Source organism: Tachypleus tridentatus, chromosome 9 (assembly GCF_004210375.1).
Source record: "Tachypleus tridentatus isolate NWPU-2018 chromosome 9, ASM421037v1, whole genome shotgun sequence".
NCBI classification, from domain to species: Eukaryota; Metazoa; Arthropoda; class Merostomata; order Xiphosura; family Limulidae; genus Tachypleus; species Tachypleus tridentatus.
The window spans coordinates 36,128,676-36,197,332 of record NC_134833.1 but is presented as its reverse complement, the minus strand read 5'-3'; the positions used below and the strand labels follow the sequence as shown (position 1 = coordinate 36,197,332).

At 33.6% G+C, this 68,657-nt stretch overlaps 1 protein-coding gene across 3 annotated transcripts; it reads left to right on the top strand.

Annotated features, from left to right (window-relative positions):
- The first annotated feature begins 11,565 nt into the window (after positions 1-11,565).
- Positions 11,566-66,282, top strand: LOC143225056 (uncharacterized). 3 transcript variants are annotated; one of them, XM_076453752.1, is made up of 10 exons: positions 11,566-11,855; positions 29,397-29,604; positions 35,473-35,745; positions 38,249-41,520; positions 42,485-42,664; positions 46,330-46,406; positions 47,196-47,319; positions 48,004-48,109; positions 50,128-51,736; positions 65,657-66,282. In XM_076453752.1, exons 1-9 carry the CDS (start codon positions 11,750-11,752, stop codon positions 51,710-51,712), a joined length of 5,931 nt encoding a protein of 1,976 aa, XP_076309867.1. In that variant the 5' UTR covers positions 11,566-11,749; the 3' UTR covers positions 51,713-51,736; positions 65,657-66,282. The 3 variants fall into 3 exon arrangements, with proteins under 3 accessions (XP_076309867.1, XP_076309866.1, XP_076309869.1); XM_076453751.1 differs by lacking the exon at positions 65,657-66,282 and adding an exon at positions 53,498-57,043; XM_076453754.1 differs by lacking the exons at positions 11,566-11,855; positions 65,657-66,282 and adding exons at positions 22,514-22,614; positions 53,498-57,043.
- The last annotated feature ends 2,375 nt before the right edge of the window (positions 66,283-68,657 follow it).

Below are 68,657 nucleotides of genomic sequence, written 5' to 3'. Positions count from 1 at the left end.
GTTTTGTTTACTGAAAAATTTGTAATACATTAAGAAATGTAATGAAGTACCTTTTTTCTGTAACATTTAATTTAAAAGGCAATATTTTAAAATACCAACTGTGCCTTTCAAGGTAAAAAATTACCTTTTGGTAATAAAATTATACTAAACAAAAAAAATGACATACTTCAAGTAATGAGGATTAATCAAATACAAATATATAAGAATATTTATCCTGTGGTTTGTTGAGGTCAGCCAATATCATAGGACAAGGCGAGTATTTTTGTAGAAAAATCTGTTTAGAACTAGTAAATCATATGAAATTTAATATGGCCAGGTAGTTAAGGCACTGAACTTGCAATCTGTTGGTCGTGGTTTTTGAATACCCATGTAACACGCTCTTCTCTCCAGCTGTGCTGGTGTTTTAAAGTAATGATCAATTCCCACTATTTGTTAGAGTAGCACAAATGGCAAGTGGTGCTGATTTGCTACCTTCTTTCTAGTCTATCACTGCTGAATTAGGAACGGCCACTGCAGATAATCTGTTTTAGCTTTGTGTGAAATTCTTATACCTTATGAATATTCATAATTCTCTTGTAGCAGCATAATTATTGAAATACCATGTTGCACAGATTTTTAACGAAGAATGTATCGAGTTAAGATTTATTTTTAACCAGTCTTTCTTTTCTTCAGTATAAATAGTTCACATCCTAGAATTTTGAGTTTATTTTTCACATTGTTGGCATAGAGACAATATTTCGTTATATCGCCGGCCGGTGAAACTGACAACTGGCGTTTAAGTTGCTGCAATACGCACTTGGGGCAGCGATGTTAGTTGCACTGAGTGCACGGAACTTATCCATTACCCTTTAATACACTGTTTTGATTGTTTATGGAAAATATTATAGTAGTTTTACGACTATTTTTTCAGTACTTCCTGATAAATATGACCGATGATTGGTGCATGTCTGGTTATAAAGAACACTAGAAACAAGCCATAAGCATATAATAGAAATTAATCAAATTTCTTATTTTTAATTAAGTTATTTGCTTTTATTTAATTATGAAGATTAGGTAAATATTTGACTAAAGTAATTAAAACAAAACAAATTCGAACGCTGTACTAACTCGCTTAATTGAGAATTAAAGATAAAACAACAAAAGACTCGATTATTCTAGAATTATCCTTCATTTTTCAAAAGCGTTAACATTACTGGTAACTTGAATCTAAACAAGTCCCTCGCTTGTACAGCGACAAGTCTACGGATTTACAACGCTAAAATCAGGGGTTCGATTCCCCTCGGTGGACTCAGCAGATAGCTCGATGTGGCTTTGCTATAAGAAAACACTTTCATGAAGATGACATCAAGATACGAAATATGGAAGATCTCACGCCACGAACTTAGTATCCATGGTCATCAGGCTAAGGTTAATTCTCTTCAGTTAACACACAGTTTATTTACCAAAGTTCTATCAAAATGTTAAAAAAATCTCTTAAAGTAAACAGTTTAAGAAAATTTAACAAAGAGATATTTATAGACCTTCCTAATAAAATAATTTAATCTTTTCGATTATACTTTATATGACCTAGAAAAATGGATTCTGGCTAGTGGTTACAATTTACCTTTACAATAAAAGTCCGAAGTATGAGGGTTGTCTATTGAACTGTAAGCATTTGGTATAGCAATTGTTTAAGCATAAGGTATCGAAGAAAAAAAGCAAAAAATCTTTTGATAACATACGAACTCGTATAACTGGCATTGCTTTAAAAACATTCGAATAAGAAGGATTGTTTTGAATTTCGCACAAAGCTACACGAGGGCTATCTGCACTAGCCGTCCCTAATTTAGCAGTGTAAGACTAGAGGAAAGGTAGCTAGTCATCACAATCCACCGCTGACTCTTGGGCTACTCTTTTACCAACGAGTAGTGGGATTGATTGTTATTTTATAACAGCCCCACGGCTGAAAGGGCGAGCATGTTTGGTGCGATGGGAATTAGAACCTGTACCTCAGATTATGAGTCGAGCGACCTAACCACCCGCCCATACCGGGCCGAATAAGAAGAAATTTCTGGCCATAAAAAGGTCAAACACTAATAAAAGTGCAGCTATTATAAAATCATACCATTAGCACCCAAAATCAGTGCTATAATTTCAGAAGCACATTATTGCAGAATTACTTCCTCTAATACGAATTTCTAAAGTATTCTTTTCCTTACTGATGATCAATGTTACATTGCTACAGTCGTTTATGGTAGAGTTCCTATTAATTTTACAGAAACTCTTGAGTTTATGTTGTTCTCATGGTGTGCAAGTACTCAACAAGACGTGATAGCACCACAAATATTCCTTAATTGAAAAAACAAAAAAAAAAAAATCTAAATTTTATTATAAATGTGCATATTTTACGGCTTATATCGTGGCTATTAAAAAAAAGTAATTCTCATCGAAGGACGAAAATAAATATAGGATTTGCTATATATATTTTTAAAAATGAAACGACTTCATTTTCATTGTTTCCTAGGTTTCGAACTCCTCCCCCCCATTTTCTGAATATTCTTGTATAATATTTAATTATGACTTTATTAGTAGAAAAGCTGCACTCTTTCACTGATTTAAGTAACCAGCGAAAGACTGGGATGGGACCTTTAGACTACTATTTTACTAACTACCAATGTAACATTGGATTGAAAATTTTGTATTTGAATTTTGCGCAAAGTTACACGAGGGTTATCTGCGCCAGCCGTCCCTACTTTAGCAGTGTAAAACTATAGAGAAGAAAGCTAGTCATCACCACCTACCGCCAACTCTTTGGCTACTCTTTTACCAACGAATAGTGGGATTGACCGTAACATTATAACGCCCCCATGGCTTAAAGAGCAAGCATGTTTGGTGCAACGGGGATTCGAACCCGCGACTCTCAGATTACGAGTCAAATGCCTTAACCCACCTGGCCATGCCGGGAAATAAATCATTTCCTACTATTTTCTTAGACGGAAGAAATAAAAACGTGTTTGTAACAAAGGGTAGGAAATTCTGCTTTCATTTTTTTAACATAATAAACATTAAAAGTGCAATTAAAAATACATAAAGGTAGCAATGCTGAAAAGAAAGAATTATATCAATATGAAATCAGATGGAGGTTCCAGCATCCCCTTACGACCTTCCTCTTGCCAACCTGTATTAATCGCTGTGCCAATTGATGCTGATTTGGTAATTTATTTCAAAATTATATTTGAAATTAGATGAGGTGTTGAACCTTTCTTATGTCATCCTGTGTCACTGTATCAGATTAGGTGGTGATTGATCAAGAAATGTGGAAACGTTTAAGGAACAGATACACTCAGGTATTGAATTTTATTTAAATAAATTTTACAGTTACTTTAGTGAGAAATGTGGTAAGCATTAGCAAATTACTTTTGTATTACTTTATGATAGGTGTCGTAGGTTAATATTGAAGGATAAAACTTTTTTTCGGTTAACTGTGACACCTGACAGGAAAATGAAGACCTATTTACAATTAAAAGCAATAAAACGTTAAAATCTTATACAGTCAGTAATTATTAAAACAGGGACTTGCCCTAAAAGCCCTTGTTGTAATAATTTTTTCTTGTGTAAGATTTTAACCTTGCATTGGTTTTAATTGTAAATAAATCTTTTACACAAGCGTCGTTTTAAAATTATTTATGAGAATAAAGATATATAGTTAACCTTGCTATTATTTACCATCTTATAGAACTTGTTAAGGCCTTGTGGATACGTACGTATCATTGTTACTAATATCAGTGTTACACACAAGAATTCAAGATAGCAATACAAGTAATTAAAATCTTTTAATTACGTATCTATATATCTGCATACATTTCTATGTATAATAGGTTTTTACGTTTACACCTCTTCACTTATTGTGAATGCTATTTCAGATTAGCTCACTTAAGTCTTCATTTTGTTAAAACCCAAACGATGCTCCTGTTATTGTACTATTTAAAACATACTGTGATTCATAATCGTTGATATTATCTGGACATTAAAGGTTTTGAATAAATATTTTTAAAACACATTTTCTCATTAGTATCTTGTTTCACCTCTCAGAATGTGTTGTCATTCTGAAAGAAAATTTATAAATCTCATATCATTGTTTAAGTTTGCAGCTTTTTGTTTCCCTCCGGTGGTGTTTAGAACAACTAATGTTTAAAAAAACCAGACTTGACTTGGAATTTATATACTTTAATCATAATGGAAGGTTATAAGCTAGAATCCCTGTACAAGTGTTAATAAGGATTGCTATCAGAGATTACATATCAATACAAACCGTCGTCTATTGGATGAAAGAAAGGGCTCTAATGTTGGCCTCCTGTGTTATGGTTAAAATTAACAGTTTGAGCATCAGAATAAGCTGACCAATAATTTTGCATCAACACATGTTGATGTTTTATTTATTCATAAGGATATTAGGTAACCGTAATAACCTTTAACACACATTAACCTTTAACCATATTTAAAAGAATTTCAGTTTGAGAGTTGGCTGATAGAGATTTTGATGAGTAATAAAATCGAATCGCGCGCGCCCCACGATTGGTATTATTGGTGCACAGAAGAGAAAAAAACATGGTCTTATAGATTAATTTACTCTTATTCTACCTAAAACAGTTTCAAGTGCCAAGGCTATTGAGAATTCTCTCTTATTTATTTGTTTTATGTGAAGGTAAAAACGTCAATTAGTTTTAAAACTGCTTCAGTTACATTGGGAATTGCCATTTGACTGATATATTCAGATACATCACTCCCTCTCTAGCCCAGTACCAAATAATAATGTTAACAAAGTTTGAGTTGCAATATTCAAAAACCAAAAGTATGTCCTCACTCAGCAACAGAAGTCCGGTAGTTTTTGTTCAAAGAAATCATGCAATAGTTGTACAGTGTTTCTTTATTTATCTGCTCTTAGAAACGAAATCAGTGACATTTCTAATTAAAACAGCCGTTTTATATCAGCTCTTATAAAAAAGGTACAACAGTTTGTTATTCATTCTATCAGTTTATTAGAATTGTAATAATCGCTTTTATTAATTTACATACATGTATATGACTGTAAAGAATGTGTATGTGTGTAAATATACGCATATAATTACGTATTTCTGGACATTAATACACTATTTGTTGTGGGAAACCTTGTAACAGCTTCATAACTTTATATTCAGTACTCCATAGTAAACATTACTAGAATTGGTGGTAATACACCATTTGTTTATGGGGAACTTTATAAACTATTTTTTGTCTTTCTTTACATAATAAATATGGTTGGACCTTAGTGTTATAACATAAAACTGTAAATGAAAAATTAAAGCAAACAATTATCTCTTATAGTTATGATCTTTGTACTCGGTTTTCTGTTTGACATAGGATGTTAAGCTTTTCAAAATTTGGCACGAGGAGGATACGAAACGAAATAATTTATTATACGTTAATATATATATATATATATATACAGATGAATAACTAAAAATCACAAACAACTATATCAATACCATATAATTCCACTAAAATTTATCAAGCTTAATAACTAAGATGCACTTCGGCCTAACAAAATATGGAATTTCGAACAGATTAAAGACACAACTTACCAACTTGAAATCTTAGTTTAAAAGAGTAAGAAAGCGTAATAAAACATTAAAATGGTTGAAAGCCATTAGGGGACATTCTGAGTTTTGTATTGGTTATTCACATCTCATATATTGAAGTATATAAAGAGGTGAGCGGGGTAACTGTGTTTTGTTCAGTAAATGAGTAATATCTCAACAAATAGAAAAGTAGGAGGTTCTTATTTTGTATTTGTAACTTATTAATAACGGTAATATGAGACCCTAATTCGTACAAAATTACAGACTTAGTACTTTGACATTATAGACATCTAATTTAAACCAGCGCTGCATTCAACATGCAAATACAAACAAAAATCGATGATTAACCTTTAAAAATATTTATATCTACTTTTACCTTCAAAATCTGAATGATGTATAATACTAAAAATGGAATTATAATCTACAGTTTAATTGCAAACATACTGACATAAACTTATGAAATAGATGTTCAATAAAGATTTGAGTGCGAATTAGCAAACGCAATAATATGGTATTTGACTCTTAATCTATCTGGGTTAAATACATCAATCAAAAGAGTTTGATCTCCTGAGCCCAAAACTGTAATTAGATCTCAAATTGGTCAAGAGATGTCGGAGCTATGAGCAAACATTTTACCCGACAAACAAAGAAACTTAGAGACGTTTTATTAGCCACTTAAACGCTGCTAAAAATGAATTGAAAACCTAAACATTCATCTTGCCATAATAATCTACAATTTTCAAAATAATAGTATGGGTTTATACAATGAATAGGAATATCAAAATAATATAAATATAAATTATAATATCTGCAAGATTAAATTATTATCATCACAAAAATAATAATGATTTAAATTAAACACGAAAGTTATGGCAATTCTTGTGTTGTGATCGTTAATTCATGATTTATTGAAGCATACTTAAGTTTTATCTTATGTATTATAGTTAGTGTCCTACTAAACAAACAAATCATGCACTCTATTACTTACATGGTATTTCTGTCCATTAATCTCTAAAGCGCCTACATTTTAGTTAAAGCCTGTTATGTTAAAGATAGAAAATGGTTTATGTTTCTGTACTCTGTAAGGTCCAACATATATAAACCTTGTCAATATAGTTTAACGGTTAAATGTTTCGGTTTACAAGCGCAGGTCTTCACAGGTTAATGTTGCCCCGCAGCAAGTCTTCCTAGCTTAATGTTGCTTAGAAATTGCAGTGTTTCACTGCAACAGATTAGAATTGAAACTTAAGTTATCGACAGGTTTTCTAACTGTTAAACTACTGAATATAATTTTAGCTAAAATAATGCTAACAAAGCTTGTTCTCCCTTTTGTGTTGTAATCAACTCTTTATAAAACTGAGAGCTATTTCGATATTATATCAAGCTGCAATATTATCCCTAGATGTTTGGTGGGATGTACTGTTGAACAGGCCTATCATTCTCAGTTTTTAAATCGCCATATAATATTGTTTGAACTCTGGATTTTGTTTTTCTCCACTGAAATGCTTTTTGTCTTTGCCCTTTCTCTTTGTCTCCTGCGGACCCCGTCAATTAATTCTACCTCAACTATTATAATTTGTTTTTCTTTTTACAGTCTGACAAAGAATCAATTGTAGACAGATTTTTTGAATTTTTTATTCTTATAGTAAGTATACTGAAATCATTGTTGCACACTCTGACAGTTTATTTTTTGTAAAGATCAAAGTTTGCATAATAGGCTAATTGTACTCTGTTCACCGCGGGTATTGAAAACCTGAATTTTAGCGTTATATGTTCTCAAAGATGGTGCTGTTCAACTGCAAGTTATTTTGCTTGTTTGTTTGTTTGTTTTGGAATTTCGCACAAAGCTACTCGAGGGCTATCTGTGCTAGCCGTCCCTAATTTAGCAGAGTTATTTTGCCAAATAAAAAAAAAATAAATAAATATATTTTAAACGTAGTAAAAGCCATCGGGACTATTAGGAAAATTATTAATGTCACATAAAACAACATGCACCATTTCAATTGCCAAGTCTTTAAAACAGTTGATACCTCAACATACAGTGATACAGCGGCATGTCTGCCGACTTACAAAGCTCGAAACGGTCAGACTATAGATAGTCCATTGCATAGCTTTGTGCTTAATTACAAATAAACAAAACTCAACCTACACTAGAGAGACGAATGACAACTGTCGAATGTTCGATAATAGACTATGTAGTATACTATTAACGAAAGTAATGGCAAAAATGTAGAAAGAACATTTATTACTGTTTTAAATATGTGAAACATTTTTATCTATGGTTCGTTGAGATAAAGAAAAAACAACTTGGATTTATAAATCCATCAGTATTTTACAGCACTGAGACACAAACGAATAAGTAAGATAGAATCATCAAATTATATTTATGAATATTTATAATAATTTCTTTGCGCTAGTATAAAAGGTATTTAGTGTTCATAAAGCTGTTGTTGTTTTTGGAATTTCGCACAAAGCTACTCGAGGGCTATCTCTGCTAGCCGTTCCTAATTTAGCAGTTTAAGACTAGAGGGAAGGCAGCTAGTCATTACTTCCCACCGCCAACTCTTGGGCTACTCTTTTACCAACGAATAGTGGGATTGACCATCACATTATAACGCCCCCACGGCTGAAAGGGCGAGCATGTTTGGCGCGACCGGGATGCGAACCCGCGACCCTCAGATTACGAGTCGCACGCCTTAACACGCTTGGCCATGCCGGGCCTGTTCATAAAGCAAACCGAAAATGTGATTCCAACAAGTTTTCAGTATTTTCATACAAAAAGTACGGTAACTTCAATATATATTTTTGATATACACAAAAATTATTTTGTTAGCTGTCCCCAGTTTGAAATTGACAGATTAAAGGAAATGCAGCTAGTCAGCACCATCTGCCAACTCTTTGGACTTCTCTAATCGAATAATGAGATTTGATTATTATCCTTATAACACACCCACGGCTTCAAAGTCTAGAGTGCGAGATTTTCGGAACAACGAGACGCGAACCATGGGCCTACAGGTCCATAATCTACCATGCTAATTCTGGGCCACGTCCTCTCAGATCAATATAAACATGACACAAATGAAGCGACACTCAGCCATGAAAAGCCAATGAATCATATATAATGTCCACTTTTTTTGTGTTTCTACGTAAAATGCATTTTTACGCTTTAAACCTTCAAGTTTGATGAACTCCATAATAGGAAATAACAATAAAGATTGGCAGGCTCTAAACAATAATTTTCATTGTTTCGTTATTTCTGCCTCTGTTAGAATGAATAAAAATAAAATTACACATTTACCACGATACTTTTTTCTTGTGAAAATTATTTCAAACACTTGAATGATAAAAGAAATGTGTTTCATGTATTAATGATATGAATAATCTTTTTATCTATCTATCTATGTGTATATATATATATAAAACACAGAAATCTATGTGTCTGTCTGTTTATCCTTTATCTAACTACTCCTAGGTTGCTAGGCCAGTCTCATTCAAAATTTATGAAATGATAGGCTGAAATAAGCGGCAATTTGCTGGAGGTTCATAACCCCTTTATCCCCCCAATTATTGCTGTTATTAGGCGTTTATTATCTTTGAAGTAAGTTAACTTTTATGGCATTCATAGATGGCGCTACGCTCTTATACCAAAATAAAAAAAAACTATTAATTATCTGTTACTCTAGATATACAAGCTGAGGTGGGTACCTGTTATTTATCCAAGTTATTATTTAAAAAAAAAAAAAAATGTGGAGGTGGATGCTATGATAAATAACAAAAAATATCTAACTTTGGCATAGTATATTTACAACACAACACATTATTACTGTATTCATTATTATCTCACCAAATGTTTTGTATAAGCTCTAAGAACTCAAGATGCACATAACTGAAACAAGCTATGTGCTGTGCGATGATCAGTCATTGGCCGCAGAAGTGCTCATGGGACGAAGTAGTAAGATCATAGGTGCTTAAATGTTTTTTATTTTTATTTTCCCTTTTCTTATTTTCATCTTTCGAAGCTCTACTCAAAAAATTGGTTGAGTCTAACAACGCAAAATGCATATTTTTTCTTTATGTTCATTGGCCTTAAGATTTTGGCCAGCAGTGTATATATTAAACTTTCTACAACACAATGTAGGGGTAGGTCATGCTAACGTCTCATACTTCTCAGAGAGTGCAATTGAACTGTCTTTGGAGGAATATAATGTACCAGAAAAAAAACAACAAAGGCTGTCACTATTCTAATGAATATAATTAAACTAAGTGAGCCACTCTTATTTCACATGACGTGATAGCTGACCAAATACCACTATTTCAAAACAAAATGGTCTGATCAAAAGTGACAAACCGACCGGCTTATCTGGTAATCAATATCATCAAAACCTGGGTATCAGGAGTAAGTACTAAACATAAACAGGGTGAAGGTACCAGTGCTCCTAGTGTCTATAAATAAATGAAGAAATTCGCACACAGAACCTTAACACACTAACAATGTTGTCCGAGATGGAGCTCTGAAGGTTGACAGACTCGTTCTACAAACACCTTTTCCTTTGTAATGTGGCCCAGCATAGCCAGCTGATTAGGACGCTTGACTCACAATCTGAGGGTCGCGGGTTCGAATGCCCGTCAACAAACATGTTCACCCTTTCAACCGTTGGGGCATTATAATGTGACTGTTCTTTGGTAAAAAGAGTAGCCCAAGAGTTGGCGGTGGGTAATGATGACTAACTGCCTTCCCTCCAGTCCTACATGGCTAAATTAGAGACGGCTAACGCAAATAATCTTCGTGTAGCTTTGTGCAAAATTCAAAATAAAACCTTTGTAATGCATGGTTCTTCCCTTACGTATGTGGCGAAGTCATACGTACTTCCATATTTTTGGGCCCGGCATGGCCAAGAGTGTTAAGGCGTGCGACTAGTAATTTGAGAGTCGCGGGTTCGCGTCCCCATCGCGCCAAAGATGCTCGCCCTTTCAGCCGTGGGGGCGTTATAATGTGATGGTCAATCCTACTATTTGTTGGTAAAAGAGTAACCCAAGAGTTGGCGGTGGGTGGTGATGACTAGCTGCCTTCCCTCTAGTCTTACACTGCTAAATTAGGGACGGCTAGCACAGATAGCCCTCGAGTAGCTTTGTGCGAAATTCAAAACAAACAAACAAATAAAAATCCCTATTTTTAATTTCATTTATGATGAAGTTTATAAAGATGCCCACTTATACCCATAACATTACTCAGTCAAGTATTTAAATTAGCGTAGCTATTATTATTTTTTGTAACTAACACACAGTTATATGATTTTCCATAATGGTAAATTTAACTAAATAATATATTTGGAACAAAAATAAACGATGATTTGGGTGTAATTAGACTTTTAATTTTTATTATCAACCAATAGTGGGATTGATCGTAACATTATAACGTCTCTATGGCTAAAAGGCGGGAGTTTAGTTGGTGCGAGGGGTATTCGAACCCGCGACCCTAACGGTAGGAGACGAACGCCTTAACTCACCTCGCCATGCCGGGCCGATTTGGTTTTCCTTAAAGTTTTTAAATAATTTGATGTATCACAACAGCTAGTTTTGTTAATCTAATACTAGGTACTGGGCCTAACATTTATCTCTTAATATAAAATATTATAACTACGCTATCGTTATTTCTCGCTATAAAACTGGTTAACTAACGTTATACAATTGTCCTTTTTTTAAGGCATAATCTATTTTAGGGTACTTTACGTATACTTTTAGTTACGTTCAGGGGTATTAGTGAATAGAGTAGGATTCACGTGGTTTTAAAACAATATAGAATCTGTACTAGTGTCAGCTCTATAGGTAATGCTAATTTCTACGTGTCACGCGGGTGTTGCAAGATATCACTTCTATGCTGTATATCATAAATGTAACACGACCAAAGCAAGGCGTTACTGGCGCAACGAGAAAGACAATAGCGCAGGCGCACTGTACTGTTTACTGCAGATTTTGCTTGAGATTCAATGTTAGAGCGAATGCGACGACGTTTAGATGTTCAGTTCTAAGAGATATTTAACAGGAATTTGTCCTGTATTCTTCTTAATTAGTTCTAAACGTGGGAACAAATATCAAAGGCTTATCCAGCAGGACTTTCACTGATATCTAAAGATCACATCAAGATACTAGTTATGAAGACACTCTCGTGCTCTTGTAAAAAGGAACCTAATGGAAATATCCCCTGTCATCATTCCTATGGTTGCCATGGGGACGAACCGCCAGATACACACTATTCGTGTAAGTTCAATACGGTTTGATCATTTGAAATATTAAGAGTAACAATTACAGAGAAATTTGTTTGAATTTAAAAAATATGCCCGAAATAATTTGTAAGTTATCTGTCATCATATATGTCAACCCTAACGTTTAAAGTGACTGTGTAAAATTTTGTTTAAACTGTGACTGATTTCGTGAACTTCTATGCATTATTAATGTGAAATAATCTGTAGGTTATCTGTCAGCATGTATGTCAACCCTAATGTTGAAAGTAACTGTGCAAAAATTTGTTTAAACTGTGACTGAAAAAATGTAAATTAATTATACAAGACATGCGTGAAAAAATGTAACTCTTCTTTCATTTTTAGTGTGTGAGACATTTCTCATAATCACTTAAAGTACAATAAACAATATGTGTGAGTATATTTAACATGAGGTATTTCTCAGTGATCGTACAAGATTACTAGTCAGAGGAGACAACATCTGTGTGTCTTTCTTTCTTCATTGTCAGGTATTTTCAAATAAATATAGTATACAAAATAAATAATACATGTAACTCATCCTTCATTGTTGGATATTACCCAGTAACTATATTGTACAGAAGAAATAATATTTGTAACTTGTTCTTCATTGTCAGATATTTCCCAGTGAGTATATTTCACAGAAGAAACAATATCTGTAACTCATCCTTCATTGTTGGATATTACCCAGTAACTATATTGTACAGAAGAAATAATATTTGTAACTTGTTCTTCATTGTCAGATATTTCCCAGTGAGTATATTTCACAGAAGAAACAATATCTGTAACTCATCCTTCATTGTTGGATATTACCCAGTAACTATATTGTACAGAAGAAATAATATTTGTAACTTGTTCTTCATTGTCAGATATTTCCCAGTGAGTATATTTCACAGAAGAAACAATATCTGTAACTCATCCTTCATTGTTGGATATTACCCAGTAACTATATTGTACAGAAGAAATAATATTTGTAACTTGTTCTTCATTGTCAGATATTTCCCAGTGAGTATATTTCACAGAAGAAACAATATCTGTAACTCATCCTTCATTGTTGGATATTACCCAGTAACTATATTGTACAGAAGAAATAATATTTGTAACTTGTTCTTCATTGTCAGATATTTCCCAGTGAGTATATTTCTATCTGTAACTCATCCTTCATTGTTCTTAACTATTGTCAGATATATTTGTAACTTGTTCTTCAGTGAGTATATTTCACAGAAGAAACAATATCTGTAACTCATCCTTCATTGTTGGATATTACCCAGTAACTATATTGTACAGAAGAAATAATATTTGTAACTTGTTCTTCATTGTCAGATATTTCCCAGTGAGTATATTTCACAGAAGAAACAATATCTGTAACTCATCCTTCATTGTTGGATATTACCCAGTAACTATATTGTACAGAAGAAATAATATTTGTAACTTGTTCTTCATTGTCAGATATTTCCCAGTGAGTATATTTCACAGAAGAAACAATATCTGTAACTCATCCTTCATTGTTGGATATTACCCAGTAACTATATTGTACAGAAGAAATAATATTTGTAACTTGTTCTTCATTGTCAGATATTTCCCAGTGAGTATATTTCACAGAAGAAACAATATCTGTAACTCATCCTTCATTGTTGGATATTACCCAGTAACTAACTATATTGTACAGAAGAAATAATATTTGTAACTTGTTCTTCATTGTCAGATATTTCCCAGTGAGTATATTTCACAGAAGAAACAATATCTGTAACTCATCCTTCATTGTTGGATATTACCCAGTAACTATATTGTACAGAAGAAATAATATTTGTAACTTGTTCTTCATTGTCAGATATTTCCCAGTGAGTATATTTCACAGAAGAAACAATATCTGTAACTCATCCTTCATTGTTGGATATTACCCAGTAACTATATTGTACAGAAGAAATAATATTTGTAACTTGTTCTTCATTGTCAGATATTTCCCAGTGAGTATATTTCACAGAAGAAACAATATCTGTAACTCATCCTTCATTGTTGGATATTACCCAGTAACTATATTGTACAGAAGAAATAATATTTGTAACTTGTTCTTCATTGTCAGATATTTCCCAGTGAGTATATTTCACAGAAGAAACAATATCTGTAACTCATCCTTCATTGTTGGATATTACCCAGTAACTATATTGTACAGAAGAAATAATATTTGTAACTTGTTCTTCATTGTCAGATATTTCCCAGTGAGTATATTTCACAGAAGAAACAATATCTGTAACTCATCCTTCATTGTTGGATATTACCCAGTAACTATATTGTACAGAAGAAATAATATTTGTAACTTGTTCTTCATTGTCAGATATTTCCCAGTGAGTATATTTCACAGAAGAAACAATATCTGTAACTCATCCTTCATTGTTGGATATTACCCAGTAACTATATTGTACAGAAGAAATAATATTTGTAACTTGTTCTTCATTGTCAGATATTTCCCAGTGAGTATATTTCACAGAAGAAACAATATCTGTAACTCATTCTTCATTATAAGATACTTCCAAATAACTATATTACACATAAAAAAATACAATATCTGTAACTATTTCTTCATTGGCAGATGCTCCCCAGTAGCAAAGCGGATTTACACGGCTGAAAACCGGGTTTCAGTACTCCTGGTGGGCAGAGCAGAGATAGCTCATTGTGTAGTTTTGTGCTTAAGTCTAAACAAACAAACAAATAATTTTCAGAAATGTCCCAGTAACTATAATACACAGAAGAAACAAAATCTCTAATCATTTCTTCATTATAAAATAGTTCCAAATAACTACATTAGACGGAATAAACAATATCTGTAACTCGTTCATCAGTGTCAGATATATCTCAGTAAGTATAATATACAGAAGAAATATCTGTGACTCTTTGTTCATTGTCAGATTTTCTCTTTCTTATTTTATCAAATATTTTTCAATAACTATACTATATATATATATATATAAAACAGAATATCTGTAACTCATTTTTCATTGTCAGAATATCTGTAAACTTTTTCGTCATTGTCAGGTATTTCTCAAAATCTATAATAAACAGATAAAAAATATAACCCTTTCTTCATTATCAGGTATTTCCTAATGACTCTACCAGATAAATGAAACAATATCTTTAACATTTTCTCCATCGTGAAGCATTTCTCAGAAGAAAACCAAATGTTACTCCATCTTCATTATTACATAATTTTCATTAGTGTTTCCATCACAATGTGAGTTATTAATTTGTAGAATATAATGTTAGAGGTAGTGAAAACTCAGACCATTTAGAATACATATGATTGTGTTATCAGATGTCATGAAAATGACTAAATGATTTAAGAAAAGGACGAAGAATTTAGGCCATTAGTGTAACTTTCATCAGTAGTAAGTAATGTGATGGCGACTGTTTTATATCCAGGTCAGTCACGTGTGTTTAAAAAAAATTGTTTGTTTGTTTTTGAATTTCCCACAAAAGCTACTCGAGGGCTATCTGTGCTAGCCGTCCTCAATTTAGCAGTGTAAGACCAGAGGGAAGGCAGCTAGTTATCATCACCCACCGCCAACTCTTGGGCTACTCCTTTACCCACGAATAGTGGTATTGACCGTCACATTATAACGCCCCCACGGCTGAAAGGGCGAGCATGTTTGGCGCGACGGGGATGCGAACCCGCCACCCTCAGGTTACGAGTCGCATGCCTTAACACGCTTGGCCATGCCGGCTCGTTTAAAACAATTAACGAAGTTATTTATTCCACAATAACACATGCGTTAAAGAGAAACAAGTATTCAAGGAGAAGAGTTTTTGGTTAATGTATTGCATGAAGTTTCGGATAGAGCTAGAAAACTGTTAAAATAGCGTAGTTTTAAAACATAATTTGACTAGAAAAGACAATATGTATGATATATTAGTACAGCTGAAAGTTAATAAGGATCTAAGAATTTCACACTACGTTAAAGAGAGACATTTCTGTTTCCCCGTTTACCTCCCTCTCTTTCTTTAAACAACTATAATTATCCTCACTTCTAACCACCCATTTCTATCTTTCTCTCACTTCCATTCTCTCCGTCTGTTTGGAAACGACGTTCAAAGATTGCATTCTGAAATTGATGCTTAACAAAATTTCAGCCCATAAGTGGCCCAGCGGTAATTTAAAAGGGTTGTAACGCTATAAAAACTGTGTTTTAATACTCATGGTGAGCAAAGCACAAATAATTTTGGGATTGACTATGAACAAACAAATAAAAGTTCAGTGCTACAGAGCGTAACAAGAGTCTCTTGTCCTCATCCGCCTTGCGTGCATCTGGATTTTCTTGTTCCAATTTTAAACGGTTCGTTATTTTTATAATAAAGCAAGAAAGGAGTTATATTATTTCACAGTTAATAAGCCGGTTGCATATAAGCTTTAATGTAGCATTGGTTTACTTCTTTATTTATTTTGTGTCCCCCATTGGCTCAGCGGTATGTCTGCGGACTTACAACGCTAAAAACCGGGTTTCGATACCTGTGGTGAGCAGAGCACAGATGGCCCATTGTGTAGCTTTATGGTAATTCAAAACAAAATTTATTTATTTTGTATTGGAGGGAGAAATAAACCATGTAATAAAACACGCATATCATCATTGATAGATTGTTTAAGCAGAGTATTCATGATGAAACTTTGTAGAATGGACGACAACTGCCTGTTGTGGAAACACAAATGTAGAGGACGACGTTTCGAAAGTCTTCTGCCTTTCGTCTTCAGGTGATTTGCGTTTATGAAACATTCTAGAATGGACGCCATTGTTTCCAGGTTAGTGTATGTGTGTGTGTACGGTGTTGGTCTTTTATTGTGTCCTGGTGGATCGTGACACACTAACCTGGAAACGATGGCGTCCATTCTACAAAGTTTCATCAACGCAAATCATCAGTTTGAATTATGTTTAGATTACATTACAAAAACATTATTTTAGAATCATACACAAGATTTAAATGCCCATACTATTCTGCCATTTGTTTGTGTATTGAGAATTAAGCACATACCTACACAATGAGCTATGTGTGCTCTGCCCACCATAGGTATCGAAAACCGGTTGTTAGCGAAGTGAGACTGCAGACATGCAGCTGTGCTACTGGGGTGCATATTCTACCCTATTAAACCTATATATTAGGGTTATCAGTTAGAACTTGATACCAGTAAAATCTGTGTTGAAGCTGTACATAATGTTGCAGAAAAGAATATTCGAAATGTTTCTAAGTTTTTCTGAACCAGTAATTTGTATATTATTTTAATATTCTTGACAAATTTTGGTATTTTTGAAAATGTGATCCACAGGACCAGTGAACTATAACTTTTATCAAGCTTTTACAGCCTCGCCGCTCGCTAATTTCTGGTGAGATATACGCAGGGAATTGTTGTAACGTTAGCTTTTCATAGTGTTGGTTGTTGGAATGATAAGCATTTCGTAGTATTTACTTCGAATAATTTGAAATACACGTGATACTATGATTAGAAGCATATTTACTGTTGATTATTCCTCAATGGCATTAATTGAAACTAATATGAAAATTAAAAAAAGTTCATATATAACATTCAATTTTATGTTTAATCACAAAGCTGCATAACAGACCTTCTCGGCTGTGTTCACCACGGACATCGAGAAACAATTTTTAGAGTATAATATCTCAATATTACCGCTGAGTGGGGGTAGAGACAGTAATATGAATTAAAAGAAACAACATAAAAATAGCCACTAAATGTTTGTATAGAATATTTCAGATTTATAAGTTTTATATATATTGTTTTGAACGTTAGATGTACAACTAATCAAGTAACGTAAGAACTAAATGGAAAAAAAAAGTAAAGGAACAACTACTACATACTGTTAAGTTGAATTAGTATTTTTCGAGGTTCAAAGTTGAGTCCCTTTGGGTCCTAGATTTGTGTGTGCTTTTGAGTCGTTCCAAACGCTAACGATCTTGTTTATTCAAAAATTCGGCCATTTTGAAGTCAAGGTTTAGAACTCTGAGTCCACGTTCGTTTGACACTAAAAGAAGACGTTTCTGGTTCATTATCAGGAAATAGTTTTCGTTGTAGTCTTCAAATAGCTTCGTCTACGAATACTTGGCACAGCCTGTGCCTTGTATTTTCTCGCCAATTTTTTCTTCTTCCATGGCTCACTTGGGTCCTTTTCCTGCCTTGCCGTATTCTTAACTTGCACAGCAGGTGTGCCGTGAATCATATTATTCCATTGTTTAAGACACGCCTATCATATTTTGGAAAAGTATTGTCGATTCGAAGGATGTTAAGAACTATCATTATATAAGCTCAAAACCTTATCATAAACTTTACTCCCTAATGTTTACATTATCCTGAATACAGAATGAATAAAGAAAAGGAACACTGCCTGACTGCCACAGTTATAGTCACATAGAAAACGAGACTCTACGTTACTAGATTCCTGTATGCTGGTGACTATTTACAACCGCAGTCATAAACAATAATAACTTTACAGAAAACCAACAACGCTTGTATTTGATTATAGTGAGTTTATATATAAGAAACTGTGAAGCTAACTACAAAATGCTATTACACTTCTCATTGTATGTATGTTAAGCGTTGCCCTATGGTTTAGAGTAACGTGTTGCGGGTATAAAGTTAAAGTACGCGATATACCGTTGAACACCTTTCACACTTTCCAGTTGTTGAGGCGTTGTAAGATTGTTAGTAAATTTCGCTATTCGATTAGTAATAGACGAGGGTTACTACTGATTAGCTTCTTTCCTTCTGCTTAGAAGTTCAAAGTTTGGGGTCTCTAACTTGGTCATTTGACTCAAGTATCGCATGACTTGCCATCTTTGAGGATTTCTTATTAAAATTAGGGACTTGTAAAGTAAAGTCTTTCGTTTTTATCCATGACTTTTTGTTCCACGTTTTTGCAAACTTTCAATTTTGAAATATCCAGTCAAAACTAATTGTTAAATAAAAACTTCTGGTCCGGAGAAACAAATCGTGCTGAAAGATGTTATTCGAAAATACAGATGTTGTGAAGTCATCTTTGTTACATTTCAAACTGCAATGTTGTTTTAATACATTTCAATGAATTATTGGCTATTCAGATTTGTGTCTTTTTCAGACATGTATGCATTAATTACACAATGTTATTAAAAATTTAAGATCTAAGGTACCTGTAATAAAACTTAAATGCCCCCCGCTATTACAGTGGTAAGTCTCCGGATTTACAACGCTAAAATCAGGGGTTCGATCTACCTCGGTGGGCTCAGCAGAGAGCCTTATGTGACTTTGCTATAAGAAAACATACATACATAAAACTTAAATCGTTTTTTTATTTAACATACACAACTTACACGATCTACATTTCAGTGATATAATATGTTTTCCCTTTATGGTTTGTGTAATACTTGAACACAGACCGTAGAACAAATATGCTTTCTAGACTGTTTAAAATTTCCGTAAAACTGCGCGTGGTTGTTGCTGTCATTATATCGATTATCAACAGCATTAGAAACCTCACCCTGAAATGTCAGCGAGCACGAACCTTTAAGGACACTTCTCTGCAGTACATCAGTGCTTTGCAAAGCGGAAAATAATTAATTCCGAAAGTGTTCACCACGCTTCCCAACAATTCTTTATGAGAAAAATAAGGTTTCCACTTATTCTACCAAAGTGTTTTTAAATATTTGAACAGCTCACGGCGTTAATCCAATTTAGTTTAAGCGAACTGGCGTTCTTTAACGAAATCGAATAACAATTAAATGAACTGAGTAAACGTGTTGTTGGCGATCAAATTTTCCTACTTGCTTTGAAATGATTAATATTATAATTCATTTAAATCAAATGTATAAAAATTAACTTATCTGCAAGGATAACAAATGACAGTAAATAGACGATCCTAGAAAAGTTAAACCACGTTACACCGTCTCAGCATTAAATCCTAATCTTAAAGGGTAACATTTTTTCCATCGGTCTGACAAGAAAGTTAAAGAGGAGACAGTGCTTAACTCTGTTTAAAGGGGCTGAAATTGGTTTAATAGGTTAACGATATTCGAAAAAAACGTACGTTTACAAAAGCTGAATTAACTAGCATAAAAATACTGTACAAAAACGATATAACGAAGTAAATATTACAGTACATGTAAAGGACTAATAACAGTTTATAGCGTTAATTATTATGAGCCTCTTCTAACCTGTTAACTACTGTCAATTAGACGCTGTATACCAAAACCAAAGATTTCAAGGAAAGCTCAGTCTAGTTTCTTGCACTGGAGATATTTACGCAGCCAGTGATATGTATGATGGAAATTAAATATGATAATTACAGCTACATATCTCAGAAAATACAACAATACTTTATAAATGATGTCATTTGAACGATTTCCTATTGCAGTTGTCATTTAGAGCATACTTATATTCAAGAAACATTATCACTGTATATTAAAGTTTGTACACACGGAACAAAATGGCAGATATTAGTTACAAACTATCCAAATTAATTTGGTGGATTAAATTGATAGACATCGTGGTTTTTTTGTAGAGCAAGATTCACACTGGGTTATGTGTTATATTCACCGTGGAGAATCGAATCCATGATTGACCCACCGAGGGACATATAAACAGTTTTAAACACTGACAAGTTTTGTTATACCTATTCTACATATGTGTTGTTCAACGTCTGCACAGTTTGTGTATCCCATTTGTGCTGAGGGGATGCTCCTGAAAACAACATCCTGGTATTTTGTGATGTCCACCCCATGAAATAAAAATGTTGTGTTTTTGCCTTTATTCCTGAAAATGTTAGATAAATTGATGCATAAGTATAGTAGTTTGGAACCTGTTTGTAGCGCAAATGTTCTACTGACTTGCAGATGTAACACTGTTGCTACAACTCCTCTCACAAGGATTTTACCAGGATATGGAAGCGAACTACCTGAGAAATTGATATAAAATTGCTACTTGAGGCCTATTTAGTTTAATCAGAAACCACAAAACTAAGGAAAAGTGATCGAAAATAAAATACGTGGATTAAACAGGTCGAAGTTATGTTACCAACTTTTACTAATACGTGGATTAAACAGGTCGAAGTTATGTTACTAACTTTTACTCCAAAAAAAGTCCCTTGAGGTTTCTCCTCTGAAAATCCTAACTAGCCTAACTGAAGACATTTATGTGGTTACGTCACTCAGTTTGAACATCTTTCTCCAACAGATCGGATTTGTTTCAGGTTTTAACTCCAGATATGTACAGAAAAGTATACATTTCAGATTCTGATAAATATTATACATTCATGGAAAGATGGTGTGGGAACTTTGGATATTTGTAAAGCTTGATAGAGAAGAAAGGATCACTGAATTACTTGTATTATGCTTTCCTTTATTTGCAGAGCTTGATAGAGAAGAAAGGATTACTGAATTACTTGTGTCATGCTTTTCTTTATTTGTAGAGCTTGATAGAGAAGAAAGGATTACTGAATTACTTGTATTATGCTTTCCTTTATTTGTAGAGCTTGATAGAGAAGGAAGGATTACTGAATTACTTGTATTATGCTTTCCTTTATCTGTAGAGCTTGATAGAGAAGAAAGGATTACTGAATTACTTGTATTATGCTTTCCTTTATTTGCAGAGCTTGATAGAGAAGAAAGGATTACTAAATTACTTGTATTATGCTTTCCTTTATTTGTAGAGCTTGATAGAGAAGAACGGATTACTGAATTATTTGTATTATGCATTTCTTTATTTGTAGATCTTGATAGAGAAGAAAGGATTACTGAATTACTTGTATTATGCTTTCCTTTATTTGCAGAGCTTGATAGAGAAGAAAGGATTACTGAATTACTTGTGTCATGCTTTTCTTTATTTGTAGAGCTTGATAGAGAAGAAAGGATTACTGAATTACTTGTATTATGCTTTCCTTTATTTGTAGAGCTTGATAGAGAAGAAAGGATTACTGAATTACTTGTATTATGCTTTCCTTTATTTGTAGAGCTTGATAGAGAAGAACGGATTACTGAATTATTTGTATTATGCATTTCTTTATTTGTAGATCTTGATAGAGAAGAAAGGATTACTGAATTACTTGTGTCATGCTTTTCTTTATTTGTAGAGCTTGATAGAGAAGAAAGGATTACTGAATTACTTGTGTTATGCTTTTCTTTATTAGGGGGATTCATTGCGGCCTATCCTGTGATTTTTAAATTAGTACTAGCAATTTGCATTCGTTTCATATTTTGGATGCTCGGAAGATATTAACAACAAAGTCATTGATTTTGGTGAAGAAACGTTTATTTGAAATTTAATACAAATTCTGTTTGGATTGGTATGTATTTATGTAAAATCCTGTATACAGGGATCTGGTTACTTCAGAATATTTTGTCGTATATAAAATATAAACGATCTGTAGAACGTAGCACACACCAGGAGATCTTTGTACAGAAAATTATAAAATCCAGTACGCTCTAACTGTTGTTACTTTCTATGTGCATAAATGTATATGTAACATATTTCAAGAAACAGCCAGACACAAGTATAAGAAAAAACAATGTACAAGCAGATATTTATATAGCTATGCGGAAAAGAGAGTATAGTGCGCATGCGCGCACATCATTGATTGCTTTTACACAGCACTGGTACAACGTTGGGAAGAGATAAAATCTACAGGGCGAACTAAAAGGAGTTTCCCTTTACTCGGTGTATCATGCAATATAAAGCGACATACAGTAAAACTGAAAGATGAAAACAGGCTACCATGAGAAGCTATAGCTCAAAGGTAATTTGTTTACCAGCTACTATTATTATTAGATCCGTAATGAATAAATCCATTTCATTGTTAATGAATATTCGCATAATTTTTAGTTCGCTCACCTATTTTCTGGCATCATTTGTTGTAAGAACCATATGATTACTATTTACATGCTTACATAATTACGTCTATTGTTGGTTCGACATGGCCAGGTGGTTAAGGCGTTCTACTCGTAATCTCCGTAACACCAAACAAGCTCGCCCTTTAAGCCGTGGGGACGTTATAATGTAACGATCAATCCCATTATTCGTTGGTAAAAGAGTTTTCCAAGAGATGGTGGTGGGTGGTGATGACTAGCCGCCTTCCCTCTAGCATGACACTACTAAATTAGGGACGGCTAGCGCAGATATCCCTCGCGTAGCTTTGCGCGAAATTTCAGAACAAACAAACAAACCGTCTAACGCTTTATTTTTTCGTACTATTCTGTTCTCGACACTCACACACAAATATTAAAGCTTGGATTTAGCCCTTGGCAACCTGTTTTCAACAAAAGATATTTAATTTATGCATCAATGACAACCATTTGAGGCTTAAGATCCAAACCAACAACGTTTTGTTTATTTGTAAAAAACAAATCCAGAGACTGTCAAATATTCCACACGTGTTTAAAAAATCTACACACAACGTCTGAAAGCTCATTTTGGCAAGCTATTATTAGTATGTTTACGTATTAATTAAACATGGTATTTAAATGAAAAATATGGATTCAATGGGAAGTTACTTATAGATTAGCTTTTATAACTGTGCAGCAATGACCTATATATATATTTTATGTTGTGCATAGATATTCACACAAGCGCGCTCATATATATAACTTAAAAGGATGAATAAATAGTAGCAAAGTAATGTAAACAATGATTCGTTCGTAAAAAAAACATAATGTTGTGCCTTAAAAAAATTTTGCATATATTTTTATGAATTTGAAACTGAACTGATTAACTGAAAGAAGATCATATATGATGATAAATATTTATTATGCAATTAATGAAATTTATGGATTGCATTTTTTAATGTTTCGCCGACCACAAAGAGCAACATTTATCGTGTTTCGATGTCATGTTGAATTTGGGTTACGAGTTAATCAAACTTGTCGTTGAACGCTTTTTGTTTGTTATTTTTCTCGCAGTGAACTTCAGGAAACGAGAAAAATATGTTTGTAAGAAGTAGCAAATTTTCGGTTTGTTAGCAAAGATACAAAAAACAGCCGAAAATAGAAGCTGAAGTGAGAGGAAGACATTACACAATGATTTGAATTAATAATAACACTTATTTATAAGTATTCCTAATTACAACTAAGCTTACACACTGTTTGTTTGTGAACACTAATCAAATATCGTGTATTTATTTACAGAATTTAAGTTGTTTCGTTATTTGTTTACGTTTGAAACGCATGTTTTTATTACACCAATATTTTGCTCGATAAATGATATTTATAACAAAGCAATAAAACACCTCTAGTTATGTTCTAAAAGTGCTTTATATTAAGCTTGTCGCTTCTACAGTAATAATGGTGAAGGTATCTTATGGTTATTAAAATGATTTGTTTTTTTAAATTTCGCACAAAGCTACTCAAGGACTATCTGCGCTAGCCGTTCCTAATTTAGCAGTATAAGACTAGAAAGGAAGGCAGCTAGTCGCCACCACGCAGCGCGAACTACTCTTTTACCAACGAATTGTAGGATTGACCGTCACATTATAATAGCCTCACGGCTGAAAGGGTGAGCATGTTTAATGTGATGGGGATTCGAACCCGCGACTCTCAGATTACGAGTCGAACGCCTTAACCCACCTGGCCATGCCAGGCCAATGATGATTTTTGCCCTGACAGTTTCATAAAATTAGCAGCAACAACTTAAATTTGTTACCAGATTGAAAATACAGTGAAGGATACTTTTTATTAATATTTTTGTTGATTACAGATTCAGACATACCAAATGTGTTAAATTAACTTGCAAAAAATCTGGGGTGTTGGTCTGCAGTGCTGAGTTCTGGTAATGATATCTACACGGAAAACAAGCAGAAATTGTGAATAACTAAAATCCGGTGAGGTTAAAAGCAGGTCCCTTTTCTGTATGAAAAATACACCTGCTGCAGCTTAAGACAGTCGTTCTACTTAATTGTTGTTCAAACCTATTATGAAGCTCGCGACTATAGCACATAGATTATGATATTATTTCTTTATATAATTCCACATTTTCAGATAATATAGAAACTATATCACATCGCAAACTATGTATAAAAATAAATTAATATATAAAAACAATTAATTATCCATACCTTTGAAAATATATTGTAAATCAGTTTGGCTTGAGCTAATATTTATAAACTTCAAATTCCGAATCCTATCTAAACATATAAACATAACATACACACAGAAAAACGAGTATACACTGCTCGGAGCTCCTTTGCAAGACGTCGTAATAAAATAAAAAAACATTTACAACAGAGTAAGTAAACTCTGTACATAGAAATGGCTAAGCTACTCACTAGTCTTAACACAAACTTGCATTTTAAAAAAATCAACAATGATGAAGAATTTTTCTTTAAAAGATGATTGCCACTCACTTTTATTTATTCCTCTACCCAACAATCCGAAAACAAGGAATGAAATCGTCGCTAAGAAAACAAATCAGAAAGTGACCAACCCATAACATTATTTACATTTCTTTTTCTTGTTTTAGTCGAGGTAATTTTACAAATACTTTGTCGCTAACGTAATTTTAAGCCTAAATACACTGTATTTTTGGCCACTTTACAGTGTAACATCAAGTGAAAACAATTAATAAAAACATTTTATAAATGTAAAGGGATGTAGAAATAATAAAACTAAAAATACAAACATTAATATAAGGATGATACACTTATACGTAGTTCGCTCCTACATGAATGTTAATATTAAAATTTAACGTTACCCTGTAAATTGCACGAGTACGAAATGGTTACGAGGTCGGTCAAATTGACTGAACTTGACTTTCTTCGTACGTAACTTTCAGGCTCTTAGTTACAAAATATTGATGCCTATTCTGATATGACCATGATTTATGATTAAAAAGTTGCATACCCAGAATTAGGAATGTAAAACTTCCAGCTGCAGTATTATTAAAGTTAAATATGCACTCTAAAGTCTCCTACCGTATAGTGTAGAAAGCATTGAGTATTTTACATGTTGCAGTCATTTAATGTTAATTTATTACTGGTTAGTAATTCATATTTCATTTCGTAGTTCAGTTTTTAAGAGGACAACAAATTTCTGTCAAAATGTTAATTTCAAGTTAACATCGTTTAAACTAGAATTATATTGTTGTTTCCATTTACTGTTAACTATTACGACTAAGCGATGACATTGTGCATCAAAAACACGTAGAGTGGTTTAGAGTTAAACTGACATTAGTGATAAAGTAGTTGTACAGGTATTTTGACTGAAACAAGAAAAAGAAAGATGAACAATTTGGTGAGTTGGTTACTCTTTAGTTTGGTATCTTAGCGATGGTTTCTTGCCTTGTTGTAAAGGAAAACAAACGAAAACGAGTTAAAATCATATTTTAAAGTAAAATTTTATGTCACTGTTGATTGTTTTTAGCATGCATGTTTGTAATAAACGATTCTACCTATAGTCTACTGATTCTGTGATATTAAAAGTCATCTAGGTAACATCTATGTATAGCTGTATCATCCCTATATTTTTGTGTGCATTCTTTTTCTCAATGCCATCCTTACATCATTTTACATTTACAATCTTTTTATTTGTTTAAAATAACACAAAATAATGTAATGTTATGACATATAAGAGATCAATATAAAATGTACGAAGAAGAGGAACCCAAACGTAATGTAATTCTTACTTTTATAAAAGAGATTTTAAAATAAAAATACAGAAGGTGATGTTGAGATATACAAATGACGTCTTGACACATGGGCTTTGTTTTGTAAAACCCATCCAAATAATGTCAAAATGTTTTTATTAACCAGAATAGTAAATTTACTTTGTGCATAAGCAAAGACTCGTGAGTTGTTGTAAGATGAGAACGTCGAATTTTCACTAATTCCTTGTCAAAGTTGCCCCATCTTGAAAAAATCGGTGACATAGTTTCAGTGTAATCTTGACCATAAACGTAAATGTTTAAGCAGAAACGGTAAAAAGAAGTGTTTAAATAAGAAGAGTCAAAGTAAATAAGATGCCCTTTATAAAATACGAAAAGTATGGATGTGCTCATTAACGTGTGAACTACCATCTTCAGGGTCCAAGCTTTTACTCTCGAAGAAAAAGAAGCAGGAGAGATATTTTATTTTCACCAAAAGTTTTCTTCGTATTTTTTATCTTGAAATTTCTTTGTCTTATTTTAATTGATAACTCTCTTTCAATAAACTTTCCATAGTGGTCAAAATAACTGCATTTTTTGCAGATGAAACACCTATCTGGAATTACCATTGTATTGTACATTCGTTTTTTACCATTAAAAATAACAAATAATATAGAAAATACAACCCCCTTTTGTCCAGAAAATAGAAAACGTTAGTCAGAAGAAAGGCAAATAATTTTGAACAACTCTTCAGTGTAAAAACTTACTGAGAGTGTGTATTTAGAGAAAGGAAACCTCAAGCCACAACTATCGTTCTGGCATATTCCTAGTAAATCTTAATGCTTTCCGGATGTTTAAATATCAAATGTGTCATCACTTGGGGCAAAATTAAGTCAAACTAGGATAATAAAATAACATATTGTTAAGTCAATGGCAAAAACAATAGACTTAGAATGTGGTTCCTACAAGTCTTTAATTAAAGTTTTGCTAGAAAGAAATGTTTGTTTGTTTGTTTGTTGTTTGTCTTTGAATTTCACACAAAGCTACTCGATGGCTATCTGTGCTAGCCGTCCCTAATTTAGCAGTGTAAGACTAGAGGGAAGACAGCTAGTCATCACCACCCGCCGCCAACTCTTGGGCTACTCTTTTTACCATCGAATAGTGGGATTGACCGTCACATTATAACGCCCTCACGGCTGAAAGCTAGAAAGAAATAAACCAACATGTCTTGACAACATGTCCGTCTGGAGAGATTATACGATTAGTTTAATATTATACTCCTCTCGCTGTATGAAAGTCCACGATTCATCGGTGATCGAAAATACGCATGTTTAAGTTCTCTTACTAGAGAAAATAAAAACAAAAACTTTTTTTTTCGTGGAAGTATAAGTCACATATATTTTATTGGTAAAAGTTACTATTAAAACTTATATTATTTTTAGGGCGTGGATTTGTGGTTAGAGTGTGGGATTGTCAATTCAAGAGTCCATGGTTTGAGTTCTATAATCGAAAATACTACTCAACCCACCACGAGTGGGTTGAAAGAGTGATGTGAGATCTTATTATCTGATTACAGTAGCTAAAAAAAGATAGTGACGGGTAATGTTAACTAGCTGTAATTCATTTCAGTTTATCATTTCAAAGATAGTGATGGGTAATGTTAACTAGCTGTAATTCATTTCAGTTTATCATTTCAAAGATAGTGACGGGTAATGGTGACTAGCTGTAATTCCTTTCAGTTTATCATTTCAAAGATAGTGACGGGTAATGTTAACTAGCTGTAATTCCTTTCAGTTTATCATTTCAAAGATAGTGACGGGTAGCCCTTATGTAACTTCTGCGAATATTCAAAATACAAACGATTTTATATTTCAGACCTAGATTTTTAATATACAACAAAAAAGGTATATAATATAAGCTCTCTTCCATTTTTCTATGGTTATGCTTGTAATACGTGCTTCAAGTACAACGAAGTGATTCTAAGTCCAGTGTTTTAGAAAAGCCAAACGTTCTGTAGCGTCAAATGGTAAACCGATAATCACCAAAAGTTTACTACAGAAATAGATAAGCTGTAAATAAAACCGTGGGATATTTATAGTTCATAAATAGCTAATAAATGATACACACTTTTTATTCAGAATAGACAAACTCATTGTAATGTATGATATGTCCTTTTTATTCATGCATAGTAAACTCTTTGTAATGTGTGATATGTCCTCTTTATTCGATCGTATGCAAACTCATTATAAAATACGACATGTCCTTTGTATTCAGCCCTATACAAACTAGTTCGTACATATGATGTGTGTTGGCGTATCAGCTGTAACTCTGAGGACTTATAACGCTGAAAAAACTGATTTCAATACCCACGATGGGCATAGCCCAGATAGCCAATTGTTTAGCTTTGCACTTAACAATAAACAAACAGGTGACGTATCATTTTTATTCAACTGTAAACTAACTCTTTCTAGTACGTGTTACATGCTTGTTCTCCGGTGAGTCAGCGGTAACTTTACGGTCTAATTACAACGTTAAAGTCCAAGGTTCGATTCACCACGCTGGATGCGGCAGGTAGCTCAATGTGGCTTTGCGCTAAAACAAACATACAAAGCTATATTCTCTTTATGTTACGATCATAATTATTGCAACCTGCTTGATTAAACGAAGTAAATCACCCAAAACCTTTCTCGTTCTTTGTACTGATTTTGTTGTTAAAAATGCATTTAGGTTTCTTTTGTATGGTCTGTATAAAACATATTTTATTATTAAGGCAATTCAACTTTCATTGTATTCTTATATCGAGTACAGAAAAAACAAACTCGTTTTTTTCATAAAAAAAACTATTTTTCATAACACGTAACATAAAGCTGCCTATCAGTATAAATGTTACGGAAACACAAGAAAAAATCGTGTTTAGTATGAAGTGCCTTTTTTTATTTAATCACTTAGGTGACATGCAACCTGCGGCAGAAAACGTCTCTTCTGAGACAGCAGCGACCAGTTCGCAGGTGCTGGAATCAAACCATAATCAGACATCACACAAAACTATCCCTGATGGAGCAACCAAAGACAGAGAAGAAGAAACTAGCCAGAGTGAAAAGTCTTTCCTTCAGGAAAGTGGAGAATACCAGTGGTGTTTAGACGATGAATGTGACAAGTATGTTAGACTCTTGAACACGTTACGTGATTTTAACGCTGAGTTGTTGATTTTTTTCTAATATACTTCTACCCATTAATAACTGTTAATACATTCTATAGTTATGAACCGGGTGTAATTTCGATACTAACAATTTATGTTAGAAAAGGGTGAAATTATTTCACTTGAATTTGTAAAGGACACGTAACAAATGCAACTAAAGTTTGTGAATCTAAGTTGTTTAGGTACTTTTTTTGTATTTATAATTCACACCCATAAAGGTGTGATTGTACGCTTTTTTCCTTGTGGTTAAGTCACAATGTTAGACGAAACAGCATACTGTACGATGTTGTATTATCAACTACTTCAAATAGGCAGTTGTTTTTTTTTTCCAGATAAACCAGTGTGATAAAATTTTATTATAATTTATATACATATTTTAAGATTTTAGTTCCTGGATTTGACATAAAAATCTTTTACAAATTCGAGTAGATCAGCGCTAGGATTATAAAGTTTATGGTTGGTGTCAATCCTAACTCTTTTAACCATCACCTAGGTCAATTGAACGGAAAGGTTCACATTCCTCTGATGTGATGCTTCATGTAATTTAGAGCGTGAATGGTTGTAGTTATCTGAGCTAGAACTTGATTGGTTGGAATTTTATTTGTTTTCTGTCTAATTTTGACTTTAGCTTCAATCAGTAAATTTATTTATTGTTGTGGCTGTCTTAACTGTGTACACCAGCCGATATAGTTTTTGTGGTTTAATTTAAAAATATTTTACTTTATTCAAGTTTGAGCTTATTTAATTTTTGATTTATATGTTGTTGTTTTTTATCCGTTCATTTAGCCTGTAATCCCTGATTAGTTCCTTTGACCCTCCTGTTATTATGCAGGTTTTAACTGCCCAAGAGTTACTCATTAACTAAGTATAATGTTTTACAATGTATGTTTTTAAGGACTTTTATTGCAAAACATAATTCTCAAAATGAATTGTATGTTTTACACTGACGTGCATCTACCTTGAAGTTACTAATATTTGTGTTTCTATTTTAAAACGACTCATACTGAAGTGATTCTGACCTAAAGTAACTACTATTAGGATGTATCTACTTTAGAATTATTACCATAATCGGAGTGCTTGTGGTTTACAATCACTGATTTTAGAGTGTTTCTGTTTTACAAGTATTCCATTTTCTTTGACAATTGCTGTACAGTTATCACAAGTTAGTTTTGTTATCAGGTTTTCTGGGTATAACTGGTTAAGCTACAGTCTTGGCAAAATGTCTGCATATTTTGTATGAAATAAGATCATTATTACAAATACAGTTACTGCTGTCAAACTGAGAAATACATGTGATATTAAACACTTAAGTATGCAACTTGTATAATGAGACAGGTTCTGTGGACATCATTACAGCAAACAATTTTATCAGACGCCTGTAGAAAAATGTGTAATTCATCGTTTCATCTGAAACAACAAAACCTTAACAAAACATACATAGCATTAAATTATTATAAATGGCATCTGTAATCTTATACCAGTTCATATTAGACGTTCAGTACTTGGCTGATCCACCTTGTACTGTAATAACTTCCGCAAGCCGATGTGGCATGCTGTTGATGAGGTTATTGGTGTAATTTACCATGATTTCATCCCAACTTGTCATCAGAAGGCGCTTTAACACAGCTATAGAAACTGGTTTAGAGTGGTGGTTAACACTTTTTTTTGGTTCAGTTCTGCCTAACAGTTCTCAACTGGATTACAATCTGGAGATTTGATGGTCATTGCAATCTTGTAACGTTCTCTTGATGATATAATACAATACGCAATATGTGGGCAGTGGCATTGTCACAATGGGATACAAAATTATTGCCAGACCTTATCATAACACATGGCAAAAATGTCTTCATTGCTGTTTCCCTTGATGATATAAAAAGCAGTTTTCCATCTGATGAATAACTGCCGAAAGATGTACCACACCACCTCCTATGTTCTTATGGAAAAGACAATCTTCCATCATCTGTTCTCTAGGTATATGATGAAACAAACCCTACTATCAGCTGTTTTACAAGCTGAAAAACAGCAGGACTTATCTGTAAAGATAACATGTCACCAGGGTTATAACTGTAATTGTAACGTGGCATACTGTTTTGCCCAAGTAACATGATGACAGCGGTGAAGTCTGGTTAGTATTAAATTGCAGATAACCATTTTTTGCAAAATAATCTTGTATGGTTAATCTTCTATCCTATTCATTGCTCATTTGAATACTCTGTAATGGATATGTTCATATCATTCCTATCGTAAGGTGTTGCAACACTTCTTTCGACCTTGACGTGTCAACTTAGTCCTAACACGGTCATCTCGAGTAGCAATTTTTCGGTGTCTACCAGTAGACTTTCCTGGAAAAACGTTTTCTGTAGTTCGATGACCTTTCGGGATTCTGGATATGTTACACTGAGGTTACTTCACTGGTTTGGAAATATCACCATTTGTTTCTACCATTTATGGGCAATTCAACAAGTTGACGTCATATAACTTCTGCCACGTGACAAGGCATGACTCTACACAAAATACAAAAAAAAAAAAATATCTGAACAAAGCGTTAATCTCTTTCGAAAAAGATTTTGCCAAAAAACACACCTTTATACAAAACATACGTGTGCGTGATGAAAAAAAATGTTCCAAATAATGTATACAGACCAGGATAGCAGCTTGGTCAGATCATACGCTGTCTTCTATGTCACTACGCAGGCATTAATTACTTACGCAACTACGCAACGCATTACGCAATTCAATAATTACTTCATGCATATAGACAATAACATCAATATAGAACAGTATCCAAGCACTTTGGCCAAGACTGTAGGTTGCTTTTAATGACTCATAGAGAAGTGCTTGCGTTAAAAATAGCTCATGTTGTAGTTATGCAATAAAAATAGCTCATGTTGTAGTTCTTATGCTCTAAAATAACCTATATTGAAGTTTTTCAGTTTTAATTTAACTCATATTAGAGTTTTTTTCTGTTACCATCTAAATCATGTTGTAGTTCTTCTGCTTTAATTTAACTCATGTTAGAGTTTTTTCTGCTACCATCTAAAATCTAAATCATGTTGTAGTTCTTCTGCTTTAACTCATGTTGGAACTATCGTGCTTTAAAGTAACTCAAATTTGTGTTTTTCTGCTTCAAAATAATACATGCTGGAGTTCTTCTGATTTAAAATAACTCATGTTAGAGCTATTATCCTTAAAATGATAAATGTTGACGTTCTTGTATTTTAAAATGGTTTTTTAAAGTGCATATTTTGTTAAGTACATCGTCTTCTTTATATAAATTACTTGTGTAGTGCAGTCGTTAGTTTAATACACCAGGTACTTTCAGGGCTTTAAAGCTAGTGAAGCATTATAAATGAATAGGCCTAAAACTTAGACAAAAACTTTAGTTATGTGTGATTTTAAATCCAACGTCTGTGTACATCAGTACAAAGTGTAAATTTAATTAATAAATCTATTTCAAAGTTTATACTAGTAAAATCGAGTTTGAAATGTTTTAGCGTAAAACCACACAGTAAGTTATCTGTGGTCTGTTCACCACAAAGAATTGAACCCTAGCTTTTAGCTTTGCAAGTTCGTGAGTCTGCTGCAGACACATTAGGGGACATTAAAAGATAGAGTCTTGATAAAAAACAAGTCGAAAACAAAGTTGAAGTGGTTTATATTAGAGTTACTAGTGTGTACTCTTTGATCAGCCATCCACTGATGGTTTAGCTCCGTTAGTTTGATTGAAGTATTATTATTATTGACGTATTTACATTGTGCTTTTGGCTTATACGTACACCAAATTTTTAATATGAACTTCAAGGAAATAATGTAAATATTTTTCTACAAACTTATTACAAATATATTTAAACTTCAAGTAGATCTTGATAAAATTTATGAATATTATATACCACGCTTTTTTAATCTAATCAAAACGCCATAGGTGTGAAAAAAGTGCTATTATTTGCAATAAAATTCTTATCGATATTATAAGTGTAACTATCTGTTTGGCCGCCAGTTGTAATTTCATTCCTTTAAGTCGCACATTTAATTTTTTTGGCCGCACCTGTTTTCGATTATATGCCATGAAGTTTTGTCAATATACACCAATATAGCACAGCAAGTAAGAAAGTGACGCTCGATAATTATCCACATTAGTTATAGTATCGCAAACCTATTCTTCGAAACAGAACTATACTTTACAGAACTAAACAGACTATTAAATAGCTTCTTTTATAGTAACACCATGGAATTTAGATTAACAGTTTCTTGTCATTACCTACGTGCAATCGGCACAGCCATATCAAGCATTATTATTTATACTAATTGATTAAGCTAAAATCACGTGACGATAAACACGCGTTAATTAATATAATTTCATTAAATTTAGTAAATATGTGCTGAAAAGTTGGCCTGTATAATCAATAGTAACCGTCCACTTGTATGACTATTTTGAAAAACTTGGGCTAGAAACTGTTAATCTAGTTTGCTTCGCCTAATCAATATTTATTTATCTGTATTTCTTTTCACCTTATAGTTTTGCTGCTCTAGGTGTGCACTAAACATTTTGTTAAATATGAGCGATTTTTGTTCGATAACTTTGCACATATGGCTTAAATTTACATCAAATGAAACTCATAATAATAGGTTGTAAAAATCTATCAGTGTACTAAATGTGAAAAAAGTGTGTTTGTCTATTAAAAAAGTTTCCGCACTTTTAGTGCATAGAAAAAAATTAAAGGAAGAAATTTTATTTTCTATACAAAGTAAATGTTCAGTAAGCACATCCACTGGAAATATGTGACAGTTTGGATTACCACAGTCCGAGATACAGGAGGTGCGAAATGGCTGAACTATCATTCCTGTTAATAACACACGGTGTGTCCTGTACAATATCGTTTTGACCCCTCACAACACACTATCGGATTTGGATTTTATTAAAACGTAAAACCGCACAATGAGATAAATTATGATGTCTGTACTGCAGGGATTGAACCCCTGATTTTAGCGTTATAAACTTTCAGCTTCGCTGCTAAGTCACCATTGATCATTGGACAAAAAATGTATAACTTTTATTTAAAAGTGATATTTCAAGCTGTAAGCGCGAGAGGTAAGTATTTTAAGTTAATCATATCAACTAGCCAGAATTTTAAGTACAATTATAGGAAGATAAATACAAGGGGCACAATTACATTTCATGCGGAGGACGGTCAACTTTTGTAGTTACGCCATTCTCTGTATTGTTTCTTTTTATAAAGGAAAGGTATGTTTACTTTAAAATTAGCCCATACTTTATATACAAATGTTTTATTTTACTTCAAAATTAGCTGTTTTTCTTATTCAACTCAAACTCATAAAGCAGATACTAAGTTTTTAAGACGTTTGTCATCAACACACTATTCCGTATATACAGCGAATGAAAACACAATTCATTTCACATTGAATATACATGCTATGTTTAGTCCTATGGAAATTTATGCGTATATATGTAATGGATTTGAAGTTTGACTCACATTGAAGATTGATCATATTACATTTAGTACAAGTTAATAAAGAAATTTCATTTTTGTTTTACAAAATGAATTTGTATAAGTAATAGGGTGAAAAGTGCTTAGAACAGGACTTGCGAGACATCTTTTGTTATTACATGTTATAGCATTTACAGCAGCATAATTACTATAATCAGCTTGCTAGACTAAATTATAGTTTACACAATATATCCATTAGTTAAGGCAATTACACTTAACTGCATAAAGATTGAACAATGTAACGGAAAAGTGTGACACAGTCAGCAACAAGTCACATTCATATGTTTATATATTTATAAGATGATTTTACTATGTTTAGAGAATTGAATCTAAGCCTAATCATGGACCAGAACATTACCACAATATCGCCTGATCAAGATAGCTTAAACTACGACCAAATTTCCTTGCATTTGGACGCTAGTTTGGCAGAAATCGACATGGAGACGTTTCGCTCAGAGGACATTAATTCTCTTCTGAGCCTCCCGGGAGTATGTAGCATTGGAAGTGACGAGGAAGTTCTCTCCCTCGTAGAGAACTGCACTCCAGTGACACATACGTTTGCGAACGGCTTTCAATTAGAGCGTTCTGTCAGGTATGTGACGACAAGAGTACAGCGGAATTAAAATTTATATCAATATAAGTAATATATATTGTTAATTTTCGATTTGGGAAAACAACAAACAAATTTTTGCAATTTCATAAACGTTTTTATTTATTTATTTACATTTACTAATGTTAAATGTGTATACTTTCCTCTTTTATTTGTGATATTTTTAGCTTTGGACGCATTATGAATGTGACAGTCAGTTCCTTTATTCATTTTAAAAAGCCGATCTGTTTATTGAATTAAGCGCAAGGCTACTCGAGGGCTGTCTGCGCTAGTCGGCCCTACTTTAGAAATGATAGACTAGAAGGAAGGCAGCTATTCAACGTCACCCACAGCCAACTCTCGGGATACTCTTTAGCAAAGAAGAATGAAATATATTTTCACATTATAACGTCCCTCTTACCTTCAGATAAAATGGAGAACATGTTCGATACCGGGATTTAATGAGCCAGACAAAGTTTTTGTGTGGCAGTGAGTGCTGTCGATGACTAGCATCCTTGTTGACAGTAGTTCAAAATTAGGACTAATCAAAGATCATAATATTTCTGCTTAACCCACGTGCACTTCAGGTGCCTCTGAGATTTAACATTCCAGCTCCCAATATCTTTTAATACAGCTTGGCAAATACTCAAACAGCAATAAAAACAATACAAAATTTAGACATTGTACTTGACTTTCAGTAAAAAAATAAGCTTTTCTTACTCTGAGTTTGGACAGGTTTAAAATCGGAAGTGATTAAATTTCTTAGGTAATTCTTCGTTTTTCCACTGGACTAAATTTTGGCAATAGCTTTTAATGATGAGGCTGTATCAATCCGATTGATAGTTGTATTTTTAACTCAATATTTACAAGATGGAATTTGCATACATAAAGAAGCCTGGTGTGTCCTTAGTGGTTAACATGCTCATATATAAATCTGAGGGTTCATGGTTCGCATCCTATTGTCGCAAAAATGCAATTCGCGTTTTGGGGCCATAAATGAGCTATAAGAATGACAGTTATGTTATTTAAATTAAATCTTACAAGCGTAGCCCGAGCTTTGGAGGTAGGTATTTCCTCTAATCTATCATATCTAAATTAGAGGCTAGCGCAGATAGCCCTCGTGTAGCTTGTGCGAAGTTCAGAAGAGACCAAACCAAATCATAATGAGGAATTTTGTACTTTGTTTGTTTGTTTTGAAATAAGAACAAACTGCACAGTGGGCTAGCTTTGATCTGCCCAACACGAGTATCGAGACCCGGTTTCTAGCGTTGTAAGTCCGTAGACATACCGTTGTGCCATTGTAGGACAAACGAGGAATTAAAAATGGAATATTGAAGTCAACAGGATTCACTCTACAAACTGCACTTGTAAACCAGTAAAATCTTTTACTAAATATGTTGGATTAAGACTTAATAAACTTTTACAAAAAATCGACTTACATGTTATATGTAAACTTCTGTAACAACTTTGGCCGCACTGCGCCTCTTGTCAAGTTGCCAATCAAAGGATCCAAGGTTCAACTATGGGAACTTGAAGTATGTGACTTAGCCATTTAGCTCTTGTCATATAAGATTTCTCAGATTGATAATACCAGTTTAACTTATTCACTTATAAATTTAAACATCCATTATAGGAGGAAGGGTAGAGAGGAGTATAGTCAGTTATCATCACATGTCATCCATGTAGTCACATGAATATTGACTGTTATATATAACACACACACACCCTTCTGAAAATGTGTAGCATTATTAGCAAGACATCGCAGATCGAACCTTGGGACCTTGAACATTTGGATCCTCAGCACACTAATTTAGAAGGTATAGGTTTCTCCACCTTCAGTACCTTTGGTGCTATTATAAGGAGTTCATCATGGCCAGGCAGTTAGGTCACTCGACATGTAATCTAAGGATCGCGGTTCAGATCTCCGTCAAACTCCACATATTCGTCTTTGCTCCCTCAGGGGCGTTATTATGTAACGGTAAATCCCACTATTTGATGATAAAAGAGTAGCGCACGATTTGGTGGTGGATGGTAATGACTAATTGCCCTTCCTATAATCATACACTGTTAAGCTAGGGACGGCTAGCGCAGTAGTCCGAGTGTATCTTTGCGCGAAATTAAAAAAACAAACAAAAGATACTCTAAGGTGCATTGTGTAACCTCAATGTGCTCTTAAACTTTAAATAGGTACCCTTCAAAAATACATTTTATAATTGGATTGAATTTTACACAACAAATGAAGATATCTTCTAATTTTATATCTCTGATTTTTGTCGCACATATGAACTTACGAGAACAGGTTTAATCTTAAAAGCGGTAAACTCGTTCTAGTATGTTGGTTTCAAGCGTTTAGTTAGTTAAAACAAAGTGCAATGCTACTGTTCTGCGTTTTAACCTCATTTTATGTATTGTACCTCTACGCGTGTTATTTTCTTTGGTAAACTGTTTGATTCAAGCACTTAAATTACTGTACGTTTACTCAGCCTAATTACCTTATATTTACCAGTTCTCACAGCTTGTCAGAAGAAGAGTCTGCAGAAGGCATCATTTCTAAAGACGAACCACTTTTCTCTCCTGCGAAAGAACCATTAAATGCTAACACTACGTCAGTAGAAAGTATAGACTACACGTCTTTGGACGAACAGAATATCGCCGTTACCTGTCAAGCTAATAAAAGTAATTATACTATTGCATTTGAAGGGAGCGGGACTCAGCTGTCAGACGATTCGGATGTAGCTATGGAGATGAAACAAAACAAGGAAAAAGTTCCACGGCCAATTACCAGTTATCAACAACCAAAGAAAATGACTTACAATTCCACAATGCAGTCTGACTTCTCGTACACAACTTGGAGAAAGGTAAAAAATTCTAAACAGCTGATTCGTTGTGCACTCTCTGATAAGCCTCAACGTTCTAGAAGCAAAAGTCTTCCTAGTCTGTTTAAACGCTCTTTAGTATTAACAGACAAGCAGGTTGTCGAATGGGGATTTAAAATAAATCCAGTTAAACGCGTCCCTGTTTACGAGCTTCACAACAGTTGTTACGGTTCTCTCCAAGGAAGTGACGTTAAAGACAACAAACATTCTGTTCCTTTGTTCAAATTATTCATCAAAAGCAAAACTTCCTTGGGTTCAACGTCAAGTAGTTTGTCTGGATCTGTAGAAAACATGTTATCGTTCCCTGTTCGCTCCAACGAAAACACTTTTGAGAATGATGAGAAAAATGTACGAAAAGTCAAAGGAATATGTGATGTAAAAATCCATAATCTCCAGTTTGAAAAAAACCGTGACAAGTATATAAGTGGTGCTCTACATTTAAATCAAGTTTCGAATTGCAATAATCAAGAAACAGAAGCCAAGGTTTCTAAGAATTCAAGAAAACGATCGTCACAGCCAGCAACGCATGTTCAAAATGTCCACGAACTTAATAACAATCTAATACAGACATTTCTTAACAACAACACTAGTGCAGCTGACAGAGATACGTCTAGGAATATTAACCGTAAACAGTCTTCGTCAGAGAGTGATGACAGTAGCTCTCATTGCTTTGAAGATAGTTTAGTAGACGGTCCATCGATACAACATACACCCACTCGTTCTTCAACTATCAAGGAAGAGGAAAATGATCAAATAGACACTGATTCAGTTAATGGGGATGAAACTATGAGAGACAGCAAAGACCCATTTGGCAGTGATAACAGTACATCGGAGGAGGGACCCATTTCCAAAAACAATGCTATGGAACACAAACCAGAAGTTGCAAACTACGTGGAAGAATTTAATAGAGTAAAAAGAATTAAAAACTATTTTCATGGTGGAAAAACAGAAAAGAAACTCATAAACAATATGTTTGTCACACGTGAGAACAACAAGCTCGTAGAAAAATTCATCAAATTAGCTCCAGGTAACAGTTCCCAGGGTACTCAGACAAAGACTCTGAATAGCAGTGAGAAGTTGCCCGAATATTTTTACAGCGAAGAAAATTCTTCCCAGTCTCTTCCCAGTCTAGGGGAAATGTTAAATAATAGTAGACGAAGTCTAAAATGTAAAGAGTCCAGTCCTTATTCAGCTGACTATAGTGGAAACAGCGAAACGTCAATAGAAAGGTTACACTACAAATCTCAACTTTTCGTCAACAACAGTTGTGGTTCTTCTGTCTCAAGACGAAACACAAATGTAAAGATTGTTACCAATAGGAGCTGTGGTACTCAGATCCCAGTACATATCAAAGATCAAGCCATACAGACTTCATTAATATCTACCAATAGTAATCTAGGAAGTTTTAATGTACAAGAAAATTGTACTGATTCGTCAGGAGATAAAATTGGAGAATTATTTCCCTCATCTCTGTCATTCATAAATTCAAAATCGTCTAACGCTTCGAGTGCTACAAGTTCCGAGAAAAAGCCAGTGTTTGTTTGTTATCCAAGTTATTCTTTGCCTGATCTTAGTTTTCTAAAAAATCTGAGACGTACACCAGAAGGAAAAGACTTGCTGAGTACTGAATCAACTGATAATTTACCTGCAACAAACACAACTGGTAATAACAACCGACATCGTAACGATGAACAAGAAGAACCTGTATCTAACCAAAAAAGTCTTGAAATGGTTACACCACATAAATTTAGACATATCAGAGACTGGGACTCATTAAGTGTTTTACTTCCCACAGAGCTAAAATCTGCTATACCAAACTATCAGACAAAGACAGACGATAATGACCACAAATTTAAGAATGACAAAGAATTTCGTTGCAGCTGTTCAAGTGATAAAAGTAAGTGTTGTGCTCAGCATAATAAAAGTCAAAATCACCAAGAACGAAATATTTCTTGTCCCGGTGAAAGCTTTTCCTCAACAACTTCAAGTTTACGGGATATCGAATATCCTCGTAGCGATAATACATTGAGAAGGCAGCACGGAATCGCAAGAACTCCTTCAGAGATACCTAAACGTTCCGCTTCCTTGTCTTTTGAGAAAGCTTGTTCAGAGAGAAGTCAAAGTGGTAATATTTCTAGACGAGGTATTTTGAGAAAATCCTTATCAATAGATCACTGTAACCAAAGAAAAGACCACGAGAGACGTGATGTGTCAAGTCGGGGAACATCCTCTCAGTTGGACGTTCATGAACGTAATAAATTTGATAATTACACTCAATCCTTAGAAAATATTCCAGAGAAAATACCACAGTTTGAAAGTGAAATGGATTCAGACAAAAATAGAGAGACAGCTCAACTCCTAAGGAAAGAATCGTCTGTAGACTGCAAATATGTCGAAATGACTAGTAATAATGATCCTCAAAAAAGTTCTGATTCTTCAAAAAAACAGGAGTTTGTCAATCCAGTAAAAAAAACCTCTTCAGGTGGAAAATGTCTAAAGGACCACACTTTTAAAGGTCTCTCACCAGTATCGTGTCAAGATACTACAAAATTACAACAAGACGCTGAAGTTACCTCATGTTTATTCAAACACAGCAACAATTTAAATATTGATCAAAACTATCCATGTGGGAATCATTGCTGCTCTTGCAGTCTCAACTCCCTCAAGTCTCCAATAAACCAGCTTTGTGACCAACTCCAACAGTTACTTAACTCCAGCACAAGCCTAAACCTGATGGCAGCAGCTTTATTGGCAACAAAGGAATCAACAAGTGATATCAATTCTTGTAGTTTTTCTTCGGATTGTAGCTGTTCACGAATCAAAAAGTCTGTTACTTTCCATGATGACAACCTGGTTGTTGAAGCAAACGATAATGTTACAAAAGAAAACATTGTGTGTAACAGTAAGTTGTCTTCTTGGCTTTTTTTGATTAGATAAATTTATGAATCATCAACCAGCTGCTCAATTGTGACTGATAGTTAGTTCAAATGTACTGCCTATTAAAGAAAATAATTGACGTTATCAAAAAGGATTTCAACAGCCCTTTTAATAAGTTTTGACCAATAACACAGGCCTGCGAATTTAAACTTTTAAAAAGTTGTTTTAGTTTTAATGACGGATTTTCTATAATTCAGCTATGCAGATATCGAAAATAATATTCATTTTTCCTATCACGTAAGGAATTTTTATAAAGAGGGAAGAAAATTTCTTACTTAGATCACATTTGTAACAAAATCTACCACAAATATAACAGAATATGTTTGGGTTATTTACATAGCATCTCGTTGCCACAGCGACGAATAAATAATATTGAAAAGAAAAAAATAATTTTAAAGTTCACGCATAAGCATGCGGCCTATTAATTGTTTATATACAAGCGGTATACTTTTCGTAGGTACTAGAACGATCGATAAGATTCTCACGTCGTTATTGGTATAGAGACATCTATAGCCACTGGTTGTCAACAATTTAATCGTAACAACATGTGATCCCATTTCAATGAAAATGATTCACTTATTTAAAAGTACATTTGAAGTTTTATGAAAAATATGCAAGTGATGGAAAAAAAAAAAGGATACCTCTTTTTGGATTCTGCATACAGGCAATTTTGTATACCATGTAAAAATTTCAAGAGAATAAAATCGTCGCAAACCGGTGTAATCAACAAACTTGTTTAGCTCTTTGTGTTAGCAAATTCAAAATATTAAATTTTTCAAAACCATTTGTATTTAAAGGATGCCGTGTGCCATATTATTTGTTCCTGATTTATTAACAGGCTTTCATTTGTTCACTACGTATTTAACTCAATATTTTGATTGAGAATCCGAGTTTATTATCTTAATAATGATATGTATTTACCGTCACAGAAGACGTGCCAAGAGATGAACCAATCAGCGACGAAGACTCTGAAAGTCCACCAGAAGAGTTTGTTGTATCTCCACAACAGGCGTCGTCTACGACTTTCACATCTTCTAGAGCTTTTTCGGGTCCAAATAATACTCCACGAATTGCAAACGCTATGGCACTGAAGTTGAAACAAAAAACAGGTAAATACGTAAAATGTTATTAATATGTATGAATAAGATTAAAAGTATATAGAACCGCAGAGAAGCAAGAAATGTGTAAAATCGTTGTAGTTTGTATTAAACATAAACCTGCACAAAGGGCTACCTGTACACTGCCCATCACGGGCACAGTAACCCAAATTCTGGCGGTATAAGTCCGAAGATATTCCTCTGTGCCACTAGAAGGCTTGTAGGATTGACATAAGTGTATTTGTGCACTAAACGAAATCACGTATTTGGACTTTATCTTCAAAGGGACTACAAATAGGTTTAATAAATTTCTATAGCGAAACCAACACTTGAAATAATGATATTTGAAAGGTATATAAGAATGTCTTAGACAATTACTTAGATGCAGCTGATGAAAACCGACTTCCAACGTTTCCAAACAGTAAACACGGATCACTAGAAGGTAATTATATTGAGATATTACAGGTTTAATACAAAAAAAAGTTCCACTGTTCCATTAGAATCTGATATGTTTCTTGTTTTTTCTTTAATTTCGCACAAAGCTACTCGAGGGGTATCTGTGCTAGCCGTCCCTAATTTAGCAGTGTAAGACTAGAGGGAAGGCAGCTAGTCATCACCACCCACCGCCAACTCTTGGGCTACTCTTTTACCAACGAATAGTGGGATTGACCGTAACATTATAACGCCCCCACGGCTGAAAGGGCGAGCATGTTTGGCGCGACGGGGATGCGAATCCGCGACCCTCAGATTACGAGTCGCACGCCGTAACACGCTTGGCCATGCCGGGCAGAATGTGATATAAAATAAGACATTACGAAAAAACTAGATGGCGCGAGGTAATGGAATACTTTCGAATAGAAAGTGAGACAGCGGACCATTACACATTTAAGTCATTATCTGAGAAATGCCCACTTATGACTGGCAAACTGTTAAGCTAGTCATAACAAAATCTGGCATTTAACCTCAGTTAAGGTCCCCTAGGAAGTGACGTAGATGGTCCGAGTTCAGATACCATACCTTTTTTACATCTGAGCCCCTATATACTCCTCTGCTTAGGCCCGGCATGGCCAAGCGTGTTAAGGCGTTCGACTCGTAATCTGAGGGTCGCGGGTTCGAATCCCGGCCGCACCAAACATGCTTGCCCTCCCAGCCGTGGGGACGTTATGATGTGACGGTCAATACCACTATTCGTTGGTAAAAGAGTAGTCCACGAGTTGGCGGTGAGTGGTGATGACTAGTTGCTTTCCCTCTAGTCTTACACTGCTAAATTAGGGACGGGTAGCGCAGATAGCCATCAAGTAGCTTTGCGCGAAATTTAAAAAAACAAACAAACAAACTCCCCTGCTATTCAATTGATCTCAGCCAAATCTGGCGTACGCTATTATTCATGATCTCAAGGAAGTAACATAGGAAAGCCGATTTCCTATACCATCCCTAAGGAACCCCTGTGCTGCTCGTGCGTTGAATAAGGTACGTTAATTGGTAAGAGGTGTACTGACACTCAATGAAATTTACATTCAGGACCAGGATTTTCATTAACCAAAATTATATTTAAAAATATTTTCCTATATTGAAGATTTTGTTTAAATCACTTTAAGTGACTGATTAAACTTTCGTTTAAATTTCGCCATCATTATGTATTTCCCCGAACTTGAGAGCACTAATTGTTATTTAGACAACATGCGATCAAACAAGTGTGAAAGTTTGTTTGTAGCTAAGCACTATGGGCTGTATGTACTGTGCCAATTGACGGACCTGGTTTGTAGTGTTGCAAGTCCGAAGACATGCTCCTGTGCCACTTGGGGTGAGGATTATGTGTAAAAACAGGGTCTGCTAACGACATACTTACTCTTGACGGTAGAAATTTGAATTTGAAAATTTTTTATAGATGTAAGGAGAATTTATGATTTGCATTACTGCTAAATAATAAATAACACACACAATTAAGAAAACTATATCACTCTTCCTTACATTGATACATAGCTCTTATGTGTCTCATTTCTATCGAATATTATTACAACCGAAGAAGGACGAATAAATGTATTATTTCATACTCTAGACAAGTGTTCGTTGTCAATACATTTGATTCACTGTCAAGTTTCATTAACAACTTTATTCATAAGATAAATAATTGATTTGATTTGTATTTAGCGCATAAATACAAGGGGAATATTTGTGCTAGCTACCTCTAATTTAACAATGACAGATTAGAGTGAAGGCAGCTAGCTAACACCAACCCCAATTTACATTTAGGCTACTCTTTTATCACCGAAAAGTGGGATTGCCCATCACATTATAACATTACACCGCTGAAAGAGTGAGCATAGTCGGTGACGGGGATTTGAACCCGTAATCTTCATATTGCGAGTCGAGCGCTGTAATTATGAGGCCATGCTAGGCCTGAAATTATATAATAGGTGGGTGTCCGAAAAGTCTGGATCTACAGGAATTTCAATAAATTTCACAGAAATGTATTTCACATGCTGTCCTTGTAATTCGAAACAAGTTTGGAATGAAAGTAGGATTAATTCACTCTTCTCATGCTTTGACAGTACCACAATCAGTCACGTATCTGAAATTAAGGAAAGCTACAAATTACCCATACTTTTAGGACGACTTGTAGACATAAAACAAATGGCTAGGGTTGTACATGATTGAACGATAACACATTAGTAGTCACTATTACAAAGATATATCACACCTTAGGTGCTTTAATGGACGTTGAATTTGAGGATTTTTAATCAGTTGTCATGATTTATATCAATACCTTGTAATTAGAAATATTAATTCCTTGAAAGCGATGTGAGTGTTCTGTTTATTACATTTTAATGTTTGACGTGGGCTAATGATTAGCATGCCTGTATTGTGAACCAGGGAATACGTGACTGTCTTCCAATTACTGTATAAACATACTCCGCGTTTTGAGATCATGGATTTGTTGTAAGAGTGGCAAACAAAGGACCAAGAGTTGACCGTAGACTCTGGTGACCAGTTGTCTTTTTCTATAGACTACCAATTCAAAATTAACGACGGCTATGCTCAGACAATCCTTTTGTAGTTTTGTGCGAAAATTCTAAAAAAACAACAAGAACAACAACAAAAGATAGTTGTAATTTAATTTGACGATCTTTTGTTGACAAGTTTCTGAGTTTTCTAATTTAAAAACAACATGATTGTGAAATGATAAACGTTTCTTCAGAAAATATAGACATCGATTTTACTCGTGTATCATGAGATGTTAAGATTGTACGTTTTTCAGGCATAACGCAAATACAGTTGGTTCTAATATATCATATCATGTATATATTCTCTAAACACTTGTTTCAGTTATGATTACTCCATTTTTTAAATTTCAAAACATCGCAATTATTTGGTAAAGTTCCACCTCTCCTACATCCTGTTTCAGTTCTATATAATTTCATCAGATGACAAAATGCTATCTTGAGTTACAAAACTACCTTCCATTTCCATTTTCAGTTAAGTTTAGTAAGTTCCAAAAGGATCCTGTAAAATATAAAACGGTATATTCGTTTACCAATGATTTTCTTGTTTTACTTTTTCCAATAAAAATTAAAACATACAAACTTTTCGATAAGAAAGACATTTCTGACCTTGTTATGTTTTTTTTCTAATCCTTCATCTATAAAGAAAACATATTCTAACATATTTTTGTTTAGGATTGTTGCAGAACGTTACTATGGCCGTTGACTTACTCCTATGTCATGGAGATGAGCAAGAAAATCTTAAACAAAAGGTAATTTTTAATGTTTTGTTCATGTTTCGTCTCGCCCATCTGAGTTTAGCATTCTCCTTAAACACCACTCTTCATCAATGCCCTGGATTGATCCAAAGCCAAAAGATAAAGACCAGGATCTATTTGAAGCAATCATCTAAAATAATTTAAGCAATCGTGATATAATTATAATTATTACGTTATGTATCATTGTATGCGTTATTCTTCCTTGGTTGACAACTAAAAGCGCCTTTGTTAACAAGAGGTTTGACCTCATATCTGTGGAAATCACGAAAACTAAAGAAAAAATATGTATAAGTTAGTAAGAAAAAAATTATTAGAAATGGTTATATTTCAATACTTCCCTATTTAAATTTATTTAAATATACCTTCTGATTCAATGCGGATGGATTGGTAGTTAAAATATGTATGAATCATATAAGTCAACGTTTATCAAATAATCATGGCGGTACGTATATATCAAATATTGCAAGAAACGTTGCGCTAACATTATGGTAATCTTTAAAATTTCAGTTACGATTTGAACAAAAAATGTGTTAGAAAACTGGAGAAAATTACGTTCGAGAAAATAAATATCGCAGTTGCTCAGCTATTGAGATGTGATAGGTATACATATGTATGTACGTATATATATACTTGTGTATTATCCATATTTTACTTTCTTTGTTTTTTGTATGTCCTCAGAATCCATTTTCGCTGATATTAAGAGTCAAAAGTTTTCTGTATTCTAGCTTTCCTTTATCAAGTTATTCACTTTAAGTTGTTCTGTTTCTTCATTATTATTTTAAGGTACTAAAATATCTGTGTCCAGCTTTACACAACGTCTTAGAAAACGGACTCCTTTCCTCTGACACTGGTTCAAATTCTGTCGCTAATTCACCGTGGAAAGTAGCGCAGGCATCTTCCCAGTTTGGTAAATTAAAATCTTGTAATTTGTTCATTTAGTAATTATCTAAGAACTTTTTAAAGCAAGTAAATCTTATATTCAAAATTATTGTTTTGGATACTCTTTAAATTAAACTTTATATTAGCTTTAGTTATTTATAGCAAGAGTTTCTTGTTAAGTTCATAACTATTAAATGAGCTATCTGTGCTATTCCCACCACGGATATCGAAATCCGGAGTTTAGCGTTATAAGTCTTCCGATATAGCGCTGATCCTCTATTAGGTTATTTGCAAAAAAATTTATATATGCATGTGGAAAAAAATCAAATTACGCAAAAACAACAACAACAATAATAATCTATAGATATATATTTTGATAAAACCATATCAACGAACATGTTTGTTCTTTCAGCCGTAGAAACGTTATAATGTTTCGGTTAATCTTACTATTTGTTGGTAAATCAGTAGCCCAAGAGATGGTGGTGGGTAACCTTGACTAGCTGCGTTCCATCTAGCCTGCTACTCACTGGTAAATTAGAGACGGTCAGGGCAGATAGCTCCCGAGTAAAGTTGCGTCTTAATTCAAACAAATCAAACTATATTTTGTGTGCACAATTTTGTAAAAAAATCTGATATTTTACTGAAATAAAGAAGTCGTACTTCTTTACTATACTGTGTCTCTAAAAATCACAATAGTCACGTTTGTTTTTAGGTCATCCGACCAAAGAACTTCAAGATCTTGTTAAGTATATTGCTGGGAAGGATGAGATGATTGGAAACACCTGCAGATTTTATATGTTTGTTCTCGGTCTTTTGAAGTAAGTGCTGCTAAGATGTCAGAAAAGACAATTTTAACCTAAATAAAAATAACACTATGTAACAAAATTTTTACTGTTATTTCCAATTGCTTATGCCTAAAGTAAACGGAAAAGACCTATTCTTCCTTTCAAACTTTGTTTTTGTGACCTGAGTAATGAAATTTTCAAATTTACCCATTTTCTAGAACATTCCAGGTAGATTCAGTGCTGAGTACTAGCTGATAGAGAATTTTCTCGAACTTACAAGAATTTTCTTGAATAAAAGTGTGCAAGTCGCAAGTCAGAGGAAGCGTCACCGACATTTTTCAAGCTTCTTCGCCCTTCAAGATGGACTCTGCTTCTGCCACAATGTATCCGGTTTGTGCGAGGCAATTGAAATTGCCTGTAACCCGAACGAGTGACGCCTCTTCACTGATAGCTCATCCAGAAGCCTCAAAGCTGTGCTGCTCTATAACGGGAATAAGTATCCGTCTCTTACCCTGGCTCATTCGGTGCACCTCAAAGAGGAATACAACAGTGTCAAGACCTGGCTAGAAGCCTTGAGTATGCTGAGTATGGCTGGGAGGTTATCGGAGACTTCAAAATGGTGGTATTCCTGATGGGTCTCCAAGGAGGCTTTACCAAGTTTCCCTGTTATCTTTGTCTTTGGGGCAGCAGGGACACCGCAGCGCACTACAACAGGAAGCACTTGCCACAACAGACCGAGTTCTGTGTGGGGAGGTACAATGTCAAGTGTGAGCCACTAGTGGACCTCCAGAAGATGTTGTTCCCACCACTGGACATAAAATTGGGTCTTATGAAACAATTTGTCACAGATAAGGAATCTGCAGCCTTCAAGTACCTTCGAGACTTCTTCCATAAGCTGTATGAGGCAAAGGTCAAAGCTAGTGTCTTCGTTGGATCACAAATAAAGAAGATCCTGGAGCACACAGAATTCCTCAAGAAGTTCAGTGAAAAGGAAAAAAAGCTTGGGCAGCTTTGTCGCAGTGGTTCGGGGCTTCTTGGACCATCACAAGGTCAAAACCATGTGAAACTGGATGAGGCTCTGGTGAAGAACTACAGCAAAATGGGTTGCAGGATGTCCCTGAAAGTCCATATCCTTGACGCTTATCTTGATAAATTGAATGAGAACATAAGAGTATACTCAAAAAAGTAAGACGAGCGCTTCCACCAAGATATACTGGACTTTGAACGCCGTTACCAAGGAACGTATAATGAAAACATGATGGGAGACTATATTTGAGGACTGATACGTGAAAGTGATTTACATAACAGTTGCAAATCTCGAAAAATTACTCACTTCTAATCATTTTTGTTCATTTTCGTATAACTTTAGTATAAATACATGTAAACCTTGATTCATATGTTGTTTTATTCAGACCTTATGTAAATGAAAATGTGCAAATTTGCTCATTTTTACATAGAAAATAGGTTAATTTCTAAATTCCATTATCCAGGTCACAAAAGCAAAGTTTGAAGGGAATAATGACCATTTTCTGTACTTTTACACCATAAGCAATTAAGAAATATCACATACCATTCAGAAACAAAATTTTTGTTACATAGTGTAATCTATGTAAAAGAATACCACCACTAGTGGTAATATTAATACTGATAAATTATCATACATTAATATTTAATGTTTTATTAACAGTATAATCAGTAGACATATTTTTTGGACTCAAATTTAGCACTTGTAGTAATTTTATACACAACTAAACGTTATGGTTGTTATTCAGAAATGTAACTTTTTGAAATTTAAACTGGTGTATATATTTATTTAGATTTCAAAGGATTCATTGCTTATAATATACGTATTGCTAATGCACTGATAAACTGGAAACGTTTCTCAATCACCTCCTGAGCGATTATATTTAAGCCATAAACCAGAATGTGATTATAACAATATAATCAAATTCCATTACAATTTAGCGTTTTTTAACAACTGTCAGTAAGTTCAGCGTACTATAACTAACGTTTATATAATTTTCTTTTGTTTCTTCTCCCACTGTCTATAGTCTTGGGCTCATGGATTGGTGGTTTCTTCACGTGACTTCATGCGAACCTTTGATTCGTCAGCATTATCAACCCGATGCTCTACTTAGTCTTCTGGCTTCTCCATTAACTACCAACTTGTGCGAAATACTTTTAACCAAACTCAGGCCGCTTTCTGTTTTACCATTTGCTTTGGACTTAAAAGTCAGAAATCGAGATATTAAGCAAACCGATAACGATTCGCCTACCGCAATCATACCTACTACAGAACAAAAACCCCTACAAACACTTATGATGCCTGATGTAACTCGTAATCCACCCATTGAAACTGATGGTTATAACTGTGTTTTGAATGAGGAAGCTAAGACATCGTCATTGAGACGATCCAGAAAATCTAATGAGTTTGGAGGCTTGAAAATAGCATTTATGGATGATAATCTTCCACGTACACCTTCTTCGAAGGTCAATAACCAAAACTATAATGTTTTTACACGTAAAGAAAACACTGCGGTTAATGGAGTTTCAAAGTTAAAAGACCACGAACAACGGCATAAACTTGACAATGAAAGTTCTACAGAGTCTTTTAAATATATACTGCCTTTGCACAACAAAGGATATATCATTGATGAACATTCAGAGGAAAGATTAACCACAATACTGAATACAGATCCTGCAAGGGAACTATTCCAAAGAGCAGTAAATCTAGCTTTTCCTTCAACTGGATTGAATGAGACGGAATCTAAAATGCTGCAAAACAGAGCAGGAGATAAAAACTCCAACAACATAATCCAAGATACTGACTCGTCTCTCCACGACATTCAGGTGAATTGGCAAAATAACCAAGACTGTGTAGATAGACATTTAGAAAATTTTAATAAAGTTACACAAAATCGAAAGAGCGATGAAATGGGAAACTGCTTTGAGGAATTAAAACGTAAATGGGAGCAGATGTCGTCCACACCACGTAGTGTAATGACAGTTCACACAGCAAAGGCAACATCCATGCCCAAGCAACCTCCTGTAGCTCCATCTTCTGCAACCTATCAAGATTTGAAGAAATCCAAAGCTGCGTCAAGGATGCCACAACAAACGGCATTACCAGAAAAAGTAATAGATTCACTGTCACCTGATTCCAGTGTATCTTTACATCCTCAAACATCTTCTGGTCAACAATCCTTATCAGGTGCTTCAAGTACTTCAAAAGATTTAATTTCGAAAGAGCATCGGGAAGATATGCTTAAACAAATTGTTAAAAAGTCGATGTCTCGTTCACCTCTTGCTCCAAAACATCCCACAGCTAAGCAAGTGGCAAATTCAAACGAATCATTAAATATTTCTGTTAAACAACAGGACGTTGCTTCGGTGCCTAGTTCTCCCAGTCGAAAACCTCATCAAAAAAGAGCTTTGGATAAAAATATAAGCTCAGGCTCATCCAGTTTATCAAGCACAAGCAGAAAAGTTAATTGTAGAAACGATTCAGGAACCACTGGACCCAAAAGTTCCCAAAGTCGAAAATCTTTTATTCCAGTACAGAGAGCATCTCGATTGTCACCGAAACAGCAGAGGAAAAAATCTCAAAATATTGTATCATGTCCTTCTCGATCATAAGACGGATATGTGGAGCTCTAAGAGGTATGTGTTTGTTGTATTATTATTAGAGCTATGAGTGTTTCATCACATACATATCAGCTAACATGCAAGAAAGATGAAAAGTCGAGAAAGTAATGATGGTTTTTCAAGTGAATTGGTTTGTTATTCACTTTTGAAGTATGAAACACTATTCAACATGAATATATAACTTGGATGTTTCCTGTGCTTAACTATGTTGACTAATAGAACAAATCTTTATGATAAGCACACCTTTCTATACCTTTTTACACGTAATTAAATGTTTCTATAGGTAACACCATTCTACATTGCACAAACAACTGATGGATAATCTGAACTTTTAATATAATAGTGTGACAAATAAAACTTACTGATGTAAAACAACATCACTATGCCCATAATTTTACACAGATCAGTCATTCAATGACGGTTATGTGTTCAGAAGTGTAAGTGGTTAGTCTTTCGTCTTATATTGTCTCCCGATGTGACAGCGGTAAGTTTATGGACTTACAGCGTCAAATACGGAGTTCGATTCCCCGTAGTAGACACAACAGACAGTGAAATATGGCTTTGATTGAAAGTAAAATCGCCCGATGTTCTATATTTAATGGTTTTACACCGTATTGACTTTGATGCGAAGAATTATTGTAGTTTAAAAGTTCTTTGATTTGTTAATTAACCGTGGTCAGACATAAGACAAAATGAGTTTAATATTTCACTCACGAGAGCCTTCGAAAAAATAGAAGTCATCTAATTCCAGTCGGCTACAAGTGTCTCCAACTGTCGTTACATCCAAACGAATTATACTTTCCTTAGACACTTGTATAAGACATGCTGATTTTGGCTCACTGTAAATTTTCAAGAATATTCGTTCCAAAACTAAATCAGATGTTCTCAGTGCAACTTGCCATCATGTCATTCTACAAAGAAAAATGAGGCTTTATAGGGTCAACCTGTAGGTGTCAGTCGCACATTGAGATGTATTTAATTTACACTAAATTATAAATTAGTTTTCCTGCAATGGTGTAGGGATATTCGCAGTGCACAAATGACGTGTGGAACAATATTAGTTTTAGAGATGAGTATAATCTCATTCTGCAGACAGATATTAGGCTTATAATGAAACGTAGAAATTCTGGAATCAGCTGCAGATACATTTTAATGCAAGAATGTAACACTGATAGTAATGGTGGCAGTATGATGTGTGGTTAGGAATAAATATTGGTCGAAATACTAGCCTTCACATCATTTTGCACAATGGTACATTAATTCTTCACATTATACGCAGCATATCCCAGAAGCTCTGTGCTATTATAATTGGTGCCATTGAACATGGCTTCTGTTTAATGGACTATAAAGTTGGGCGATACTTTCCTTGATGAAGAGAGGATTAGTTGGAAGTTACATCGTACGCGTTTATTTTCTATAAGTTATTAGGGTTAAGAGAATCGTTTTACGTGCTTTAATAACTACAGATAAAATAATTTTGTTACACACTATGAAGTACAACTTATTCGTGTGTGAGAGAGTTACAACTTTTTTACAAGGGGAGAATTTCCCTGGCCCAAAGTGTGGTGTTATTACTCTTTTTTAATTTTTAAAGTAGCACCCCCCCTCTTTCTTGTAGGTTTTGTCTGCACACTTATTACACAGAAAACTTTTAGATTTATCCACGCAGCGGATGAAGAATAACAACGTAATAAAAATATCTTCGAAATAAAATAATAATTATATGTTGATGAATACTGATAGCTCTTAATAAATTTTGATTTTTGACACCTGCAGGTACGTACTTGGACTTTAGGAAAACGACCCCTACAAGAAGAGGAATTACTGTACACCAATATAAATAACCGTTAAAAAAATAATAAACAAAAGGCTCACAAGGATAATTAATTTGTACTATGGATGTAACCACCTAAATTGTTAAGTGTTTTTTTTTTCGTCAAGTGATATCAATGATTAATGATAATAAGTCAATGTTGTTTCAGTTATGTGTTGTATAAAATAGATCAGTAAATGTAGAATCGGTAAAACTAGTCTAGTCAGTAGTTTAGTGAAGATGGATTCAACCGAAATTGTCTTTAAGATCAATTGACTGGTATTTCTGTAGAAATTAACATTTGTAAAACTATATATAAGTCGATGAATGTTTTATTTGAGTCGTTGCAGGTCAATAAGCACTCGTATACGCAATGCAGTCTTTTAAATCGATCCTTCAAACACACTTAGTCTTTAACTACACGTACATGTACACGTACATTCTGAGGTTATTGACATTATCAAGAATGTAGTCTAACTTGAACTACTTATTTAATACGAGAGTTAAGCAACAATGATTTAAAAACAACAGAACTTTGACCAATTCACCAGTAAGTGTGCAGACAAACTTTGTTATACATTGTGTCAGATAAGATATGGCTTTTGTCCACAGAATTCGTTCTTAAGAAACTTCTAAGCGTAAATGTAGTAATATATATATTATTTTACACAAAACGGCGAGAATTTCACCCTTTATGTTAACGTTTTGTAAATACCTTGTAAATGTCGACGAATGTCGTCAAATAATGGAATAAGGTGTATTGGAAATGCATATTGTAATGATGTGACGGGATTCCAATTGTAATGATGTAATGTGTAAACGGTATTCCATACTTGCAGTTGCTTGCTTATTCAGTGGCGTCTAACAATATTTGAAATATGACAAGCACTCTTAAAACGTAGGAACAGTAGCAGTAGCTAATCAGCCAATCAAATGACTCTTCTTGATGTTAGCCCATGAGTCCTGAATATTTAATCTCAGAGTTTACCAGTTCGAAGCTTCAGCTGCCAAAATTAAACGCATATCATGATCTGAATTGAACATGACCCTAGCGGGTCGTGTACAACGATAAAAAACACCGACTTGACCAGACATGCGTCACAAAGACGAACAAAATCGATCAGGACAGAATTTTTAAAGGAAGAATGTCATCCGTTATAATATACATGGAGGGTATTTTCAATCATATTTTCTCAATGTTAAGATGCAGGCCTTATCTATTTGCTGGTTACTATGAAATAGTTGAATACAAAAAAAAAAAAACGTTTATGAATTTACAAATGTAATATGTATATTATGCACTGACGGTAAGGACGTCTCTTCACAAGAATTGGGTAACGTTTGGTATTCGTTTTCATTTAGAGCGGCAGAATATAAAAGTACTGAAAGATGTTAAAGTTTTCTTTCCGAATGAACAGTAACTCTTTCTTTTAGGAACTGAATGGTTTGAACTTTGATTGGCCGCAAGCATTCGGTACATATGCAGATATTCAACTGTTTAAATTAACATTAATTTTATGTTATTTGGAATTTGAATAAAATATTTTAAAGTACGGTATAAGAGGCATATATATACTGTTAGTATATTTTAGAAGAAATGCGCTAATTTCTCAACTGTTTAGGCTCACACAGCTTTCAAACTTCATAATGAATTAAGCAACTCTTTCGAGATAAATTGTTTGCAAAAGGTTTACGAAAAGGAACAGAAACAGCAACAAAAACACATTATATTTATAACACAATTTTTGTAGAATTTTGAACATAGAATTTTCGTAAGGTTCTCTGACACCTAAGAGTCAAACTGGGAGAGAACGGTCTGGATTTGAATCTGAAATCTTGTGGATTTAAAGAATCGTGTTCTTAATCTTGTGGCTGAAATATCAAGGTGGATAAAAAATAAATAAAGAAGTCTCATCTTTTGTTTGTTTCTCAAAATTCCAATTTAACCAGTACCGTTAAGTTTGAGTTTCAAATTTTGACACTTGGATTTTTTTTACATCTTAAAAGCGGCTGTTAAATAGTTTTTTTAGGGTTTCTGATTTCTTCACGATTATTCATATCTAATTTTTTAGCACAGTATCAAACACTAAGTTATAAAGTAACTTTATTAATTCCCCTCCGTTTCTTGAAATTAAAAGAGAGATATAACATTAATATTGATTTCCGCTTTTCATTATAAGTTTTTTTTTAAGACTGTCGATTCAGATTCGTATTTGAAAAGGAATATGGAATTATATGATATTTTACACCCTAGCGGTAATCTCGGCATAAATATTTAGTACAGGTAAAAATCCGTAATAGAGACTCATTTTCCTTTTGCTTGACGTTAATTACCAGTCAGTTCTTTTATTCATCCGTTAGGCCTTCTTTGTTCGTGTCATGTATTTATTTAACGTTGTTGGTAGATGAAGTTTCAAACTGGAACTTTCTAGAAATGAATTCTAATTCCATATGCCCACATTTTATACAACTTAATATGTCTATAAGTATATTGATGATACTATATTTGAGCTTAATTTATCATATCGATTGCCTAATATACTTTTTCTTTTTTTAATTAATGCATAAATACCAGCATCTCATAGCCGATGTATTATGTATTCACTCACCTGAAACAAAGTACATAAAATAGCATAGTTATGCCATCATTTCAAACCGTTAAAGTCATCTATTTTATCTTTGAACTAGACAACTAAAGACAAGTTGGGAATTTATACACGCATATACTCTACATATATATGTGTGTATATATATATAGAGAGAGAGAACGAGTGGCACAATCTGATTTAAAATTACTTTATCATTCGAAACTCGATGGAATTAAGAGAAGTTGGTTTCGTGCCTCTTTAACCACTTATAAGTGTCGAATATAAGGTTTCGTAATGACAACAGACACTAACACAACTTCCACAAAGTGTTCATGAATGTCATAAACACTGGTGACTTAGTAGGTGAATCACAAATTTTTTTATAATCTTTCAACAATCGCACGTTTATTATGAGTTTAGAAAGTTCCTGAAATATGAATAAAAAATCTGTTTTATGTGTATTTATTTTTTCTGTAACTTTTTTTTCTTAAATGAATTTTTTGTATGTTCCTTCTATGTTATTATACTCTCCCTGTCTCTATATTTAGGTAAATATATTTTGACAAAAAAATTGACGTTTTTCAATGAATTATAGATAGAACTGGTAAGATTAAAAATATTTTTACTTACGAATAAATACGAAACATGTGTTTAAAAACTTTACATTTCGCTAGGTTTGACTTGCACCTGATAATGAATGTTCTCATCTTTTAAAATCATTTGAAACATATCTATTTGTTTCACTATAAAGAAAAAATATTTAAAGAGTCGTTCTATTTAGATTGATTCTGTACACCAGTAATTCCTTTAAAATGACGAATAACATATTTTTTAAATATAACTTCTTAGTAATTAAGCTATTTTCTTAATATGATAAAATTATCGAAAGATATTTATAGGTTATAAGAATTCAGGAAACGAAAAATAATTACATAAAATGAAATTATAAATACGTAAATAAAGTAAAATCATAAATCCGTAATTAAGTAAAATTATAAATACGTAAATAAATAATTTAAAGTAACGTAAATACTTTCTTTTAAGAGTTCTTAGAGCTGATTTGTTTCATTCGTTAAACAACGTTAAAAAATGACGGTTGACTGATTATGTTCAAACTAAATGAGGTTGAGTGTATTTAAATTATACAGGGTAATATTTTGTTGAAACCGGGGGGGGGGAGAAACTTGCAAAATTGCAGCTTCCTACTATTACTATTTAGTCCTGTTACAGTGTTTGAATACACGAAATTTCAGGCTGTGCTTTTGCATGAATGTGTATGAAATTTCAATCGAAAATTGAAATTATTAAACTGAAAAGAAGGGTAAAAAATAGCATTTATATATATATATACTTATGTAATATATGTGTATATATTTAATAATCAAACTCTTAGTTTTCAGGCAATTTCACCATACTGTAGTGTACTAATACACAATTTCATATAGCTGATGGTAATTCAATCTGATGAAAAACATTTACTGTAAGTAACAGAGGTAAACAAGACAGCTTATTAAACATAAGAAAGATATTATTGTAGTATAGCATAACAATTTACTGTATTCATTTATATAGAGATTTATTTGAATAGCAGAATCTTAATGAAAGTGAAAGTATTTCCCTTGACAAAATGTTTATTATTAAGCATACTAAATACTCAGGTAATTTCACAATCATGTTGTGTACTAATTCACTGTCTTCTTGCCCCTAAACAGTCATTTTGAACAATAATATCTTAATGGAAGTAAAAGTATTTGACTAGACAATCTGTTTTTTGTTAACTCAAATAATATCACATTAATGTAGTATATTACTCCATTGTCTTCTAGCTCATATATATAGGTAATTCTGAACAATAATATATTACTGGATTTAGAAGTATCTGCCTGAACAATGTGTTTATTATTAGTCGTATTTAAAAGCTAGAGTACCTCCTTTTAGTGTGAAGCACTAATCCACTGCCTTCACTTACGTGCCATTCAGTTGAACGGCATTGTCTTACTCAGTGGTTCCCAACCTTTTTTATGCCCCGCACCCCTAAAAAATTTTAATATGTTCTCGCACCCCTCACAGTAATTTTTGAATATATAGGACAGTACCCTTAATATAAACAACAACAAAAAAAAAAAATTGAAATGTTATCTCGCATTCCCTGGAACTCTATCTCGCACCCTCAAGGGGTGCGAGCACCCCTGGTTGGGAATCACTGGTCTTACTAGAAATAAAACAAGTTGGTTGGGCAACATGTTTATTGAAAATGTTCCAGAATTGTCTCAGCCTAGTTTAGCGTACTAATCCACAGTCTTCATTTATGTAGTCATTCGTTTTAACACTCCTACGAAAAGTGGGGCCTAATAGGCCCCAGAGCAACTTGAAAGGTTATTAATATTAGGCTAATAATTTTGTATTTAAATGAAATTGCCATTTAAATAGGTCCCACTTTTCGTAGGAGTGTTAAATAACAAGATTTACTTGATGTCAAAGAGTTTTTCTTTCATTTTATGCATTAATATTTCTATTATTAGCTGTCGTAATGTTATTTAGTGGAACTGATTCCCAGGAATTAATTTTGTAACATATATCTAATAACTTTCATTTTTATGGCTCATATTAATTATGTTTATACTGGTTGACTTTTGCGGGTGTTTACTTATAATGCGTGATGCTTTGACCAGCAGTAAACTTACTTCATAATTTTGTTGTTTATACTATTCATGTTCTTAATATAACGGAATATAAATAAACTTATGGTCTGTAGTCATTTATGTGGATATTTAAAGAACTTGGAAAACGAAAAGAGTTAAAATCACAACTATTTTAAGAAATATTCTACTTAATTGTAATTTTGTAGTTTCTCTACAGCTCAGACCTAAATATATAAAAAAACCTCATGTTAATAAAAGAAAAATAAATAAAACACAGAAGACTGACACAATGATGATGTATTAGATTATCTATAGGTGTTTGTAGTTGTCTAGTGATTAATTTTTAAGATATAAGCTAGTTTAAATCGGGTGTTCCGTACTTTTAAACAGCCACATGTCTTTAGATATTTATAAATAAATGAAAGGCTGTGTTTAACAATTTGTGTTAATAATTTATGTGAATTAATATTACGACTACATTTTTGAACATTGCACGTATATACCTAGAATATTTAAACATTTCAATGATAATTCTTAAGAACTCGGCAATTTTATGAATTATTGTGGCAAAATAACTTGGAGAAATCGCTTTTTGTCCTAGCTTCACAGGAGCAGATAATAACAATGAAACATAATTTTACCAATACTAACATTTATCTTGATGAATGAAGCTCTTTCAAACAGTTGGAGTTACTTATAATTAAAAACAAAACTATATAAGAACATTTTACACTATCACAATATCAGTCCACGTCTTCACTAATGATGTGCATCTATAGGTTTGATTTTGAAACTTAACCTTACATTTTCCAAGTAATTATTACTACCGAAACAAATATTTTTACAACTACGCTTGAATAATTGTTTTATTGTATACTTTTGAAATAATTTTATGTTATGTGTTTGGCTGTTTAATCAGAGATGATTATATTTAGACAAAAAGACAAAAGTAAGAAAAAAAGTTAAACGGCAAAATACGCATCATGTTAAACGTTAAGACTTCATCTTCATATGTTTTGGAGTTACTAGTCTGGCTCTAATAAACTGTCTCGCTAAATGTTTAGTAATATAAACACAAATTTCAGTAAGTCAATTTTCTAATGCCTGTTTCTCTTAAACATTGAAAAACGGTAACTTTTTTCTTCATCAATACATTAATTTGGATTTAAAGATTGAAAGCGTACAAAATATAAGTATCGATGGCCATTAGCAATCACATTTTAATCCAAAATATACTTCCTGTTCACTGATAAGGCTTCACTGTTTTCAACTTTTTAAATTTCTTTGATGTATAAGAGGGTTATAACCAACATCTTTAAAATAATACGATCACAGGAGAAAAAAAACGTTTCTAAAAATAAGTTAAAAAATTCTTCTTTTAGAGAGTTATTTACTGAATAGTATAGAAATTGAAGAACTGTCCGGTAGATGATTATATTCTATTGTTTGTTTCCGCAACTAAAACTTGACCAGTTAATCGGAAAACATTTATATATTTCTATGATTTGTTTTTGTTTGTATTGTTGAATTTCGCGCATAGCTACTTATAGGTTATCTGCGCTAATCGTGCTGTAATTATGAAATGATAGAATAAAAAGAACGTAGCTAGTCAATACCACTCACCGCAAAGTACTGGAATATTCTTTAAAAAAATAAGGGGACAACAGGATTCGATCCTACGACCCGCAGAGTGTTAGTTAAATGCCCTAAGAACTAAGCAATGTCAGGTGAGAAATTTTTGGTTTCTCCCAAATATCTAGTCATCAAAACTTCTTAATGTGACATCCTTAAAACTCTGCCTCTTAAAGTCAATTAATTAATTTTCATTCAGTGTTTTCACTGAAGCGTCTGTATGAGTGAGAAACCACGCGCTGACATTTTTGTTCTTTGTGAAATAAATAACATAACTAAAGTGGAGCTACTTATACTTTAGGATTAAGTAAAACAACATCGAGTTTTGATGTTTTAAAATTCAAATCAGGTTTAGTTCAGTCTTCCCCGGACTCTCTCAAACTCTTAGTAGCTGCTTGTTCTGAGCTCTGTTGACCCGAAGAACTTTTATTTCTAATAACAACGTTACATTTTATCCAGTACTGTCGCACAATACTCGAGGTTTTTCAGGTTTCTTAATAAGAAGTGAGTAGTTTTGTACAAGGGGATAAACACGTGGTTATAAGATTCATACAAATCTTCACACAGTACGTACTTATAAATTTATTGATAACAAGTGACAATTGTTTTTAAGACCGAAATATCTAAAACAAAACAAAGGCTTGTCTTACATTACTGAATTATCATTGTCTTTTTCATTATTAATATATTTCGGAAAGCAACTGGTAGAAATTAAACTTATGATCACTAAATATTTGTATATAGGTTTCTCTTTGTTCCGCTATTAATGTAGTTATTACCGTGTTTATATTCTGACAAACAGCTGATTGCTGATTGATAATTTTATTTAAAATCATTTATAAGTCCTAGCAGTTTGTATTTGTAATTTAGATTTTATGATCTATTATCATAATCTAATGATTTAACTAAAAACGAAAATGTGCGTTTTAATTCTTGTCTTCGAAAATACAATTTTCTCGTTGATTGTCGATTGTTGATCACAGAGAGAAAGTGTTAATACCTGGCAAACATATATATATATATTTATATTTGGTATGAATAATATCATGTATATAGATACATTGCGCGCATGTAAAGCTCAGTATAGAATGTATATAGATGTTTGGGTTTATGAAAGGTAAAGTTTTATAACGGTTCAATTTAACTGATGAAGTATGTTAATAGAGGTTATGTAAATTGTAAAAGTTTTTCATACAATGGTTTTCGGATTTACTTGTTAGGTTGAAATTCATGTTTATTTTAGAATTAGTTTATTCAATGTTCTTATAAATTATAACCAGAAAATAAACAAATGGAACAGATCTGAGAATGCTATCGAGTATTAACATCACTGCAATTTTTGTCATATCATGAATTGTATAATTTACGCTAAATTATAAACTTTAAATTATTGCACAGGCTTCTAAGTTAATTTCATGTACCTTTGAATACTTTGTATTCAATGTATTAATACCACTTTATATAAATACAACTGTAGAAAAATATATTACTTTTTAAGTTTTCTTTTGATTTGCAGGGTATATCATCAGCAACCCGTTGTTTTTCAAATCAATTAGAAACTGTAATACAGTTCTTTAGTCTAGACTCTAAAGTACGGTTTTTTCGTTTACTGCTTGTATACATACGTTTATGCATAAGTAAGTGTGTGAAATAAACATTTTATTAACCCCCACAAGTTTATGTTCATAAAATTATTTTTAATATTTTTTTGAATTTCATTAAGAAAAAAACACACGATAGTAACATTATTTAAATGAAACAGTGAGATAGCAAGAATTAGTTAAAGTAGTTCTCTGAAAAAAAACTAGAATTATAAAGCAATAATTCATAATCTTTAAATAGAATTTATCCAGGTGTTTAGAGAGAAAAAAAAGGTTTTCCATAAACTACTGTTGACGTAAACACTTCCATCTTCTCCGGACACTAAATGGCAAATTTAGTACATATTTTTCTTTTGTGTAAACACTTCAAGTTTCCTGAACTTGAAATTTCGTTTTCTTCATGTTTATCTATTTCTTCAATAACCTTTTGCATGTAATAGAAGTTTTGAAATGATTTAGTAGTGAGTTGCAATGAAGTGTTGTTTTGTTTGATATTCGCGCAAAGTTACACAAGGGCTATTTCCGCTAGCCGTCCCTAATTTAGCAGTGTAAGACTAGACGGAAGGCAGGTAGTTATCACCACCCACCACCAACTCTTGGGTTACCCTTTTACCAGCGGCTGAAAAGGCGAGCATGTTTGGTGCGACGGGGATTCGAACCCGCGACCCTCGCACTACGAATTTAGTGCCTTAACCACCGGGCAGAGTTACAATGGAAAGAATATCTCCGACACATTCCGATAGACATACCAGTACGTAAAACTGAATCTGGTGTAAGATATCAGATAAAATCATGTCTTGTCTATTCAACCTTTAGTCCTTTGTTTCGTGAAAACTTAAAAACAAACTCCTTTTGATTTTTCACATGAACAGTTTGTGTTAGTTTAGAAACAGTAAAAATGCCAGATTCACTCATAGACTATACTACAATTATTCAGAGGGAAGATAATATCCAAACCACTAAATAAAACAATTGCTATAGAAAGAGAGTAAACTGCGAATATATTACAAAATATACATTAAATGTTTTGATAGAGAAAAAGAAATCGCTTTAAAATATGTACAGAGCATTGAACCGAAATGAGTAGTGACACCAAAGTTTAAATTTCTTCAAATTTCATTGACCTTCTTGCCCAAGTCTTAGAAGGGAAGATATATTATAATAGAAACTGAACGTTTTTGTTAATTAAATATATTTTGCACTCTATATCCACCGGGGGAAATCGAATTCCTAGTCTCAGTCCAAAACTACACAACATGATGTCTGCACTCTATATCCACCACGGGAAATCGAATTCCTAGTCTCAGTCCAAAACTACACAACGTGATGTCTGCACTTTATATCCACCGCGGGAAATCGAATTCCTAGTCTTAGTCCAAAACTACACAACATGATGTCTGCACTCTATATCCACCGCGGAAATCGAATTTCTAGTCTTAGTCCAAAGCGTTCGTGACCTTATCACTGATGCACCAAGCTAAAAGGAAGTTTTGTAAAACAGAAGCTCACAGAATAAGTAATCAGACAGAAAATAATAATTACAGGTCATGTGAAGCATTGAGACAATATATTTTATGGATAAATTTCTGAAACATTGCTGTTAAATTTCCTGATGAATAAATGGTTTTCCAAACCAATTTTGAACATTTCTGAAACATATTTTGTTCTTTTTTTACCCAGATATCTAAAGAAACCAAGAGATACGATTTGCTTCTAATGTTTCACTTTTTGCACTTCTTTGGTCTTCATTGTTTAAATAAATAGCAGTTTTCGCTCCTAACATACTTTCACAACTACCCCATTGCTATTTGCGCATTATATATTCACTGTGAATTGTAATAACACGATCAACATAATTAAAAGTCTTAGTGAACTCAATGAAAACTGTGGTGTTATTCCAACACTTCTCTTGCATCTGACGAACAACAAAAATCATGTTGGTTTCCCATGGGATGGCCTGAAATTAAATTAAGATTTCGGAAGGATATCCTAAGCAAGAGAAAAAAAAGGTTATTTCGGCGTGATGTCGAGTCTCACAGAATGGCTTTACTCTTTCTTGGAACTAGTAATGATGTTGGTATGTCTCAATTCCTTTTAAATCATTCATTTATTTCAGATTTAAAGAAAAATATTTTAGCATCAGTTCCTTATGACACGCCGAGAACATTTTTGTAGGAATGTTATCTGATTCAGTAGTCTTGTTGTTCTTAACTTTCATAATGGTACAAAAAACTTCTTCCAGAGTGGAATTCCTTGGATTACCAAGGAATTGTTTTTACAGCGCTGAGGGATGAAATTGGCGGTGGCATCTGACACAGTTGACTCACAGTGGAGGAGTATTATGAACTGCTCTTTTCATTTAGCTTAGTGGTTACATTATATTCCGGGAATGTCGTGTCATCTTGTGTCCGCAGAGGAGTAAGGGCGTGAGAAGCTTGGCCATAAATGATTTGTACTGCTTCTAGGAAGCTGCGCATTGTATTGGTCATCAGCATTATGCTGGGTCTTCTTTGATTTGTTTTGCTACCCCTTTTTTGATTTCTCAGATTACTGTCTTGTGTGTTTATCAAAGTGCAAATGTTTCATGTCACAAAGAGTCTCAGCATGTTATTGTCTTTTATTTTATTTTTTTCGACCACACGGAAAGTGATCCAGCTGGACGTGGCTATTCAACTCAGAGAAAAAGACAATCTAGTTTGGGGAACCTTTTGTAGTCCCTTTCTTATGTGAATGGGTGAGGAAAGACGATCTTTAATAGCACGATAATAGCTACTAAACATTCCTGATGTCTTATTCCAAGTGAAAGATGACGATATAACTACCTCTGCATTCACGCATATTCGTGGCTAAAGAGTGCCAGATTCACTAGTTCTGTCTGTCACTACTCCATCCATTGCGTCTGGGTTTTGCAGTTAGTACCAAAAGAGATATTAATTTCCTATGGTAAAAGCTTGCACATGATTTCTTCTCACCTGGTTTTTTATACAGCAGCTGCACGATCTTTACAAGATGAGGATCTGAATTCTGTGATCAGAACAATCCAAGACAATGAGAAATCTACATTCTTGCTACAGTCTGTTCTTCTTCATGACCAATGCGATCATACACAGTTTTCCTGTTTGATAAACCATTTAGGACTTAGAAAAGGGGATTAGAGGATGGAAACTAGGGCTATTGATCGTCTAAAACTTTCCCCAAGCCTATTCGTTTCCGGTTGCCCTAACAAGAGTGTGAGACTCCAAACGACAGATCATTGAGGACCTTAGAAACTATTAGACCTCTTCACCATGATACATTTAATGTGATTTACCAGTAGACGAGGAGTAGAAACAGAAAATTATTTTTGTTTTTTTGCACACCAAAGATTCGTTTGGAAATCCGTAAGGAGTTGTATAACACAGGTTAAACTGTATCAAAGCATGATTTTTACATTTATTATCAATACTTATCTTATTACAAATGTTTGAAGTTTCAATAAATAAAATCTAATTTCCAGAAAGACAAATGCAGCATGCACACGTAATGATATAAATAATCATATCTTCTATGTACTAATATTATCCACAAAAAGATTGGTGAACTCACTGTTATGCCTACATTCCTGAAAATTGTGACATGTTTTTTATTTTGGAATTACAGTCATTTGGTATTTTTTTTAGGTATTTGAATACATTAACGTGGACAGGAAGCTAAATGTTCTTCAAAACAGCCTTCACCCCAGTGGCATAGTGGTACGTCTGTGGACTTATAATGATAAAACCGGGTTTCGATACCCATGGTGAGCAGACCACAGATAGCCCTTTGTGCAACTTTGTGCTTAATATCAAACAACAACATCTATAAAAACTTCAAGTTCAGAAAATATTATATAAAGAACAAACTGAACATATAAATCAAAGGATTTTTGTTTATTTGTTTTTGAATATCGCACAAAGCTACACAAGGGCTATCTGTGCTAGCCGTCCCTAATTTAGCAGTGTAAGACTAAATGGAAGGCAGCTGGTCATCACCACCAACCGCCAACTCTTGGAATACCCTCTTCTCAACGAATAGTAGGATTGACTTTTACATTCTAACGAACCTATGGCTATAAGGTCGAGCATGTTTGGTGTGACGGAGATTCGAGCCCGCGACTTTCAGATTACAAGTGGAGCGCTATAATCACTTGGTCATACCGGACCATAAATCAAAAGAAAAACAATAAAATAAAAGTGAAGAAATGAAACTACTAAGGTGATCAGCTTCTTACTTTATGATTTATTCTTGACTGCAAAGGTGGGAAAGGTTTTCCAAACACATTCTCACAGGCAACATTAAACTATCAAGTTAAACAAAGTGGTATTTGTGTGGTATCTCATGTCAAACACTGTCAAAAGTAAATATCCAAGAGAAATAAGCTCAAGTGATAAAACTAATACAAGTAATTGCATTATTTGAGAAAGGACACAGACACAGAACAAGTCTACACGACATTGTATTACCGTATGTAACCGTTACCTTTGCAAGAAGATTAATAATTTTTTGCAGCATTTCAACATTCAGTTTACAAAGATGACATTAACTAAATGAGTAATACCTTCATTAAAATTTATATAACTTATTTGAATACATCTTACAAAAGACATATTATAAGCTAGTTACAGGAAAGTGAAATTAACTATTATTTAAACTTTGACCTTTTCATGAAGCACATGAAAACATTTTCACATTTCACCGATGACCATAATTCCTACATTCTCCATGTGTAGTTTTGCTGTTTGATGACTGACTATAAGTATTTCTTTTTCATTAGTTACAGTTTTGGTAGTAAAAAAAATATTTATTTAAAGAAGTACGAAATTCTATTCGCTGATGCTGCGTACTTGAGAAAATCACACCAATGATCAAAAAATCGTACCTATTTAAATAAATATTATTTCTTCGTGTAGGAGTTCTAGATTGTAATGCGAATTATTTCTATAAAGGAAAAAATACTAGAGTTAAAGTAGACCAGGGGTGGGCATCTTATATTTCATAGTGGCCACAACTTTGGCTAATGAAAATAACATTGCCCACCCAATTCAAAAAAAAAAAAAAAAATAAATAAATAAAAAAATTGAAAGATGTTAGTTTAATCAAAATAATTGCATTTAAACTAACTTTCAACGTAAAAATTGATGGGGGTTTTCATCAACAAGTTTCGTGAAATTTGGCTTAATATCTATGCTCAATGAGCATCTTAGCTCTGCCTCTAACTTTATGTCAGTAAGCCAAAATCTGTATCTAGACTTGACAAAATCTAACGTAGAAAATATTGGATTTCGCATCCATGTGGATCCAAACATGGAAATTAATTTTGAAATTGTTATCTTTACATTTAAAAGACTCTCATATATCAGAAAAGTGAGCCACATCTCTCTAATAGAACATTTTTGTTTACTTTTTATGTATCCTACATTTTGCAGTGTAAGCATCTCGTCTTCAAATCCACACTTATCTAAAGACAGAAAAGAAGTAATTTCCTTACTAAAATTTCCTAAGTAAAATTGAAATGGATCGTGCAAAAATTCAAATATCAATTTCAAATTTTTAAATTCGGAGAAACGTGATTCAAACTTGGATAACAGAGCTTCCACTTCTGATATAATTCACAATTTTTACAACAATGTCCATCAAATCGTTTAATTCATCACTTTTAGATATCTGAGCACATAACTTTTCCTGATACAAAATGCAGTGAAAAGATGGCAGCGTGGACTTTACATTATTTTCAATTAAATGCTGCTTCAAAAGACAAACAAATCCTAATTTCGTCTCAGCCAGTTTTAAAATCCAGATTGAATTTTTTTGACATTTCAAGAAATGTTTCAAAGATGTTTTTTCCCACATGTTCGATCCCGTAATCCTCAAAGGCCAAGCATTTCTTCCCTCACTTGAAAATCTTTAGTTACATATCGAACCCAAAATATCAACTGTGTGGTGTCACTAACATCTGTTGACCCATCTAATGTTAAAAAAAATATACAAACAGTCTTTTAGGTGTTCAATTGCCCCCCGCTAGTACAGCGGTATGTCTCCGGATTTACAACGCTAAAATCAGCGGTTCGATTCTTCTCGGTGGGCTGAGCAGATAGCCCGATGTGGCTTTGCTATAAGAAAAACCCACACACAGTTGTTCAATCAACTGATTTTATATGTATTTCGCTAACTCTAGCATTTTGCGGACAATTATTCTTCGACTTAATTGGAAATTATTTACCTTTTGAAGAATATTATCTTTTATTTTTGAATCATAATTCTCCAACAGAGTTTCAATGACCATAATTAATACTTTTTCACTCGTTTAGCATCAAAAAATGATTTATTTTTTTAAGATATAATCCAAGCTACTTTATAGTTAGCTTACTTAACTAGTTCTGTCGATGGTAAAAATCTTTTTAGGCCTCCCTTTTGTTCATGTAGTTGTGCTTTCAGATAGCTAATTTCATTCATACGATTTTTACTAACAACTGGGCCCCGGCTTGGCCAGGTGGGGTGAGGCGTGCAACTCGTAATTTGAGGGTCGCGGGTTTGTATCCCCGTCTCACCAAACATGCTCGCCTTTTCAGCCGTGGGGACGTTATAATGTGACGGTCAATCCCACTATTCGTCGGTAAAAGAGTAGCCCTAGAGTTGACGGTG

Coding starts and splice junctions, on each gene's coding strand:
- LOC143225056 (XM_076453752.1), top strand. CDS start 11,750: ATGAAGACACTCTCGTGCTCTTGTAAAAAGGAACCTAATGGAAATATC. Junction 35,746..38,248: donor CAATTAGAGCGTTCTGTCAG/GTATGTGACGAC, acceptor TATATTTACCAG/TTCTCACAGCTTGTCAGAAG. Junction 48,110..50,127: donor TTTGTTCTCGGTCTTTTGAA/GTAAGTGCTGCT, acceptor CACTGTCTATAG/TCTTGGGCTCATGGATTGGT.